Raw genomic sequence first — 72,089 nt, 5'->3', positions numbered from 1 at the left:
TCTTGTTAGAGAAGAACTGTGAAATGGATTTAGAAGCAGAGAAGAATGGGGAATAATTACATAGATGTGGCTTCATAGGTAATTTCAGAGACTACTGGAGCTAAAGTCGTAATTAGAGATCATCCAGTTCTAGTCTAACTCCAGAATTTCACAAATAGGAAAATTTAAGAAACCTGCTTAAAGTAACAAAACTAGGGAGTAGCAGAACTACATCTAAAAAACCTCCTGACTCTTCCCCATCTACTGTTCTTGGTTCTACCCCACATTTTTTCTGTTGTAATTATCCTCAGTGAATTATTATTTGTTCCATTTAATACTGTATTAAACATTTGTTCAGTGAAATGCTATAATTAGTAACCACAACAAAGAGATAACTTAAGATAACCATACAGATTATGTGACTTAGCTAAATGAGGTTCTAGTCCTTTGAATTCTAGTGAGATCATTGATTGTCAGATTTTCCTATAAGCCATTTCATAAATTTCTATATCTCACTGGAATTGTGGACTCTAGAACCAAATAAGATACCACCTACTTAAAACTGGGATGGGATGGGGTGCCTGGGTGGCTCAGTGGTTAAGCATCTGACTTCGGCACAGGTCATGATCTCATGGTTCCTGAGTTTGAGCAGCTGTCAGCACAGAGCCTGCTTTGGATCTTGTGTTCTCCCCCTCCCCGTCCTCCAAAGGAGCACACACCCTCTCACTCTCAAAAATAAATAAAACATTAAAAAAAAAAAACAACTAGGATGGGGCGAGATATTGCTTTTTAACACAGAAAAGAAGCACATATAGCAATACTCTATAATCTTATTTTAAATGAAATGAGACTAATATTTTTGCACTCATTCTGTATGAATCATTGATGTAGATAAAATGAAGCTGGGGAATTAAAGGAAATATGTAGAATTTGACATATGCAATAGTCAACTTCTAAGCCAACAATTCTCATCTTCTGGTGTTCACACTTTTGGTTAGTGCCCTCCCACACTAAATAGGGCTGATGTGCATAACCAGTAAGATAGTACAGAAAAACTATGTATGACTTTTGAGGCTGCATCCTGAAAGGCATTGCGGAATCTGCCTTATTCTCTCTTGGATTACCAATTCTGGAGGATCCAGCTGCCGTGTCATGAAGACACTCATGCAGCCCTGTGGAAAGATCCACATGGCAAGGAAGTGAAGCCTCCTGCCAACAGCCAGCATTGACTTGCCAGGCACATGAATAAGCCACCTTAATAGCAGATCTTCAAGCCTTCAGATGATTGCAACTCCAGCTGACATCTTCACTACAAGCTCATGAGAGACCCTGAGCCAGAACCACCCACCTAAACTGCACCTGGACTCCTGAACCACTAAAATTATGTGAAATATAAGTGTGTATTTTTCTGAGCTAAGTTTGGGGATAATTTATTATACGGCAATAGTTAATACAGTGTGTAAAGCCTGAAACCCCTGAAATCATTTACAAAGCTATATGTTTACAAGAATACAGCAGGATCAAAACATCCAGTTTGATTTCATAGAACAGTTCTTTTTTCCGCTAAGTTTTACTCCCTTAAAAGGAATGTGTAACAAACCCCCCAATGTTTGTTATTGGGGGGAAGGAGGGAGGTGTGGTGTGCAAATTCTTCCTTTCCAGGGAATGTTTCAAAACTGAGCTGGTCACATCCCTAAAGAGAAGGGAATCAGTACTAGTCACTTGGGTCGACCCTCAAGAGCCATCAACGAGAAAGACAATGGAATCTTTGTGTTTAAAAATAATGAGGATTTGAAACAACAATGTGTATAATGAAGGGGGGCGGGGGAGAGAAGGAGAAAGGATTGTCCAGGTAGCAAGAGTATAGATTGCTGGATCTGAACTTAGAAAGTGTCCTGCTGCCAGGAAATGGGAGATTGTGGGGAGTGAGTGCACTCGTTGAAGACAAGATTCTCTTGTGAAGGCGCGTTGAGTACCCAGGAGCCTCACAGATCAGAGCCCTTGCAATACCCAGGGTCTCTCATTCAGTACCTGGAAAAAAATTTTTCTTGTTAGGCACCAAGACTCCCATCATTTTACTATTCCTCTGGAAATAACAAGGTATGACCATGCAAGGCAGTGCCACTAAGTTTTACTCTTTGTCTTTTGACCCTCCACCCTCTGCAATGTTCTAGGGCCCCTCTAAGCCCAAAAAAGATCCTATAAGCACCTGCAAATGGGGAGATAGGAAGAGTATCTGAGAAAGGCTCAAGTGAACAAACTTGAGACTAAGACAGTGATCAATAAAAGCCTTTTTTATATGCATATGAACTTTTTTTTCTGGAGAGAGAATCTATAGCTTTCATCAGATTTTCAAATGGGTATATAACCCAAAAAATGTTGCTCAAATCTAGGAACATTTAAAATGTAAAATCTATTTCTTTAGAAGTATTTCTCCCTTTTACATAAATGAAAAGTTATAATGGGGATTTTTACTGTATTATTGTATTATTTACATGATATTAAATTATTTGACTTGTAAATGACAATCTCCATAAGGACAAGAATACCAATCCTAAACATAATACTTAACATATTGCTTTCTCAAGGTAGTTATTCCATAATTATTTGTTAAATGAATAAATAACAAATGAAGAAAAAAGGAAAGCATATATGAACCTTTATATGAACAAAATTTCACATAATTTATTTCTCATAGTAGGGAAAAGATGCACTTATACCAACTTGGTTAGGATTCAGATAGTTTGTTTTGGTTTAAAATAGAAAATGAATCAGAGTACATTGGTTAATCTGCATTCCCCCTTCTCCCCATTACCTCACCCCCCAAATCCATTATTTGCTCTTTTCTGCCTTATGCTCTAGCAAACTGATCACCAAGGACTGCATGTCCTGCGCTATCTGGCCAAGTTGGCTGCTGTTTAAGTTTGGCTGATGGGAGGCACTGGCACAAGAAATAGGTCAGAGTATTTCTTCCCAGTCCCCCTCTGCTTTGACAAAGCATCTCTGTCAGCAGTTTCATCCCTCTTAGATTACAATGCCTACTGGGTGGTCCCTCTTCTACAGTTCCAGCTAACAGCTGGCTCTCCTGTGTCCCCTCAGCCTGAGGAGTATTGCTTGTCTCCAGGTGCCTACCAGCCCTTGCTTGTTCCCTTCCCCCTACCCTCATGTATGCAGTACTTTCACTAACACTTATTCCTTTGGGTCATACGGAGAGAATTCTACTTCCTGGAAGGGCCCCTGACTTATGATACACATTCTAGGTACCAAGCACTATTCTAAATCCTTCATGCACATGTCCCTTTAATCCTCATATGATGCCTAAGAATTAAGTACTGTAAATATCTCCCTTTTACAGGTAAGTTTACCCTTTACAGTGAGTTAATATGATGGCTACATGGGATTCTCTAGGACATTTACATACTAGGCAGTTTGCAAACAACTAAGGATGCATCAACAGGCCCTGAAATCAAATACGTAGACAAGAGCTAATAAGCCATCAGGTTGATATATGCTAGTTGATTATGTTATCATGACTAGATAGAAAAGTACACTTCTGTTGCCATAAAATTACCTCTTTGATCCAATGTCAAATACACTATTAGCTTTTCTATGAGAATTCAACAGTCCCAGACAATTTTTTGTTATTGACTATCTACATAGTACTTACAATTAGTCACAACTTGAAGAGGAGATGAGGTTAATTCTTATTGGAAATACATCTTTTACATTGCTACCATAAGGCAATGAAAGCAGTTGAGAGAAGCTTTGTGCCACAGCCCACTGTCTAAATTAGGGGAAATATGGAAAAGTCAATACATGGTTTCAGTAATCTTCCACATCTTTTCTACATCTCTACCTACCCTCTGCTTGCCCCCTGTATGCTGCCATTATGTTCATGTCATTTATGTTTTTCAGAATGACTGCTGGACTACAAGACTAGAGATCAAACCCATGCTAGGAACAGATTGGGTGCTCTTTACACATTGTCTTAAAAAAAGAATAGGGCTTTTGTTGTTGTGGTACGTGAAGGAAATGGTCCCAACTATGACATCCACTCTCTTGTCACCCAGATTCTAGGACAGGATTCTCATATTTTAGGCATGTTTAACTTAGTAATGGAAAGGGCAACAGTTGTGCTAATAGTGTCTTGACTCACTATGCTGGACCCCTGCCAAGGTTCCTGTTCAAGAAGATATTAAAAGAAGTAATCTTTTACAGCAGGACTTCTGTATGGTAGCTATTGTAGGACTAGACTGTGACCAGGCCGTGTCAATAATGTTCCTCAGCACTGCTATCCCTGACTCTTCCCCAAGCTCTGGTCCATCATTGTAGAAGAGATCCTCATTGATTCATGTCCCCTAAGGTTATGAGATCAGACGTAGGGGCTTTTCTCTCATTGGCTTATTTACACCGAAGAATCAAACAGAGTTGGAAATCTAACTACAGCTGGCTCAATGGCTTTATCTCATTTAGGAAAATGGTTTAGTAAATCAAACATTTTTCTATCCAGATTTTTCCAGGCTAGTCAGACCACCTGGGTTTGAATTCCAATTCTACAATCTTAATTCTGTGACCTGATGAAAGTTACATACTATAACATGCTTACGTGGTAGCCATGCCATTTCTTTTCATTTTTCTTTTTCTTATCTTGATTAGAAAAAAACTATTGCTAAAAAATGCTAACTATCATCCGAGCTTTCAAGCAGACATAATCTTTTGTTTTGGTGGAGGGTCTTGCTTTGATTCTGATGGCTGCTGAATGATCTTGGGTGGTGGCTGCTGAAGGCTGGGGTGGCTGTGGCAACTTCTTAAAATAAGACAACAGTGAAGTTTGCTGCATTGACTCTTCATTTCATGAATGATTTCTCTGTCACACACAATGCTGTTTGATACCATTTTACCCACAGTAGAACTCCTTTCCTTCCCCCACTTTTAATTTTTTTTTTCTTTTCCTAAATGTAATTTATTGTCAAGTTAGCTAACATACAGTGTATACAGTGTGCTCTTGGTTTTGGGAGTAGATTCCCATGATTCATCACTTACATACAACACCCAGTACTCATCCCAACAAGTGCCCTCCTCAAGGCCCATCACCCATTTTCCCCATCAACCCTCAGTCTGTTCTCTACTTAAGAGTCTCTTATGATTTGCATGCCATTTCTTTTCATCTCGCTCAGGCTTGGATAGCTCTGACAGACCTTCTATTTGCTGTGATACAGTGTGGATGACGTTTTTACTTCCTTTCCTCCATATCTGAATCCAGTTTGGTTTCCAGTCAGTTTCTGTTTCAGAGCAGAGTATTTCATCTTCTGTTCACTTTTCTGTACCTTGAGGAAATGGCAGGAAGGAGAGAGAAGCTCTGGTGAGGAAAGGTAGAACTTGTGTTGCGGGATTTTCTTTTACCTCAATACCCGGGATTCCTTGTCTTGCCACATCAAAGAATGAAGAAGTGGACACAAAATGAGCAGCAGGAAAAAGTTATTAAAGTATAAGGTTATAAAGGAAGAATAGTATGAAATCTCTCTTTACAGAGAGGTGGCATTCGTAAGTGAATGCCGGAGGACTATAGGCAAGGGTCCTTGTTTTGTAAGGTTCTGGTCACCCCTCCCCCTTCCCTTCCTTTCCCCTTTGTTCCTTCTCAGGTTCTAACCTTATTTATTGGGTATATAATTCTGGATGCTGAGTTGTCCGTTCCTGGTTGGTTCATTTTCATTGTATGAGGGGTGGTCTATGGCCATAACATTCCTTGTGGGTCATAGGTTTTATGGTCTACTTATTTTTAGTGAGGTCTTTTGTCAACTTCCTAAGGGAACCTGAGGGGAAGTAGGTGGTGTCTGTTACATTCTTAGGAAATTTTAGGGAGAGAGAGAGAGAATCCCAAGCAGGCTCTGAACTGTCAGCACAGAGCCCGATACAGGGCTTGAACCCACAAAACCATGAGATCATGACCTGAGTTGAAACCAAGAGTTGGACACTTAACCCAGTGGGCCACCCAGGTGCCTCGATAGCTCCCCATTTTACTGAGTAGCCCTGGAGCTCTCTCTTTAGAGTTAGGTCCATAGTTCACTTTCCCCATTTCACCAGCCTTTCTTGCAGCTCTTTCTAGAAATGTACAGTGAGAAAATGAGAAATGTAAGGAGGTGCATTAGGTTTATTTCTATACAAATTTGGGGATATTTGTGTTAATTTCATAATTTGGCATTTGTTTCAGAATTGTTACATTTCTTTGTGTGTCTGCAACTTTTTAATTTTCTTTTTACAACTTTAGGGTATGCCCCTTTCATTTTCTGTTTGCCGAACTGGTAAATTTTCTAGACCTTTTGTCGGGGGGCAGGCATTAAGGAGAAAAAGTCTGTTGTACATTTTTAGTTAGTCACCTGGACTTTCAAAAATTCCCAGCACATGAAAGTTTTTCTCCATAACCCAGTCAGCTTTTGATATGCTAATATAGTCAGATGCTCTTGAGAATATTCCCCCATCACTGAACCTGGAGGGTCCCCTTAACTTCTCCACTTCTTGTTTCTGAGGTTGGATTCGAACTGGTTACCTCATTGATTGCATGATTTTCTCCACTTTCATTCTCGGGAATTAATCCCAAATTCAGCTTTGGGGAAACTTACTATTAGATTAATCCATCATAAAGAGGCACTGGAAACCACAGCTTTCCAAGCATACATAGACATAATTTTGCATAAATATCAAAGGGTTCATGACTCCCCGAGCAAGGACCCAAGGTGGAAAAAAAAATTCCCTGGTTGTGATAAATCATAGCTTTAGTTCTTGAGTAATGTTTTTAAGCTATAAAGGACTTTTAGAAGTCATCCAGTTATTCTACTGCCTTCAGACAAAATAATTCTCAGGAAATGTGGTATAGAAGAGTCTATTTTAAGAAACTAAACACTGGTTCTGGCTTTATAGCTAATTAAGTGTATGATCTTTGTCAGTTTAATTTCTCAGCCTCAGTTTTGTCATCTATAAAATGAAAGGGCTTGGAATAGGTGATCTCCAAAGTCTCTTTCATCTTTATGGTTCTACTGATAATACCATCCTACACAGCTGATAATTTCCTTTTATACTATCATAGTGAAAAGTCTACAATGTGTGTAACTAACCTCATTCTCTTCTGTTTGCAATAGTTTTTACTATCAGGCATGTCTTCTTGATTGCTATCCTAAATCCCTCATGCTTCTCTTTATTTTATCTTCTTCTCAGTCTTCTTAGCATTCTCTTTTGGGGCACCTGGGTGGTTCAGTCGGTTAAGCCTCTGACTTGGGCTCAGGTCATGGTCTCATGATTCCTGAGTTTGAGCCCCTCATCGAGCTCTGTGCTGACAGCTCAGAGCCTGGAGCCCGCTTCGAATTCTGTGTCTCCCTCTCTCTCTTCCTCTTCCCCGCTCACACTCTGTTTCTCTCTCTCATAAATAAATAAACATTAAAAAATTTAAAACAAAACAAAACACATTCTCTTTTATCTCCCTCACCCAAATCATTCCCACACAGTTAAGTCTCACTAATGAAATGTAAGGAAGGACTTCCATTACTAAATGCCCTTTTTCCCACTTCTAAATCATTAACGCACGTGGTAATTGAGACAAGACACAGTCCTAACACCCAAGGGCAATGCATTCGATATTCTGTCTATCAGAAAGATAAGAAGAGCTAAACAGTTGTAGTTGCAGTATCTGGTATTCTCTGCTCTTCTCTTCTAGATTATACTTTTCTAAGCCCCACTCAGAGAGAAGGTGGCATAAATAAAGATACCACATTAAGAGAATAAAATAGAACTGAAATCGTGTATCTGAATCTAAGCTTTACTACATTTTAGGCATTAGCATTGAGTTGCTACATCCCCAGACTCCTGCAGAATCCTATTCACAATACTTGCCTATCTAGGCATTAACAATTTTCTTTTCATTTTTTTTTAAACCAGGTTTTTCAATCTTAAAAGTAATAATTTTACATCCTTTATAATTTATAAATAATAAAGTAATAGCTACAATTAGAATTAAGTCTCTTTTCCTCCCCATTCATCCCAATAACACTTCCCAGAGTTAATCATAATTAATCAAAGTCTTCCCCCAATTTTAAGATATATACCTATATATCCTTAAGATTACATTCTAACTGTGAAAACTGTTCCACACCCTGTTGTTGTTTTTTTCCACTTAAAAATTTGTCTTGGATATCCTTCCACCGCAGCATATATAGTTTTAGTTTGTTCTATTTCATGGCTTAAGTAGTATTTTCCTGGGTCCTTGAATATCAGAATATTTTTGGCTTCAAATAACAGAAAACTTGACTAAAAATGGCTTATATGATAAGGACCCTTATTGTTTCTTACAACAAGGAGTCTAGAGTCAAGTTAAATCAACACTTTAGTAATTTCATGAAGATTCAAGTATTTTCCAGATTAATTCCACAGCTCATTAATATGATGAAGATTCAATCAGATTCTTTCTACTCTTCCATTTTCAGTAAAAAAGCAAGAAGCCTCTTGGTCACCACATTGTTGTAGCAACTATAGGCATTATTCATCACATAGCAGTATCCACAGGAAATAAAATGACTGTTCTTTCTCATGAGCCTCTTTTTTAAATCAAGGAAAGCTTGCAGAATACCATCCTTCATGTTGCATTGGTCAAGGTTCAACTACCTGTCCACAGTGAATCCAATCTTTTGCAAAGGAAATTAGACCAACCTGATTAGCTTACACAAGGGGTTGGCAAACTATGGCTTATAAGCAAATCTGGCTCATTGCCTGTTTTTGTATAGTCCATGAACTATGGGTTTTATATTCTTAAATAGTTGCAAAAAATCAAAAGAAAATCATATATTGTGATACAGAAAAGTTAGGTGACTTCTGGGGAAGATGGCAGAGTAGGAAGATCCTAGGCTCACATTGTCCTATGGATACAGCTAGATATTATCCACATCAGCATAAATAACCCAGAAAATGACCTGAAGACTAGCAGAACAGACTCTCCACAGCTAAACATAGAGAAGAGGCCACATCAAAGAGGATAGGAAGGGCAGAGACATGATCGGCAGCCAAACAGATTCACAGGACTACCCACAGGAGCGAGGGATGCTGAAGGCATGGAGAAGGGAGAGGAACGGATCTCACACCAGGCACCCCAGCCATGGGGGACCCACCCTGGGAAGATAAATTGAATTCCCATAATATTTGGCATTGAAAACCAGAGGGTCTAACTTTGCATGCTCTTATAATCAGTGGGGCTTAACACCTGAAACTTTAAAACTCAGCCTTCTCAGCTCAGGGAGAGATGAGAGGGTGGTAGAAAACTGAGTCCCTGCCCTTAAAGGGACAACACAACAATACAACAAACTGCACCATAAAAATAGAGCATAGAAGAAGCAGTTTGAAAAACGCCTGGGGTATATGGGAGGGAGATACATTTACTAATCTCAGAGCATGTGCTGGAGGGGCAGGGATATTTGGGAGACTTCTCCAAGAACAAAAGAGCCAGTAGGTGCCATGCACCTCCTCTACTCCTCAGCCTAGATACACAGATACTTGTGGGAAATAGCACAGCTCAAACACTCTCCACCTAGCTTGCTAACAGCGTGCCTTGCTCCCACACTCTTATCCAGGTCTGCCCCCTCCAGCTTTGGCAGTTTTCCTAGACCATTACAGGTCCCCTCCAGCACTGGACCAGCACACTCCACCCCCGAGTTTTCCTGCAGACCCATCCCCTTCAACACACATGGCAGGTGTTCATCCAAAGCAGCACCCCAAGCATGGCAGTGTGTAAGCAGCCACAACAGGGGCCAGCACCACCCCAAAGTGACTCCAGTCCCAAGGAGAGTGGAAAAAAAACACACAGTAGTTCAACCGGGGCCCCAACAGACATCTAGTCTGACTCCAACTCTATCCACCAACAAAAGCTTCTTGGGGACAACATAGGGAAAGCACTCTGCAGATTGATTCTATCATAGCTTTGGCAAATCCCTGATCTGATTCAGCCCAAGGCGGCCCCAGACTGGCCCACTAACACTATAGGGAACAAATCCTGCCCAAGACAGGCAAAAGGAGCTATTGCAGGTGACTGAACTAAAGGCAAACGTGGCTCAGCTACAATACAGTGCACACAACACACAGAGGAGACGCTCCTGAAATGCCAAGTTCTGGTGAACAGAGGACATTGCACTGCAAGACACCACAGGACCTCTTCTTCATAAGGCCACTACTTTCAAAATCAGGAGATGTAGCTGATATTCCTAACACATAAAAAACAGACACAGAGAGTTAGACAAAATGAGGACACAGAGGAATATGTCCCAAATGAAAGAACAAGACAAAAATAACAGCAAGAAAGCCAAATGAAAAAAAGATAAATAATATGCCTGATAGAGAATTTAAAGTAATGGTCGTAAAGATACTCACAGGCCTGGAGAAAAGAATGGAGAACCTCAGTGAGACCCTCAACAAAGAGACAGAAAACATAAAAAAGAACCAATCAGAGATAAAGAACTCAATAACTGAAATTAAAAATACACTAGAGGAATCAAGAGTAGACTAGAGGAAGCAGAAGAATGGATCACCAAACTGGAGGACAGAGTAATGGAAAGCAATCAAGCTGAAGAGGAGTAAAAAAAAAAAAAAAAAAAAAAATACAAAATTAAAATAGACTTAGGAAACTCAGTGACACCAGCAAGCATCATAACATTCGTGTCATAGAGATCCCAGAAGGACAAGAAAGAGAAAATGGGTCAGAAAATTTATTTAAAGAAGCAAGAGCTGTAAAGTTTCCAAATCTGGGGAAGGAAACAGAAATCCAGATCAAGGAGGCACAGAGAACCCCCCCCCACACACACACAAAACATCAACCCAAGGAGGTCCACTCTAAGATAAATAGCAATTAAAATGGCAGAAAAGTGATAGAGATTTTTTTAAAGGAGCAAGAGAAAACAGTTACACACAAGGAAAACCCTGGGTCTGTCAGCTGATTTTTCAGCAGGCACTTTGCAGACCAGAAAGGAGTGGCATGATATATTGAAAGTGTTGAAAAAAGATAACCTGAAACCAAGAATACTCTATCCTGCAAGGCTACCATTCAAATATAAAAAGAAATAGTTTCCCAAACAAACAAAAGTTAAAGGAATTTATCACCACTAAACCAGCCTCGCAAGAAATGTTACAGGGGACTCTTTCAATGGAAAGGATAGAACATAAGTAGTAGTAAAAAAGTAGGAAGCACAAAACCAGTAAACATCTGCCAAGGGATTCACAAAATAAAAAGATGTGAAGTATGACACCATATACCTAAAACGTGCAGGGGAAGAGGAGTAAAAATTTAGTGTTTTTAGAATGGGTTCAAACTTGTGACCATAAACTTAATACAGACTGCTACATCTTCAGATGTTATATATAAACCTACTTGTAACCACAAATCAGAAACTTTTTTTTTATGGAAATGCAAAAAATAAAGGGAGAGGACTCCAAGTACATCACCACAAAAAGTCAGAAAACCATGAGATAAGAGAAAAAAGGAAAGGAGCAGAAAAGAACTACAAAAACAACCATACAAAATGGCAACAAGTACATACTTATCAATAATTACTTTGAATTTAAATGGACTAAATGCTCTAATCAAAAGGCATAGGGTGATGGAATAGATAAAAAAGCAAGACCCATCTATCTACTGCCTACAGGAGACTCATTTCAGACCTAAAAACACATGCAGATTGAAAGTGAAGGGATGGAGAAGCATGAATCATGCAAATGGAAGTGAAATGAAAGCCAAAGTAGCAATACTTATAGCAGACAAAATAGACTTTAAAACAAAGTCTATAACAAGAGACAAAGAAGGATACTACATAATCACAAAAGGAACAATTCAGCAAGAAGATACAACAATTATAAATATTTATGCATCCAATATAGGAACACCCAAATACATAAAGCAGCTTATAACCAACATAAAGGAAATAACTGATAGTAATACAATAATAGTAGGTAACTTTAACACTCCAGTCACTACAATAGGTGGACCTTCCAAACAGAAAATCAACAAGGAAACAATGGCTTGGAATGACACACTGGACCACATGGATCTAACAGATATATTCAGAACATTCTATCCTAAAACAGCAGAATACACATTCTTTTCAAGTGTACATGGAATATTCTACAGAAAAGATCACATGTTAGGCCACAGAGCAAGACTCAACAAATTCAGAGATCGAAGTCATACCATGCATCTTTTCTGACCACAAAACTATGAAACTAAAATCAACCACAAGAAAAAATCTGGAAAGAACACAAATACATAAAGATTAGATAACATGCTACTAAACAATGAATGGGTCAACCAAGAAATCAAAGAGGAAATTAAAAAAATATATGGACACAAATGAAAATGAAACCACAACAGTCCAAAATCTTTGAGATGCAGCAAAAGCTGTTCTAAGAGGGAAGTTTATAGCAATTCAGGACTACCTTCAGAAGCAAGAAAAATCTCAAATAAACAACCTAACCTTATGCCTAATGGAGCAGAAAAAAAAGAACAAACAAAACCCAAGGAGAAGGAAGGAAATAATAAAGATTAGAGCAGAAATAAATGAAATAGAAACTATAAAAACAATAGAACAGATAATGAAATCAGAGCTGGTTCATTGAAAGAATCAGCAAATTCATAAACCTTTAGTCACACTCATCAAAAATAGAAAAAAGAGAGAAAGGACTCACATAAACAAAATCAGAAATAAAAGAGGAGAAATAACAACTGACACCATAGAAATACAAAGGATGACAAGAGAATGTTATGAAAATTTATATGGCAAAAAATTGGACAACCCAGAAGAAATAAATTCCTAGAAACACCTCCAAAACACCTAGAAATAACCTCCCAAAACTGAATTAGGAAGAAATAGAAAATGTGAACAGACTCCCAACAAACAGAAGTCCAGGACCAGATGGCTTCACAAGTGAAATCTGCCAAACATTTAAAGAAGAGTTAATACCTATTCTTCTCGAACTGTTCCAAAAATGGAGAAGAAAAGCTTCCAAATTTGTTCTGAGACCAGTATTACCCTGATACCAAAACCAGATAAAGACCCTACAAAAAAGAGAGAGACAGAGAGAGAGAGAGAGAATGAACTACAGGCCAATACCTCTGATGAACAAAGAGGCAAAAATCCTTAATAAATTATTAGGAAACCAAATCCAACAACACACTAAAAAAAATCATTCACCACGATCAAGTGGGATTTATTCCTGGGTTACAAAGGTGGTTCAATATTGGCAAATCAATCAATGTGACATATCACATCAACAAGAGAAAAGATAAAAACCATATCATCATTTCAATAGATGCAGAAAAAGTACCTGACAAAGTACAAAATCCATTCATGATAAAACACCCCAAAGAACAAGATTTAGAGGGAACATACCTCAATACAATAAAGGCCATATCTGAAAAACCCACAGCTACCATCATACTCAATGGTGAAAAACTGAGAAATTTTTCCTTAAGGTTAAGAACAATACAAGGATGTCCACTTTCACCACTTTTATTCAACATAGTACTGGAACTCCTAGCCACAGAAATCAGACAGGAAAAAGAAAAAAAACACATCCAATTTGGTAAGGAGGAAGTAAAACTTTCATTATTTGCAGGTGACATGATACTATATATAGAAAACCTAAAAGACTCTGCCAAAAAATGACTAGAACTGATAAATGAATTCAGTAAGGTCACAGGAATACAAAATCAATATACAGAAATCTACTGCCGTTCTATACACTGATAATGAAGCAACAAAAAGAGAAATTAAGAAAACAGTCTCATTTACAATTGCATCAAAAATAATAAAATACCTAGGAATAAACTTAACCAAGAAGATAAGAGACCTATACTCTGAAAACTATAAAATACTGATGAAAGAAATTGAAGATGACACAAAGAAATAGAAATTCTATTCTCATGGATTGGGAGAATAATATTGTTAAAATGCTCATACTGCCCAAAACATTATATATACATACATATATGTATATATATATATAATCTGTATCAAAATACCACAGCATTTTTCACAGAACTGGAACAAATAATCCTAAAATCTGTATGGAACCACAAAATACCCTGAATAGCCTAAGCAATCTTGAAAAAGAAGAACAAGGGGCGCCTGGGTGGCTCAGTCGGCTAAGCATTGGACTTCAGCTCAGGTCATGATTTTACGGTTTGTGAGTTTGAGGCCCATGTCAGACTCTGTGCTGACAGCTCATAGCCTGGAGCCTTCTTTGGATTTTGTGTCTCCTTCTCTCTCTGCCCCTCCCTGACTCACATGATCTTGCTCTCTCTCTCTCTCTCAAAAATAAATAAACATTAAAAAAAATAGAGAAGAACAAAACTGGAGGTATCACAATTCCGGATTTCAAGATCTACTACAAAGCTGAAGTAATTAAAACAGTACGGTACTGGCACAAAAATAGACACATAGATCAGTTCAACAGAACAGAAGAACCAGAAATAAACTCACATTTATATGGTTAATTAATCTACAACAAAAGAGGCAAAACTATGCAATGGGAAAAAGACAGTCTCTTCAACAAATGGTGTTGGGAAAACTAGACAGCTACATGTAAAAGAATGAAACTGGACCACTTTCTTACACCATACATAAAAATAAATCCAAAATGGATTAAAGAATTAAATGTAAGACCTGAAACCATAAAAATCCTAGAAGAGAGCACAGGCAGTAATTTCTCTGACATCGGCCATAGTAGCTTTTCTAGATATGTCTCCTGAGGCAAGAGAAATAAAAGCAAAAATAAGCTATTAGGACTACATCAAAATAAAAAGCTCTGCACCATAAAGGAAACAGTCAACAAAACAAAAAGACAACCAACTTATGGGAGAAAATATTTGAAAATTACATACCAGATGAAGGATTAGTATACAAAGTATACAAGAATTTATACAACTCAACCTGAAAAAAAACAATAATCCAATTAAGAAATGGGCAGAAGACATGAACCCACATTTCTCCAAAGAAGACACGCAAATAGTTAACAGACACAGGGAAAGATGCTCAACATCACTAATAATCAAGGAAATGCAAATCAAAACCACAATGAGCTATCATCTCACACTTGTCAGAATGGCTAAAATCAAAAACACAAGAAGTAGCAAGCACTGTGAGGATGTGGGGAAAAAGGAACCCTCATGCACGGTTGGCGAGAATGCAAAGTGATGTAGCCACTGTGAAAAACAGTATGGAAGTTCCTTAAAAAATTAAAAATAGAATTACCAGATGGTTTGGTAATTCCACTACTTAGTATTTACCCAAAGAATAGGAAAACACTAATTTGGAAAGATATATACACCCCTATGTTTATTGCAGCATTATTTACTATAGCCAAATTATGGAAGGAGCCCAAGTGCCCGTCGATAGATGAATGAATAAAAAAGTGGTATATGTAGGGGTGCCTGGGTGGCTCAGTTGGTTAAGAATCCGACTATTGATTTCAGCTCAGGTCATGATCTCATGGTTGTGGGGTCGAGCCCCAGGTTAGGCTCCACACGGCACAGAGCCTGCTTTAGATTTTCTCTCTTCCTCCCCGTCTTCCTCTGGTGCTCTCCTGCTCGTATTCACTCAAATAAATAAATACATAAACACATAAATACATAAATAAATTCGAATTGTTGAATCACTATATTGTATACCTGAAACTAATATACCACTGTATGTTAATTATACTGGAATTACAAATTTTAAAAATTGTTTTTAATTAGGTGAATTCAAGGTTCAATATCATAAATAAAGTTTAGTATTCTTTTTTTTAATTTTTATTTTAGAGAGAGAACACATGAGTGGGGGCAAGGGGCAGAGGGAGAGAGAGAGAATCTTAAGCAGGCTCCACATTCAGAAAGAAGCCCTATACAGGGCTCAATCTCATGACTCTGGGATCATGACCCCAACTGAAATCAAGAGTCAGACACTCTGACTGAGCCACCCAGGCACCCCTGAAGTTCAGTATTCTTAAAGACTGCCCTTCACACTACAAAAGAATTGTTGAATAGCTGGAATAAAGTCCATGTTGCTCATAAGACCTAAAATATTTACTATTTGGTCCTTTTTAGGAAAAGTTTGCTAACTTCTAGCTTAGACTATCACCTGGAGTTAGGAAGCCTTTCTCTTGTTCAGACTATACAGTCAGAATGCACAGACAAAATTGGGGATCTTTTGTTTGGGAGGGAGAGGGGGGAAAAATGAATTTGGATAGGTAGTCAACAGTGTCTGTTTTATGTTACCACATATTTTCTCTGGAATTTTCAATGAGCTTTATCAGAATAGCTTCATCTTTAAATATTCATAGGTAATGGCAACTCATGTTTCAGCTGGAAATTGAAAAGTAAGCTGGTTTTCACAACCCTTCAGGCTAGGCAGAAAGTTTGGTATGAGTTAACGTAATTGTTTCTTCATTGTTTGCAAAAAGAAGTCCCAACGAGAATGGCACATAAAATCTTCTGTATCAGAGTCCTGTTCCCTCTCCAGCAACCCCTGCCACCTCAAGCACATGACTTCCATTGCTCCTACCATTATGAAACACTTAAAATTTCCTGAATTTACCAACCCCTTTCCTACCTCTTTGCTTTTGTCCATGCTTTTACTTCTATATGGAATATTCTTTTTCTCTTATCCACATGGAAAATTTTTAAGGTGAGACTTTAGGGCATAACTCAGTTTTAATTTTCTCTGAAAAACCTTACAGCACCACATCTGGGGCTCTATCGTATTTTGGTGTCTTTGCTGTGGTTTTCTAAAAAGAAGAACCTCAGACAAGATTCACATTCACATTCACTTAGTTTGGGACATGATCCCAGGAAACAAAATTGGGGGTAGAGAACTAGGAGTAAAACAGGATAACAAAAAATTAGTATAGAGGTACATTATTGATCTGATTACCTTTATAGGCAGTAGGGGTTCTGCCTTGCTGGAGAACTTCTGAGGGGGCAGAATTAGGAATTGTTTGCTGAGACACAGATAGAAGGAAGCATCTTGTCCCCTACTGATATAGTTGCCTTAAGGAGTGTTCACTCTCTCATGTTTGCAGAGCAGAGAAGCCCCAGAGTAGAAAGTATGAGATTGCAGCTATCAGCTATCAGGTGTCACCTTGGCTCAACTGGATAGGAAATGGGAATAAGAGATGTCTGATATACTCCACAATGTGTATTACTCAGATTTGCTAGTACCCTGCTTTTTATGTGGTCTATCATACAGGTGGTAGCTGGCAGCAATGCCCACAAAAGATTTGATGCAGGAGTGTCAGAGAGACAAGCAACATTCCCTTACAAGCTGTAATTGGACTCAAGGCCATAATTAATATCCATCCTCTCTCTTTTCCTCCACCCTGGTTTAACTAGGTTGTTGGCCTGGTGAGCTACCCATTTCTTCATCTTGGAGGGGCTGAAGCCCTTATTGCTTCAGCCTGATTGGGTAAGGGCTGTTGCATTTATCCATTTATGGTTATCATTGGGTGTGGAAGCACCTTGCTACTCACCTTATCAGTGTAGCATGATAGTCTATAGAGTATCCATTTGATCAACATCCTTGTGGACATTGTGGTCAATGTCCTTGTGACAAGAGAGCAAGAAAGTTAACATAGCTCTGGGGCAAGACAGTGAATGTGTGTGTACGCCTCTCTTTCCTACATAAATGGTAACTGCTTTTGCTCTTTTTTACTGACAGGGATTGAGAAGAACCTACTTACTGGAGTGATAACCATGTACCAGATGTCAAAGGCTGCATGGTAATATTCTATCAAATATACCATACCTGGCACAATAGCTGTATTGGGGGTATTCTTAGGTTAACTGAACAGGGATATGATGGGCACCGAAACCTATGCATCTCTCTCTCTCTTTTTTTTTTAATGTTTATTTATTTTTGAGAGACAAAGTGTGAGTGGGGGAGGGGCAGAGAGAGAGAGAAGGACACAGAATCCAAAGAGGCTCCAGGCTCTGAGCTGTCAACACAGAGCCTGACACGGGGCTCGAACTCACAGACTGAGAGATCATGACCTGAGCCGAAGTCGGACGCTTAACTGACTGAGCCACCCAGGTGCCCCAAAACCTATGCATCTCTTAAGTCTTCAATGGTGACACTGGTCTCTGTATTTCCTCTCAGGATGCTATATTCCTTCTGAATCGCTATCTTAGCCAGTGAGAATGTTCAGTTTCAGGGGCTTCCACTGGTCCTTCCTCTTATAATAATTTTTACTGCATAGAACAAGAAACCAAAGTAAGATTCTGCTGGTTTCTGAGTGCATCCATTCCAATCATTCACTTGGAAACCAGAGATATAAGCAAAACTGAAAACTGGGTCTGTGACTCCAGGGGACCACCGTAAGAGGAACCTGAGCCATCTGGTTTCCATGAACTACCACTTTACACAGAAGCTATGATAGTGCTTCTAGCTTTACAGTATTAGTGTCAGCTCAGAACCTGTATCCAACAAGCCTTGAAATGCTTTTACACTTCTCCTTTCTCAATGTGCAATTTCCCCTTAAATGGGCATATGCCCTTCTGGAGAATAATTGGGAGAATATGTAGTATACATACTTATTCTAGTATTGCTGGGTCGTTACTCAACGCCCCCCCCCCCTTCAAATGATGGACTTCAGGTCTGAGAACTTGCTTAATCTGTAAAGTGGTTAAGAGGCTGCATTTTTTCATTGAGACAGCTGGCATCAGCCGTCTGCTCACCAGCTGCTGACTGTTGCTGGTTATATGTATAGGTTAAGTAACACCCTAGTGGATGCTCATTTAACTTGCCCTGAGGAACACCACGGTCTATTAATCATTATCACAGAGCCCTATGGGTGAAGACATTCTGGTTGCCACTCTGGCCTTGCAGCCCATTATCATAATTATGTACACTTTCCTTCTGTCAGTCAAGTGCTCCATCTGGCCTCTTCTATTTTAGGTTTTTATCAGTCCAATTGATACTGGGGAGTCCAGTTCTACAGTACCATCTCTTAATGTCAACTACAGTGAATAGTTATAACTGAGCTTTTCAAAGATGTCAATGGTGCTCTCATAACTGTATTTCTTAGGGTACATCTTCTGGGCCCTTACAAGGAGCATAGTCAGATGGTAGGTTTTCAGGTCTCATATTTTAAATTTATTCTAACCTCCCTGAGCCTTCTGACACCTTCCTTAAGGCAGTCAAGGCTCTTCTAGAATCCCTCCTTCATTCCTTACAGGACTTCATCCTATCTAAAATTTAGAGAGCCATCCCAGCAATATATTAGGACTACCTCCATGTATTCTGGCTATGTCATGAAACTCCAAGTATTTTTAAGTGTCAATAAATACTCTCCTGTCCACCTTTATATTCGGCCTTCCCCAGCCCAACACTTTAAAAATTCATTCCTATACCTGTATCCTCAGTCCTTTTAGGTAAAATATTAACCAAATCTTAACATTCTTTGTTTCATTACATGCTATTGCCTCATCTGAGGCTTTTGTAGGGTCTCCAGAAAATGGGAGTCTATTCTTCTCAAGTAAAGTAGAGGGAGGCACCTATGCCAACATAGAGGTCAAAAGAATCTGGGGGTTCAAATTTCTCAGGCTTGTCCACCTACATGATACAGTTGCAAGTCTCAGGGTTCCTTTCTTTCCCTACCAGGACCCTGCCTTTGGCACAGAGGACTTGTCAAGGCAGTGTATTCAGTATCCTTGTAGCTATACTACCTTATTGGTCAGTCCTGGATCTGATTATCAGCACAGCTGGCTCTATGGGTGCAAAAGATAAGCATGTCTTTGAATACTGCTTTGGATGGTTTCTAATTTTCACAGCTGTCTTGAATTGAGAGTTGGTAACTCGAGCCTATTTTTTTCTTTTTAAAAAAAGTCTTCAAAAGCCCTTAACAAAAGTGAGCCAATCCACAGGTCTTATACATATCATCGTCTTTTGAAAAGATGCTCAACATCACTAATCATCAAAGATGCTCAACATCACTAATCATCAGGGAAATATTGCAATGAGATCTCACCAAAACTGCAATGAGATCTCACCTCACACCTGTCAGAATGGCCAAAATCAAAAACAGAAGAAATAGCAAGTGTGGACAAAGATGTAGAGAAAATGGAATCCTCAAGCACTGTTGGTGGGAATGCAAATTGGCGTGGCCACTATGGAAGACAGTATAGGGGTTCCTCAAAAAATTAAAAACAGAATTACCATGTTATCCAGTAATTCCACTGCTAATTATTTACCTCCCAAAAATGAAAACACCAATTTGAAGAGATATATACAACATGGATGGACCTAGAAGGTATAATATTAAATGAAATTAGTCACGCAGAGAAAGACAAATACCATATGATTTCACTCATATGTGGAATTTGAGAAACAAAACAAACAAAAAAAAGAAACAAAAAACCAGATTCTTAAATATAGAAAACAAATGGGTGGTTGTCAGAAGGGAGGTGGATAGGGGGTTGAGAAAGGCAGATAAAGGGGATTAAGAGTACAGGTACCGTGATAAGTACTGAGAAATGTATAGAATTGTCGAACCATTATATTGTATACTTGAAACTAATACAACACTGTTCATTAATTATACTTGAATGAAAAAAAGTACTATCATCTTTCAATTGTTCAAGGCCCTTCCCAGTCCATAAGCAAATGCTTGACTTTCCATCTATACCTCATTCCAAACATCCACCAGTGAAAGTCTTAGTGATGTTGATTCAGGCTAGGGGTTATCAGTACCCACACTTTCTACCAGCAGAGGAGGTGTCTGACCAGCAAGGGGTTCAATTCCAGAATCCCCTCTTGGTGGCCTGCTTTCTAAGTCTACTCCCGATATCAAATGTCTTGTCTTGAATTCTCTCAAAAGGCAGAGTCTGAGACAAGGACTCGGATGTAGTTGGTTTACTTTGAGAAGTCATTCCAGAGGGCAGGAGCAGGGTGTGTGTGTGGTGGTGGGGGGAGAGGGGGAGTGTTCTGGAGAAGATAATAAATGGAAGGAAAGAAATCCAATCCAAGGATACATTATTGAGCTGCTCACCATTGTGGGCACCTGGAGCTTGGTCTTACTGAGAGGCCTTTGAGAGCTGTGAGAATTGTGTCTCAGAATAATCAGAATTTTCTGACACAAAAGAGAAGATGATGGATTCACTGGCTCTACTCCTCAGTGGTAGTGCCACTCCCTCACGCCCCTCAGTCTGTGCCTATGTCAAAACACCTGGATGGGCTTCTGCAGGGATTCCACATGGTGGTAGCAAAGAAGCCCTTACTGCAAAAAAGGGAGAGATGATCCATGCATTTGAGGCAAGGCCATAGCAGAGTATAGTTGGCTGCGGCAGCAATGACTGGAGCAAAAAGGGAAGCCAAGTGAATGTAAGGAAGGAATAAAGAATGTCTGACACATACACATGAATGCCTCTCTTATTGTGCTAATCAGACTATATCACAGTTATTTCTCTGTTTGCCTGTCACCAATCCTAGATGCCAAATACTTTTAAAAGAGGGACATGGGATAAATCGGTAATATATGCCTCTTGAAGTCACACATTGAAAAGAAATATCACTTCTATGATACTCAGACCAAATGTCAAATCCTAAATCTAATCATTAAGAAACATCTGATAAACCTAAATTGAGGGATATTCTGCAAAATTTATTGCCTGTATTCAAAAAAAAAAGTCAATGTTATGGAAGACATACTGTGGAATTATTTCAAATTAAATAAAAACTGACTGCAACATATCACCCAGACTTTTGTTTTGCTATAGCAGACATTAAGACAAATGGCACATTTTGAATATGATACATATATCAGAGAACACTTTTGCATCAGTGTTAATTTCCTGATTTTAATCATTGTACTCTGGTTATATAAAAGAATGTTCCTGTTTTTAGGAAATATATGCTGAAGTATTTAAGAATAATGGAACATCATGTCTGAAAGTCTCACAGAGAAAATTATAATAAAATATTAATTTATTTTATATCTAGGAATCTAGGTGAAGGATATGTAGAAATTTTCTGTACAGTTATTGCAACAAAGGTCTGAAATTATGTCAAAATTAAAATTTTTAATTTTAAACAAAAGAAATGGATATATATTTATTTATCCATTTAGGTGTGTGTGTGTGTGTGTGTGTGTGTGTGTGTGTGCTTAGATTTGAGCTCTTTTTATCCTTCACTACTATATTCTTTCCAAATGAAAACTGCTTTAAAATTTTACCTTGATCAAATATTTAAGGAAGAAGCTATACCAAGTCTCTAAAATCTCTTCAGAGGGCAGAGGGGATATTTCCTAACTCATTCTGTAAGGCCAGCATTACCCTAATATCAAAACTAGACAAAGATTTACAAGAAATGAAAACATAAACCAATGTCTCTCATGAACATTGATGCAAAAATTCTCAACAAAATATTAGCAAATTAAATCCAACAGTGTATAAAAATAATGATATGCCACATCCAAATGGAATTTATCACAGGTATTCAAGACTGGTTCAACATTAGAAAGTCACTTAATGTGATACAACCTGTCAACAAGCTAAAAAAGAAAAATCACATGATCATATCAACAGATTCAGAAAAAGCATTTGACAAAACCCAAAACCCATTCATCATAAAAACTCTCAGTAAACTAGGAGTAAAGAGGAAATTCCTCAATTTGATTTAAAAAAAATACAAAACATTTACAGCTAACATAATACTTCATGATGAGAAACTAAAAGCTTTCCTTCTAAGATCAGGGATAAGGCAAGGATATTCTCTTTCACCATTCCTTTTTAACATTATACTGGAAATACTAGGTAATACCATAAGACAAGAAAAGGAAATAAAAGGTACAAAGATTGAAATGGAAGAAATAAAACTGTCTTTTCTTTGCAGATGACATGATCATCTATGTAGGAAATCCGAAAGAATCAACAATAACAACAACAACAAAACCCTTGTGACTAACAATTTATCATAACAAGTTTCTCAGATACAAGATTAATATACATAAGTCAATCGTTTTTGTATGTACCAGTAATGAACAAAGGTAATTTGAAATTAAAACATAATACAGTTTACATTAGCATCCCCCCACAGTAAAATTCTTCAGTATAAATCTAAAAAAATATGTACAAGATCTATATGAGAAAAACTACAAAACTCTGAAGAACACATCAAAGAACCAACAAAGTGGAGAGATATTCCATGTTCAGAGATAGGAAGACTCAATATTGTCAAGATGTCAGTTCTTCCCAACTTTATATATAAATCCAATGCAATCCCTATAAAATTCCTAGCAATTTATTTTGTGGACATTGACAAACCGATTCTAAGGTTTATATGCAGAGGCAAATGACCAACTGATACTGAAAGGAAAGAACAAAATTGGAGAACTGATGCTATCCAACTTCAAGACTTACTATAAAGCTACAGTAATTAAGAATGTGATATTGGGAAAAGATTAGACAAATACAGCAATGGAACAAAACAGCCCAGAAATAAACCCAAATATATATAATCAACCGACCTTTGACAAAGGAGCAATGGCAATACAATGGAGCAAAAATAGTCTTTTCAATAACTGGTGCTGAAACAACTAGACATCCACATGCAAAAAAGTGAATGTAGACTCAGACCTTACACCCTTCACAAAAACTAACTCTAAATGGATCACAGATCTAAATGGAAAATTCAGAACTATAAAACTCCTAGATTTTAGGAATTAGGTGAAAACCTAAATGACCTTGAGTATGGTGTTGACTTTTTAGATACAATGGTATAGTCCATAAAAGAAACAATGGATAAGTTGGACTTCATTAAAATTAAAGACTTCTACTCTGTGAAAAACAATTGTCAAGGCAATGAGTCAAAAAGGCACAGACTAAGAGACAATATTTAGAATATATATATCTATTAAAGGACTGTTATCCACAATTAACAAAAAATTCTTAAAGTTCAACCAAAGAAAGCAAACAACCTGATTAAAAAATAGGCCCGGGGCGCCTGGGTGGCTCAGTCGGTTAAGCAGCCGACTTCGGCTCAGGTCATGATCTCGCGGTCCGTGAGTTCGAGCCCCGCGTCGGGCTCTGTGCTGACAGCTCAGAGCCTGGAGCCTGTTTCAGATTCTGTGTCTCCCTCTCTCTCTGACCCTCCCCCATTCATGCTCTGTCTCTCTCTGTCTCGAAAATAAATGAACGTTAAAAAAAAAAAAATTAAAAAAAAAAATAGGCCAAAGATCTTAACAGACACTTCACCAAAGAATATATACAGATGGAAAATAAGCATAAGATGCTTCACATCATATGTCATCAGCAAAATGCAAATTAAACCAACAGTGAAATACCACTACACACCTATTAGAATAGTCAATATCTAGAACACTGACACCACCAAATACTGGCAAGGATGTGGAACAGCAAAAACCCCCATTCACTGCTGGTAGGAATGCAAACTGGTACCTCTACTTTGAAAAACAGTCTGTTGATTTCTTATAAAACTAAACATATTCTTACCATTAGCAATTGTGCTCTTTGGTATTTATCCAAAGGAGTTGAAAATTTATATCCACACAAAGACCTGCACATGCATATTCATAGCAGCTTTAATCATAATGGCCAAAGTTTGAATCAACCAAGACATCCTTCAGTAGGTGAATGAATAAATAAACTGTGGTATATCCAGACAATTGAATCTATTCAGAGCTATAAAGAAATGAGCTTTCAAGCCATGAAAAGAACACAAAGAATCTTAAAGGCATATTACTAAGTGAAAGAAGCCAATCTGAAAAGGCTACATATTGTATGATTCCAATGATATGACATTCTGGAAAAGGCAAAACTATGGAGAGAATAAAAAGATCAGTGGTTGTCAGGGATTGTGGGGCTTGGGGTGGTGGACATGGGTAAGGTCTGAATAGCCAAAGCACAGAGGATTTTGGGGGGCATTGAAAATACTCTGTGTGGTATTATAATGATGGATATATGTCGTTATATATTTGTAATAACCTATAGCATGTATAACACCAAGAGTGAAACTTAATGTAAGACTTTGGGTGATAATGACAGGTCAGTGTAGGTTCATCAACTGAAATGTACCTACTCTAGTGCCAGATATTGATAATTCAGGAGCTATGCATGTGTTGGGGCAGAGAGTCTATGGGAAATCTCTGTACCTTCCCCTCAATTTTGCTGCAAACCTAAAACTGCTCTAAAAGAAACCCTAAGGTGTTTGAATACAAAAAATATTGAATCAATGGACAAATAGGCTGCCATCAATAAAAATATAGACTATATTCTTGGGTAAGTTCAAATGAAATATCCAAGGAAAAGGTAAAAAGCTGTATATACTTTGGAATTTACTGAAGAGGTTATAGGTGGAAAAAGAACAAAAATAGTCCAAGAAAAGAAGGAATTACCTGTTTTAAGTAAAGGGAATAGAGATGACATCTCTAAAAATGGAATTAATAATAAATTTTTATTAAATATAAAAAAAAAAAGAACAGGGATGAGGTCTTCTCACTCATGATTCCCAGCACTTACGAAGTCACCTGGCATTTGTTAGGTAAAACCTTAATGCTGCCAGTGACCACAGGGAGAGCCCACTGGATAAGTAGCCCATGTGGAGAAAAGCAGGCCAGAGCCGGAGAATTAAGAGGCAGCCCTCAAGAGCCAGCCCTGAACTCATTGATGCATGAACGTAGTTAATCCTCAACTTGCTTTTACATAAACCAGTGAATTCTTTTTTAGCCTGAAATAGTTTGAGTCAGGCACCTGAGCTTGCGGCTGAAAACCACCAGTACCAATCAACAAACTAACTAAAACAGCTGGCTTGTTCTGCTCAGGGGCAGAGTCCCTCATGCTGGCGAGCTACTTACATTGAATGTAAACAAAGATAAATAGTTCCTTTGCTTTATCTTTGTGCGCTTTTCCAGAATCAGACTCTGCCCGGTACTAGCGATCTTCTCTCTTGCACTCGACTGCTGTCTCCTGTTTCTTTCACAGCTGCACTTGAGAGCAGCGCTAATCCCAGCTTTTTAGTCTCACACATGGCGTAATCATGCCGTTTCTTACCTCCTTTTTACATAATTTCTGAAATGCTTTCTGCACTGTTAGCACTGAGCCAACCCAATCTCTACAATTTTTATATTTCTGAGCTACAATTTTTGAGGCTACAATAAAGCATGCTGCACAGCTTTTTTTTTTTTTTAATGTTTATTTATTTACTTAGAGCATGCCCACGAGTAGGGAAGAGGGGCAGAGAGAGGAGGAAATCCAAGCAGGCTCTGTGCTCTGGGCGGAGCCAGAGGCAGGGCTCCATCTCACCAACCCTGAGATCGTGATCTGAGCCAAAATCAATAGCTCAACCAACGGAGCCACCTAGGCGCCCCCATGCTGTGCAGCTTTTTAAAGAAGATGTGAATATCTGAGACTACCATTCACGGGCATTAAAAAACGACGGTGCAAATTCAAGCACACTGTACCGTACATGGCAGGAGGAGGCTCCCAGGAACCCAGATGGGCTGGGCATCTTTTCCTCATATCAAGGATCATTGTTTCATCATATATGACCTTGGCACCGATCTAAGTCTAATTTTCAAGGTATGCTTTAAAAATTTCAACCATTTAATGTGAAATTCAAAAATATGTACATAATATACATTCTTAGAAACTACATGCAATATAAAAAATCCAGCCCCCAAAAGAATATAGATCAGAGAAATAGAAATACAAATGGTTAACAAATATGTGACAAGGTGCTAGATAGATCTCAGTCATGGTGAAAGAGATGCATGTTAAAATAACAATGCTATATACCATGTTTACTAGCAGGTGGGCCAAGCTCACAGACAGGCACCCTCACATACATGCTGCTGGTAAGAGCACAGGCTGACACAACCTTTTTGGACGGCATTTTCATCGTATCTATCTGAATTTCAAATATATTTACTTGTTGACCCAGCAATTCCATCTCTAGAAATCTGCCTTATAGATACATAAGCATGCAAGGTTATTATTACAAAGTTATTTATGATAGCAGTGTTTATAATACTGACAAAGGTAAAATTATTGTAATCATAATTCAATAAATGGTTAAAGATACCACATAGAACATTTATACCGTGACATAGTTCTATGACGTGGACAGATTGTTTAGTGGAGAAAGCTGATTATAAGATTGTGTGTATATGTGTGTGTAAGCTCATTTGTGGGATTTGTGAGAAAAAACTGTAATGCGCAAACAAATTGATGTGGCTTCTGGGAAGTGGAATTTGAGAAGAAAAAACGGTAATTTTTAAAAATTTCCCAACTACTTCTATTTATAGAATATATACTAGTTTTATAATACATTTTTGAATTCAGTCACAATTGTGCATTACTACACACTCCATAATATAATAGAAAACACAATTATCCTCTGCTATAAAATTAAACAGTAATTAAAGCTTATACACCACTGTCATAGTAGGTGGTATTTTAAGATGATAATTAAAGTAGGAGAGCAGAGTAAACAAAAGCATATAAAAGTGAACTTTAAAGGTTAGTGACTTTTTAATTTAATACAAATACTAATATAAATGAACCACTGAATTCTATTTTATTCTACTGCATGGAATTATATTTTAACTGGCCAACAGCAAAATGTCTTGTCTTCAAGTTTACATTTTCTCCTGCTGCTCTTCCACTGCCATTTTGGTAGGGCAGTAGGAACTATTTTGCAGGACCAGGGATACAGAATTTCCTCAACTTGCTATCCCTGCCCTAGAAAAAGCCAGGTTCTTTGGACTTATGGCTAGGGCCTCTGGTACAATGGTGTGCCTGTAGAGGAAGGCAACATGTGTTATAGTTAGGGCAGTTATTCTCTCCCTGTTTTGTTATGCAAAGCAGTGAGGAGGGTGGGAGATGCTAAAATTTGCCTATGATTACAAGGTTGAACTAAGCGTTCCCAGCTATATTCCTGGGAGGCGACTGGGTATATAACATAGGAAAGAAAGAGCAGGAAACACTTAGATACTGCAGAGAAATTGCTAGATCAACCATATCAAGGCCTTGCTAAATGGGGCTGGGCTTAGCAATTATGTATTAAAGTGTTTCCACGTCTGTCTTCCTCTCAGCTAAAAGTTCCTGGGGTACAACTAGCATAATGACTGGCATATAGTGGGCACTCACTAAACACAGATTTAAATAAATGGATTCATCAATGAATGAATGCCCAAGACAAATGAAAGACTCAAGAGAGAGTTTCACGAACTTCCTAAATGAGAGGGGTAAAAATATACAGGTGAAATGAATGAGGGAGGATGACACAAAAGCATGCCAGGAAGAGTTAGAGTGGCAATCTTGAGCCATCTCAATGGTGTGGGAGGACTTACTATCCTCGAGTAACCTAGGATAACCCAGAGAAATACACAGTTGAAATCAGATACCTTAAAGCTAAGATGGAGTATGCTCAGATTTCCCCCAAATAAAGGGAATCCCAGCATTCCTACTAAAGGAGAATTTTGGTAAAACTCAGAGTTTACATAAAATAATTCACACCATTTGTCTGTTTAGATTCTAGTATTCCATACCAATTATGGCTTCTATACCATCTACTTTCCCAAGCAACTGAGCCCCACTTCAACCCCAGAGGCAAATAATACTTAGAGAAACTTCAGGACATCCAGGCACATCCCAGAGCAGAGCTACTACTGCCACTATTATTAAATATGAATATTCAATATTCAAATATGAATACTCTTTTTTTAGAATATATGTTGAGAAATATTCTTTTTTTTTTTACAGATTTCATTTTTAAGTAATCTCTATACCCAGCATGGGGCTCAAACTCACAACCCCAAGAATTGCACATTCTACTGACTGAGCCAATCAGGTGTCCCATAAATATGAATTCTCTTATCATTACCATTACCATCATCACCATCATCACCATAACCACCACCATTAACTTAGAGTGAAATCATCCCATAGTAAATCATACCCCTGGACCCCAGGGTCCGGTACCCTGACCAGTCAGGGTGTGCCTCTTCCTTTCCTTCTTTGGATGGTAGCCAGGAGAGAAGTGGGCAGAGTGAGGTGAAATACCCCCTGTCGTTATATCTCTATCACTAAATCTATGTTTATATTATTAGAACTAAACTAGAGAAACTTTTAGAATTGAGAGAAGACCTTCTAGAACCAGACCTATTCTGGAACTTCAGAAACACAGTCTGGGACTTAATACCTCCAGGATTTTTCTTTTCACTCATTCCATCTCTCATGTTTACTTCCTTCTGCCTCCCTTCACTCTCTCCTATAACAGATGGGACTTTTCCACTGGCAGAAAACATATCTGCCAGCAGCCTTGGGCTTATACCATTCCAGTTATCTTTCCCAGAGGAGGAGATATTTTCTCAGCTTCATTTTGGATTTTTCCAAGGAAAACTCTGAGTGACTTGAGTCTTTACCTATCTCTGGGCCAATCATTATAGTCAAGAAGAGAGTTTTCCCTGGTCCTGTGTATGCTTCATGCCCACCCTTCGGCTGGAGAGTAGGGTCCTACAACTGGCAGCTCCAGGAAAATCATATGGGATGCACAGTGGGGGTGATGCCCTTTCAGGAAGAAGGCGAAGATATTACTTAAAGAAAAGAGATGCTTCAAATGTTCACAAAAGATCGATCAAACATAGCTAGCTTGATGGGAAACTAGCTAATTAGATGAGGTCACATGTGTTAATAATTATTAACAGGTCTAAAATATGTTCTCATTATGTTTTTCCAAAAGATTTATTTTTGCTATTCTCTCCTGTGCAATTATTCAAATGTCTTGTAAAAATGTCATATACCAAAAAAGAAAAATCTGTTGATATCTTAATTAGAACTGATGACACCTAGAAGTGATTTGAAAAGAGCAGACATTTTTACAGTAGACTTCCCGTCCAAGTACATAACATATCATTCCACTTATTCAACCTTGTTGCAATCTCCTAAAAATTTTTGTAGGTCTTTTATGTAATATAGGTGGAGGTTATTAGCATAATAACTGATATGAGAACAGTCTTTGATTAGGAAAATATCTTAATAAAATAGAGGTAGGGTTGCCATGTACTGCTGCGCAATCTGTGCACTACACAAGTGCAGGAAGCCCTGGTTACATGGACTGCAGTGTGAGGCCCCTGGAGCTATGCAATGAAGCAGCTCTGGGAAAAGGTAAGAATATTGACAGGAGCCAAAGCAGTGAGAGGAATGGCTTAGCTTCTCTGCATGAGAATATAAGAAAAATTTTATTTAGTTCTTGAGAGAGAAAAGACTATGAGAAAAGAATATGGATCAGAAAGGTAGCCAAAGAGAAGCTTATGTGATGGATAGTACATAGGTGAAGAGGCCAGTGAGAAAGTCTTGGTAGTGAGACATTTACAACAGGAACGTTCTAAATGTTCAGTTGTTTGAAGTGGGACCGCAGGCTTCTATCTGCAGTAAAATTTCTGCTCCTCGATACAACCTTTTATCTCAAACTACTTTGGGATGGGAGAGGGGAACAGAGAAGGTACTATGCCCTGGCTTGTATTAAAGTCACAGCAGAGATAAAGGAAAAGACACAAATATTGCAGAGAATAGAAATATTCAGGGCATGGAAATGGGAGATTTGAGCCAATCATACCTGGAACTCAGGATTCCTGATGGAGGGCGTTCCTGCTGATGCCTGAATTGCATTTATAAGGACTCCATACCACTCTTAGTAGCGTTCTGCAAATTACTTTGTGGTTTTTTTTCTCTTTTCCCTCTAAACGGGGCCCTATTTTCCTGCCAGTGTTTACAGGTTACAGAAATCTGTATCACTGTCTCTATCATCTATCTATCTATCTATCTATCTATCTATCTATCTATCATCTATCTATCTTCTATCTAAAGATATATAAAATATATTGAACATATAACATATATATGAAATAAAGAATACTAAAAAGATGCATTAAGCCTTCTGGCGCCTTTTATTCCTTCCTACTGACCTGGCTTTTATCGGGTATCATTTCCCTTTAGACCAAAGAGTTTCTTTTGGCATTCCTTGTGGTTTAGGTCTGCTGTCAACAAATTCTCTCTATCTTTTATCTATCTGAAAATGTCTTTGTTTTGTATTTCTTTTTAAGGAATCATTAGGGTATATTATAGGTTGACTTTTTTTTTCTTTTGGCACTTTAAAGATGTTGTAGTTTGACTACAATATACACATGTGTGTTCTCCTCGTGTTAATCTTACTTGTCATTTGCTGAGCTTCTTGGTTCTGTGAGTTGATGTCTTTAAAAACATTTTGGAAAATTACTGGAGAATTCCCCACTCTTTCATCTCTCTTTCTTGGGCTCCAATTACATGTTTTATATCAGTGGTATTGTTCCAGAGGTCTTAGATGTTGTAATCTGTTTTTATTTTTATCTCTCTCTTCTCTTTGTGTTTTAGTTTCGGTAATGTCTATTGACCCAAATGTTTCCAAGTTCAGTGATTATTTTCTCCACTGTGTCCAGGCTGCTTTTAAGCCCATGAAATGAATCGTTTGTAGCTTTTAAGCTCATGGAATGAATTCATTCTTAGCATATCATTTGATTTAAAAATTTTTCTATCTCTTTGTTGAAATTCTCCATTTGTTCACATATGTCATAGACATATATATGTATATGGGAAATATGGTATGCACACACACACACACACACACACACACACACACCAGAGGCCTCTCTGGTTTGTTTAAGATGACAATGCATTTGCTATCAGTGAGAAAGGACAGCACTCAGGCCCAAGGACATCCAACTGGATTGCCAAACCCATAGAGAAAATGCTTTAAGTCAATATGAAGGAAACGTTATTTTCTCTCTCTCTCTCTCTCTTTTTTTTTTTACTGTTTGAGAGAGAGCAAGAGCATGCATGAGCAAGGGAGGATCAGAGAGAGAAGGAGACAGAGGATCTGAAGTGGGCTCTGCACTGACAGCAGAGAGCCTGAGGCTGGGCTTGGGGCTTGAACCCACAATGTGGGATTATGACCCAAGCTGAAATCGGACACTTAACCAACCGAGCCACTCAGGTGCCCCAGAAAATGCTGTTTTCAAATAAAAAAAAACAAAATCTTTTTTTCCTCTCATTGGTACTTATCATCATGAGATCATAGAGAGGCACTGTGGCTGAGTGTTTCAGTGGATAGAGTTTGCATTCAGGCAAACTAGAATTGAATTCCTTGCTCTGTGGCTTATGAACTCTTTAGTTTTGAGCAAGTTCGATATTCCTCAGTTCTTCATGTGTAAAATACCTTCTTCATACTTGTTGAAAGGATAAATTAACAAAACTCTTCTCTGAGTAAGGCAATCCAAAAGATTGGGCTCACCAGGAATCAGACTTGCCATAAACAATAACCCATCCAGAAAAGGGATGGTTTTATCAAATCTATTTGACTTCAGAAGACCCTAGAAATTGTATTGAAATTCCTGGTTTGTGCATACGCACTTCAGAGAAGTTTTTCAAGGCTTTCAGGGTCCAGAGGAATGGGAAATTAATTGCATGGACACACAGAAGTGGAACTTTTTGAACACTTCCTTCATTCCATGAATTGAGAATCACTGTGTCTTGCCTAAAGATATCAGATCGATACTGCTTTAGGCAAAACTGTAAATGAAAAGGTCATCAAGATGATCAGCAAAGTATATATGAATTTATCTTTGTACATAGCAAGGTTCATTCTTTCCTGCAAAACAAGTCTAATACTATGGTAAAAAATGCTAAAGAATCAGGGAGACAGTATTTCCTGATACTACTTCACCAATATAGAGTAATGAGAACTATGCCTCTTTGTTTCATAAAGGTTTTCAAAAGAAGAATTTGAAAGAATGTAGAGTATATCCTCACTGGTAAAGGAGGAGTTAGTCATTTTATAAAATGCTTAAAAAACCACTTTATTTTTAGAATGTTCCCTTCTGTCATTGACATCTTAATGTACTGTAATTTTGAAATGTTTGCATGTTGAGTGAGCATAGCACAAGCACTTTGCAGCAGTGAGAATAATTGCTACTTAAATGTGCTATAAATCGATATATAATGCAAGGATGCACAATAATGGCTTGGAACATTTACTATACTTTAATAGTAATAAAAAAATAGTTTAAAAAATCCAAAATACTGAACAGAATACTCGCTGTAGGTATATTCTCTAGTCCTTTATTCGTTAACTATTTGTTAAAGTGATACTCAAAACAGTGAAATCCATGATTTTAAAGCTGTGTATATATAAGCTTCACACTTTTTAAAGAATCACAAGGAGGATATAATTGCATATGTAGAAACATGAATTAAAATGTAAAGGAAAGGGGCACCTGGAAGGCTCAGTGGGGGGGGCAGGGCATGAAACTTTTGATCTCAGAGTCGTGGTTTCGAGTTCCACATTGGGTGTAGAATTATTTAAAAAAAAAAAAAATCTTGGGGGGCGTGGGTGGTTCAGATAGTTGAGTGTCTGATTTTGGCTCAGGTCATGATTTCATGGTCTGTGAGTTCTAGCCCCGCATCGGGCACCGTGCTGACAGCTCAGAGCCTGGAGCCTGCTTTGGATTCTGTGTCTCCCTCTCTCTCTGCCCCTCCCCTGCTCATGCTCTGCCCCTCCCCTGCTCATGCTCTATCTCTCTGTTAAAAATAAATAAACATTAAAAAAATTTTTTTAATTAAAAAAAGTTTAAAAATCTTAAGAGGTAAAGGAAAAATAAATCATATTGTCTCTAAATTTAAACATTTCTGCATATCTTTAAAAACAATTTTGTGCACAGTTGAAAACTTTCTAATAGAACAGGTAAGTGCAAAAATACTGCAAGTAAAAAAGTTTTCTTAATATTTAAGACCTGATTAGAACAAGGAAGTTTCAAAAATTGGAGGGAAAAGTGGATAGTGTTAGGTGAGAGGATTTTTCCTGAATTCAAAGTCCAAAGCTTAGTTATTTGTGGAAAAAGTTTAGAAAATTTTAAAATAAATACACCTTTTCAGGATGCCTGGGTGGTTCAGCTGGTTAACATGGTGGGGGCCTCCTCAGAACAAAGGAAGGCAACGTGGCCCAATCAACTCCTATACACATATGCGTAGCTCTGACATGACTCTGTGACCTGGACTGTATCCAATCAGACTGTATATAAAGCCTCCGTGTCCTGTCTCTCTGTGCGAGAATTCTGCTACATTTCGTGGGGACTCATCCAGGATTTGGAGATGGCACATTTCCACCTCTTTTGTCATTGGGGTGTGAGCCTCCAAGAGCTGGGAGAAGCAACCTTGCCTGGCACCAGCAGACCTGGTTTATAGACTAGCCCCTCCCAGCCTGCAGGGCAAGGACCTTGTGTGTACCAACGGAACCCATGAGGCCCAGGAACCAGCTCAGGTAGCACCGCTGGTCAGACTGGTAAGAACCTGGGTTCATTTTGGTAGACCTGCCCCTAAGAGGCAGAAGAGGAACCTGATCACCTCCCAGAGTTGCCTGAGTAGTTCCATAAGGAACGAAACTGCAATTCCAAGGCACTGGGTGCTGGGCAGCGGGTTGGAGTCACTGTGTGACTGTGTGTGAATGAGACAGACAGCAGAAAGGTTCCGACCTGACCGATGGGCCTAAGCAAGTGTTGAGTCCCTTTCCGTGGTTCCATGGCAACCTCATTCGGCTTAAGGCAGTGTCAGACTTCTTCGGGAGTCTGATCTGGGTCAGAGCTTGATACTGAACCCACCAATGCTAAGAGGTGCCTGAAATATCTCCTGGAGGATGGAGAGTGCTGGCCTCCTGAGGGAGGTATTCAGTACAGTACTATCTTACAGTTAGATCTATATTGTAGAAGAGAGGGTAAATGGTCAGAAGTTCCTTATGTGCAGGTCTTCTTTGCCTTAAAGGGGCCAAGAAAGGCAAGTACTTGCAAACTCACCCACTGAGGCCTCTCCTCAGGAAAAGCCACCTGTTAGACCCTCATGCCCTCCTTATCCAGGATTGCCAGGGACAAAAAAAATTCTCCCCTTAAAGTCAAGGCATGTTCAATGTATCTATTGACTGAAAAGCCTCATGGGGGATTTGGTCCCATAAAGGTTTCATTTTCCTTGCAAGATTCTAAGCAAATAAATAGAATCTGGGCAAATTTTCAGACAACCCTGATTAATATACAGAAGTGTTCCAAAACCTAACCCAGATTGTGAAAAAAAAAGGGGGGGTAAAAAAAGGTCCCCCCCCCCTTTTGTCAGCCCAAAAATACAGGGAAAAAATATGATTTTAACCAAAAGGGCAGGACAGCAGGACAGCACACCCCTTTAAGTTGTTTTACTTAAGTCTTGAAATTGCCCCTCCTTTAATCCAAAAGCTGGGGAGATGGTGATGATGTCCTCACTGCCAGCCTCCAAATGCTCTACATTTGTTTTGTTTCTGTTTAGCAAAGGAATGGATGCCTGTGCCATATAAGGGACAGATGACCATGTATATATAAAGGGCTTTTACTGGAGTACATAGGAGCCATTTTGCTACACTTAGCCCAGTGTATGCCAATTTGTAACAACCTAGATACTCTACAATGGATATCCACGTGACTGGAGCATATTTATGTGGCACTGTTGAAAAAGGCAAGGGAACAGACCTTGACTTTGGCCCTTTTAGCCCCCTTGATGGTCAATTTCATCTTTACCAAAAAATGGGTTTTGCTAGCCTTTTAAAGTATATTTGTAAAGATGATTACTGTTGGGCCAAAATAAAATTAGTGCATCCTTCTACAACCAGGGAAATCTTGCTTGGCCACAGTCAATACCCCCAAAGTCCCACAGGCAGAAAACGGAGGGATAGGGGAAATCAGCGAAGACAAGGTCATCTCTCAGAGGTAGGGTCAAGCCTGGATAAGAACAAACGCCCCCCACAACTCACAAGACTGACAAACTTTTTGGCTGCCAGTCGAACAGCCAGCCAAAACACAGGGCCAGGAGATAAGGTTTCTCCTGGCTAGCTATGGAAAATTAAGATAAGTGATGCCTCTTCCTCCTTTTACCTATAGACGGGCAATTCCCCAACTAAGTCCAATACTCCTTTGGGGTGCATTCTGAAAAACTGGGATGATTTTGATCCATAAACTCTAACAACAACAACAAAAAAAACCCAACTCACTAATTATGATGGGGCTGGAGGTCCTATAGGGAACTTCCCATTTCCTACTGGGGCCCAGGTAATTCCATCCCAAAATCGTCATTGGGACTATGACCATCCCATTGAGAAATGGTATTGCCAACACTTCTAAGCTTGTGCTTTAGAGAAATTAAGGAAGTCCAAGGTTAAGCCCTTAAATTATGCTAAATTAGCCGCTATTTTATAAACACAGAATGAGAGCCCAATGGCCTTCCTGGAGAGGTTGAGGGAGCCTCTCATTAAATATATGGCTATCTCCCCTGACACCCCTAAGGCTGAGGACAAATCTGTCACTCAATCAGCCCTAGATATTCAGAGGAAATGCAAAGATTGGCTGTTGGCCTGGAAAGAACCCTGGAGCTGTTTTTACAAACTGCCAATTGGGTATATTACAACCAAGATAAAAACAAGCAAATAAAACAAACAAACAAAAACAGGAAAGGAGGCTTAAGAAAAATCTGAGTCTTTAGTTATGCACTACGTCAGACCAGGCTTCCCGAGGTTCTGGGACCAAATGCCACTTATGTGGCCAGTCAGGGACTGGAAGCAATATTGCCCTCAAGCAAGTCCCTTGTGTGGAGACAATCGCTGCAAGTCTGAATGCCCTCGGGGACCTCTGTCTGTGAGGGCTCAGATAACCACTGCCCTGAAAGGGACTGATGGGGTTGGGGCTTTTCGGGGTGGAACCCGGGAACCCACTGTCTATTGGAAGCCTGGAGCCTCAGGTAACTCTGGAAAACTCCGGTAACTAAAAAGCTGGTTCATTTCCTTCTTGATAATGGAGCCACTTTCTCTGTCCTCCTTTCCACTCCAGGCCAACTATCCAAACGCAGCATGACGATTAGAGGCTTCTCTGGAAAACTTATAACTAAATTTTTCTCTCAGCCCCTGGGATGTATATGGGGAAAACTAATTTTTTCTCATTCTTTCTTGATAATACCAGAAAGCCTTACTCCCTTGCTAGGAAGGGTCATTATAACTGAATTACAGGCTATAGTGCTACTAACTCCAGAACAGATAAACAATTGTGTGAGTTTTGGGGAATTACTGGATATTATATGCTATAGATACTGGGGTTCAGGAAAATAGCTTGCCCACTACATCAATTATTAAAGGAGACTCAATCCCACCTACTCTCTCAAGGAAATAAACTGGGGTCTTACTCATGGACACTGTCTAGCCCTCAGGATGGTTACAAACAGAGCAGGGCAATTACTATTATCTAGCTCACAGAGCTAAAAGATCATTAAAGCACTGCATCAGGCCTTTCATTTAGGGAGGGATAGAACTTATCAAATGGCCCAAAGGATGTTTACCAGGAAAAATTTGTTAAGGACAGTTCAGCAAGTAGTATCAGCTTGTGAAGTATGTCTTAGAAACAATCCTCTCAACCACAAACTTGCTCTCCTAGGCAATCAAGGAACTGGAGGCTATCCAGAGAAGACTGACAATTAGGTTTCACTCATATGCCAAGGTCAAAGGAATTCCAACATCTGTTGGTATGAGTTGATACTTTTATTAACTGGGTAGAGGTCTTCCCATTTAAAAGAAATGGAAAAGGCACAAGAAGTAATAAAATCTCTGCTTTATAAAATAATGCCCAGGTTCAGCTTACCTAAAAATTTGCAAATTAATAATGGTAAATGGCCGCCTTGACTCTTTCTCTGTTAAGACTCCCAGCTCCTGAAAAAGTTTTACACCTCGAAATAAAGCAAACTGGCTGCTTATGCTCAGCAAAACTCTAACACCTCACAAGCATTAGATGCTTAATAAAAAATTAAATATAGTTAGGACCGGACTCTTGGAGAAGAGAGCCGCCATCGATTACTTCCTGCTCCTCCATCACCTGAGTTATGAGAGATCCCCTGACATGTGTTTCAATCTAACTGATAATTCTCACAGATTCTTAGAACTGATAGATGACATCTGGGCATAACTGGACAAAGTCAGGGTGTTCCCTGGATTGTTTCACTGGTTTGGGAACTGGGGGGGACATTATCTTTAGATACCATCTTGTTGGTCAGTATAATCTTCACTTTGTGTTCTTCTCTCTGTGTCTGCCGATGTGGGCGCCACCTCATGCCAGCCAGCCTGCCTGTAGAACCATGCAGTGGGCCATATCAACCAACCCTTGGGTAGACTCTAACTGCCGTACCCCCACACTGTCCCTTATCAGCTTGAAGAAGCCAGAACAGTCATCATCCCTGTTCCCTAAGGTCAGTTAGGGGCCCTGTTCCAGGGGGAGGAATGAATAGGGAAAGGGTTGACATTAGGCAGGGAGAGATAAGGGACCTTCAGGGAGGCAGACTGCAGATGCAAGTGGGAGGCTGAAGAAGCAGATGAGGTTCTCCTCTTCTAAAATCCTTCATGGGTGCCCTCCCCCATTTATCAAGGGCATAAGAGGGCATCTAAATGAGATAGGCAATCTAACCCTAAGGCAATAGATGAGGGTCCTCGGCTCTACCCTAAGCACTTTACACCACTGGGTTAGGGAGCGATTACCTGTGAGTCTGACCACAGACGCTCACCCCTTTGCACCAGAAGATGCTGTATGGGTGAAGGAATGGAATGCCCAACCCCTAAAACTCCTCTGGAGGGGCCCGTTCACTGTCATTTTGTCCATCCCTACTGCAGTAAAGTGGCCAGAGTGGGTCCCTGGATTCACCACAGCAGAGTGAAGCTGGCATCTTTAAACTGGGAGTGCATTCCTGATCCATCAACGCCGTGCACGCTAACCATATGGAAGAAGCATTCTGCAACTCCAGAGGCTCCAGGAGACTGCAGCCCTGCTTTAGTCACTCCGGAAGCTGACTAATCTACGCACGGCAGAAGCTTGAGGAATCGGTGGTACGGAGGAACAAACAGACTGTCCTTTTCTGTATCTGTTTCCTTAATGTGATGCGCTATTACCCCTTGTTTCTCACTGTTATTGTGATTCTTGCTCTACTTTTTGCCATAGGATCGGTAGAGGCCGCCCCAGCAGGCTGGGAGTGTGGTGAGAGGTTTCTGCTAGCACTCATCTTCCTTTTGTGGATAGGATGCCTCGTTGGTATTGGTTGCTTCTAATCTGGAAGCAACCAGATTCTAATGGTCATCATGTGACCCATGTATTCGCATAACCAGGTCAGGCCAGGGAGTTGCTTGGACCTTACTATACCATATACACTTCTCATGCCAGGGAAAGATCCTGGGGACCTGCAGACACAATAAGACCACCTGTTCTATCTGCCAATGAGAACATCAATACACTTGCTTCAACCCACACAGCACTCCCCAGTAGAGAAATGTCTAGAGGTCCGGAGTCACCCCAAGACAGGCACCGCCAGTGTGGGTTGACTAATTAACAAAACTCAAATTACCAATCCAAATTGGCCGGTGTCTATATTCTCTGATGTAGGTATAGCCACAGGTGACATATTGCCATACGGTTTGCCACATGGAGGTCTGACATGGGACCGAGAATACCAACTCAATGATAAATACATGTGTGAGGGGTCTGGTACGTGTGGTTCCTGGCCCCAGGCACGGGAATTCTTCTGTCTTTATTGCAGCTGTGTCACATGAACCACCTGGCAGACTCCAGAACAGACAGAACTCCTCCAAAAGGGTGTGGCTGAGTCAAACTACCAATCGGGAACCTGTAGCCCCATTTATTTTACCATCCTTGACCCAGGAAACTCAAAATGAAAAACGGATCACCAGATTGGTAAACTTATCTATGGGCAGGGCACAGACCCAGGAACTGTGTTGGATTTTAAGAGAGTTACTGTCACATAACCATAAGGCCACAACCCACCAGGTCTTTCATTCCTTTTATGAAGAAATGGATAAGGGTCCTCTCCTGCTTCCATCATGACAAAAACTCCGCTTCGAGCCCTAGCAGTTTATAGCCCAGACTCTAAAGATGTCTTTTTGTTATGTATGCAAAGGAACCAGCATGGGGGGTGGGGGGATGGGGATCAATGGCCATGGGAGGCTAGAGAATTAGATCTCCACAAACCTTATAGTGGAACGGAATACCCCAGTCCTACTACTGGGGTTTGACTCCTCAAAACCTCAATTCTTGAAAAAAACTGCCTTGCCCAGTGGGGAAGGAAGTTCACCGTCTCTGTTGGAAGCTTAACATGACTAGACTATAACTCAACCACCCAGGAAACCCAATGGTGGGGGTCCCCAGAGAACCTTGAGCCAGATCCCCACCCCTTGTCTAACTTCTTCTTCTCTGAGAGGCCTGGGACAATGTCGATGCAGCCATCAAATGAAGGGCCCCAGGTGGACTATACCGGATATGTGGAAGGACAGCCTGTACAGTACTTCCCTCAGGCCTGTCAGGGTCATGTGTGCTGGAAACTATTTGCCATCTTTCTTCCTGCTCTCACCTACCAGAGAGGAACATTTGGGAGTCCAAGTGTATGGGGATGGGAGACTCAAAGGAAATGACATGCCCTACAACTTGCCAATTGAAAAGATAATGAATGGCCTCCTGAGCATATAATCCAATGTTATGGCCCTGCCACCTGGGCAGAGGATGGGTCCTCAGGCTACCGCATCCCCATTTACATGCTAAACCACATAATCAGACTGCACATAGTTGTAGTAATTATAACCAATAAAACTGTCAGAGCTCTTAACTTACTAGCCAAGCAGGAAACCAAAATGTGCAATGCTATCTGTCAAAATCACTTGGCCTTAGATTACTTACTTGCTTCTGAGGGAGGAGTTTGTAGAAATTTTAACCTGAGCAATTGCCCTCTATGGATAGATGATGAATAAAAAGTCATGGAGGAGATCACGGATCAAATGAGAAAGGTTGTCATGTCCCAGTCCAGACCTGGAAAGTTGGAACCCTGGGGAGTTATTTGGAGGATGGTTTTTCAACTCTCAGGGTTTCAAAACTCTCATAGGTATTATTTTCTTGATTTGGGTATCTTGCTTAATTCCACCTTGCCTAGTTCACCTGGTTATACGGTCTATCTCCAACCTCACTGAGGTAATGGTCAAAAGGAAAATGGCCACGCATGTGATGATGTTATTGAAATATAAACCTCTAACCAAGATGATGCTCTTTGACCCAAAAATAGGGGAGTCCGAGCATCAAAGGGGGAGGGCGAATGTGGTAGAGCCCCTCCCTAAGGAACGTGGTGGGGGCCTCCTCAGAACAAAGAAAGGCAAAGTGGCCCAATCAACTCCTATACATGTATGCGTAGCTCTGACATGACTCTGTAACCTGGACTGTGTCCAATCAGACAATATGTCACCATATATGGGAGACAAAGAAGTAGAAATTGCATAAAAGGCTACACCCTGCTGTACTCGGGGCTCAGTTTTTCGGGTACAAACCCACTGAGCCCATGCCAGCATGACAAATAAAGTTGCTTCCTAGACAAAAAAAAAAGCCTCGGTGTCCCATCTGTCTATGTGAGAATGCTGCTACAGTCTCACTCTTGATTTTGACTCAGGTCATGATCTCAGAGTCGTGAGATGCAGCCTTGCAGTGAGCCCATGACGACAGGCTCCATCACGGGCTCCATTATGCATTGAGCCTACTTAAGAATCTTGTTCTCCCTCTTCCCTCTGTCCTTCTCCTGCTCGCGTGTTCTCACTCTCTCGTATGCACACTCTTCAAAATAAAATAAAATAAAATAAAATAAAATAAAATAAAATAAATATACCTTTTTTAGGATGGAATTTTATTTCTTTCTCCTACATCCTCCTGGCATCTGGCATATTAGTCTATTAATAAGGTAAAAAAACAAATGTTCTTTTATAAATAATGTACAGGAGGTTAATCTAGATAATGCTTGATTATTTTGCAGATGTCTGAGGGTACTCAACATAAAATCTTCCCTGGCTTCCACCCTGTGCCTTTGGTCTAGCTGCTCAAGCTGTCACTAAAACTCCAGGCTCCTTCCATCTTTCTGGTCTCATGCTTAGTGTAAGAGTGTTTTCCTCATGGTAACAAAATAGCTTCCTCAGCTCCAGACATCACATTTGCAAATGACAAAGTCAAAAGACAAACCAGAAAGGACTAAGAACCTCTCCTCATATATATCTTTCTATTAGGAAGAAAAATATTTTCTAGAAGTTCCCCAGCCAATTTCTCTTTTCTCTTTTGTTTCAATGGCCACAACAACAATGTCACCTGCCTCCCCTAAGGGAATCACAGCAAAAAGGAATGGATATTTCCACTGAGCTACTTCCATTGAATTAAAAACTCACAATTTGTCCCCTGGGGCTAATGAGGAACTCACTTGTCCTGAGTATTCTGCTATCAAATCTCTGAATAAAATTGGGTTTCTGTTAGGAAGGATAAGGGGTAACATTGTTGTATGGTCAGTAACCAATAGCTCCTACCATACATACCACAGAGACTGGTATAAACACCTGAAGGGCAATTTATTCACTTAGACTGAAAAATATTATTGCCAAGAGAACTAGGCCCTTGAGTTCTCTGGCCAGCATATTATTTCTTTATAGAACAAAAAAAAGCTTCAAGGGAAGTTAAATTATCATGAAAAAGTGACTAGAATCATACATAGAGGAATAGTTATTTCTCTGTGCTCAGGTTGATTCCTTTGCCTGCAATGCCTTTTCCCTTTTTAAACTCCCACATATCCTTTAAAATTCAGCTTAAGCATTATCCCCTTTAGAAAGCTCTCTTTGTTACCCCCATCTTCTCCACCTGCACTTCCCACCCCCAAGCTGAATAACTCACTTCTCTTCTGTATTACCATAGTATACTATGCACAAGTGTATCATTACACCTACTCTTTTGTGTTGTACTTATCAATTTATGTGTCCTCTCCACCAAATGTGAGTTCCTTAAAAGCAGAAACTAGGCTAACTTGTTTTTATAGATTTAGTGGTTAGCACAGAGCTCAATATATGGATAGATATTTGCAGGGAGGCAGAATTATCACCCCTCTCCCAAAAGATACTAAATTTTAATCCCTGAAACCTGTTGCGATGGTTTTATGTGTCATCTAGGAGAGTGTTTTTGGATGAGATTAACATTTAAATGGGTGAACACAAATTGCTCTCCATAATGTGGGTGGGCCTCATCCAATCAGTTGAAAGGCTGAACAGAACAAAAAGACTAGCCTTCCTGAGCAAGACGGAATTCTCCAGCAGACTGCCTTAAGTCTGCCTTAAGCCTGCACCATCCACTCTGGTCCACACTGCAGATTTTGGACATGACAGCCTTCACAATAAATTATATATATATATATATATATATATATATATATATATATATATACACACACACACACACATATATATACATATATACATATATACATATATATATATATATATATATATATATATATATACATATATCAGTTCTATTTCTCTGGAGCACCCTGGCTAATACACCTGTGAATATATTACCTTACATGGCAAAAGGGATTTTGCAGGTGTGATTAAATTAATAATCTTAAAATGGGAAGATTATAAGATTATCGGGAATTATTCAGTAGGCCTAATGTAATCTTTGTAAGAGAGAGGCAGAAATGTCAGACTCAGAGAAGAAGATGTAATGACAGAAGCAGAGGTCCACATGACATCATTGCTAGCTGGGGGCCCCAAACCAAGGATAGTATTTAGAAGCCTGAAAAAAACAAGGAAATTATTTTCTCCTAGAGCTTCTAAGGGTCCACAGCCCTGTCAACATGCTGATTTTAGCCAAGGGAGACCCTTTTTTAAATTTCTTACTACCATAACTGTAGGATGATAAATTTATGTTGTTTTAAGTCAGTGTGTTTGTGGTAAATCGTTGGAGCAGCAACAGGAAACCAATACAGGGGCAAAGAAAATTTTTTGAGTGGCAAGATGACAAGTATTTGATGCATTAAGCTATTATAATAGTAACTACTATTTAATCATTGCTTGCTACACACTAGGCATTTTTACACAATCTTGATCCAAATAACCAAACCAAGATCAAGATATTATTATACCCATTTATAGATAAGCAAACCAAAATTCAGGAAGATGAATAATTTTATGAAACTAACATGCTAATAATTGGTATAATAGATATTGGATATGAAGGCACATTACTCTAAATCCCAGTAACCCCAAGATATTCTGAGATATTCAGCTCTAACATAGCACACCAAAGGATGGTTTGAGAGCCTTTAGCCTTCCCCAATATCCTCCAGCACCCCTAAAGCAATTTATTTATTTAAAAAAATTTTTTAATGTTTATTCATTTTTTGAGAGACAGACACAGTTTGGGTGGCCGGAAGGCAGAGACAGAGGGAGACACAGAATCTGAAGCAGGCTCCAGGCTCTGAGCTGTCAGCACAGAGCCTGATGTGGGTTCAAACTCATGAACCATGAGACCGTGACCTAAGCTGAAGCCTTTAACCAACTGAGTCACCCAGGTGCCCCATAAAGCAATTTAAATAACAATGAAATTGCAGTGAGATGTAACAGTGTGCTGATTTGCAAATGTAGTTTTCAAGACAGATTCCCAGCTTCTCATGATGGAAGCACTGTCTTCTATAAGTCCCTTCCATAGGAAGTTCTGAAGCTGCCCAAGCCTGCCTACAGGTTGAGTCCTATCCATAGGCTCCCACTCGCCATGAACTGAGTCAACTAAATACTGGGGACCTAGCTTGTCTTTATTGTCATATTTTTATGTTTATTAACTCTTATCTTTTGAAAATATTAATACAATCAATTAGACCCTATTCAGGGTTTGTTCAGGCAATGAGCTCATCTCTTAAGATGATTTTATATATCTATCAATGCATCCATTTCATACAGATTTTATAAACTTATAATGAACTGAAACTCTATTTTCAAGCTTATGTGCTTCAACTCACCTTTGCCCAATTTACTGCCTACACAACAACTACATAATGAACACTTATGTCAATGCCCATTTGTTTAGAAAATCTTTTTAATGAGTTAAGACATAAATTTCTTGTATTATAATATTCGAGTTGAAATAATTCATAAAATGTAGAAATTCTGCTAAAAATGTAAATGGACACAACCACAGGTTTCTTGTGGGTTATCATGACTTGGTAGAGAAAGTCCATTAGGAAATATTATACAGTAATAATAATAACTTTTATATATCTATGAATTAAATAGAAAGGCTTCTTTTCTTTTAAATAATTTATTTTTTTAAATTTAAATCCAAGTTAGTTAGCATATAGTGCAACGATGATTTCAGGAGTAGATTCCTTAATGCTCCTTACACATTTAGCTCCTTACCCATCTCCTACAACCCCTCCAGCAATACTCTGTTTGTTCTCTGTACTTAAGAGTCTCTTATGTTTTGTCCCTCTCCCGGTTTTTATATTATTTTTGTTTCCCTTATGTTCATCTGTTTTGTATATTAAAGTCCTCATATGAGTGAAGTCATATGATTTTTGTCTTTCTCTAACTTTGCTTAGCATAATACCCTTTAATTCCATCCACGTAGTTGCAAATGGCAAGATTTCATTCTTTTTGATTGCTGAGTAATACTCCATTGTATATATACACCACATCTTCTTTATCCATTCACCCACTGATGGACAATTTGGGCTCTTTCCATACTTTGGCTATTGCTGATACTGCTGCTATAAAGATTGGGGTGCATGTGTCCCTTTGAAACAGCACACCTGTATTCCGTGGATAAATGCGTAGTAGTGCAATTGCTGGGTTGTAGGGTAATTCTATTTTTAATTTTTTGAGGACCCTCCATACTGTTTTCCAGAGTGGCTGTACCAGTTTGCATTCCCAACAGCAGTGCAAAAGGGTTCCTCTTTCTCCACATCTTTGCCAACATCTGTTGTTTCCTGAATTGCTAATGTTAGACATTCTGACAGGTGTGAGGTGGTATCTCATTGTGGTTTTGATTTGTATTTCCCTGATGATGAGTGATGTGGAGCATTTTTTTATGTGTCGGTTGGCCATCTGGATGTCTTCTTTGGAGAAGTGTCTATTCATGTCTTTTGCCCATTTCTTCACTGGATTATTTGTTTTTTGGATGTTGAGTTTGGTAAGTTCTTTATAGATTTTGGATACTAACCCTTTATCTGATATGTCATTTGCAAGTATCTTTTCCCGTTCCATCAGTTGCCTTTTAGTTTTGCTGATTGTTTCCTTCGCTGTGCAAAAGGTTTTCATTTTGATGAGGTCCCAATAGTTCATTTTTGCTTTTGTTTCCCTTCCCTCCGGAGACGTGTTGAGTAAGAAGTTGCTGCAGCCAAGGTGAAAGAGGTTTTTGCCTGCTTTCTCCTCGAGGATTTTGATGGCTTCCGGTCTTACACTTAGGTCTTTCATCCATTTTGAGTTTATTATGGTGTAAGAAAGTGGTCCAGGCTCATTTTTCTGCATGTCGCTGTCCAGTTTTCCCAGCACCAATTGCTGAAGAGACTCTTTAGTCAAAGATTAGTTAGCCATGTTTGTGGGACCATTTCTGGGTTCTCTATTCTGTTCCATTGATCTGAGTGTCTGTGCCAATACCATACTGTCTTGATGATTACAGCTTTGTAATAAAGTTTGAAGTCTGGGATTGTGATGCCTCCAGATTTGGTTTTCTTTTACAAGATTGGTTTGGCTATTCGGGGTCTTTTCTGATTCCATACAAATTTTAGGATTGTTTGTTCTAGCTCTGTGAAGAATGCTGGTGCTGTTTTGATAGGTATTGCATTGAATATGTAGATTGCTTTGGGTAATATCGACATTTTAACAACATTTGTTCTTCCAATCCAGGAGCATGGAATATTTTTCCATATATTTGTGTCTTCTTCCATTTTTTTCATAAGCTTTCTACAGTTTTCAGTGTATAAATTTTTCACCCCTTTGGTTAGATTTATTCCTAGGTTTTTTATGGTCTTTGGTGAGAAAGGCTTGTTTCTTTCATTTGCCTCTTTTATAAAGAAAAGTACAATTTGTGTTATTTTTTAATTTTAGAAACTATTAAAACTGCTTTATGCTGGTGCATGAAAGAATTGAATAAATGTAACTATGTGACTAATCAAAGGGTACTTTCTGAGAACATAATAATTAGAAAAGATTGTGGTTAGGACATTTCAAATATGGATAGTTTAGAGTTGGTCTGTGTAAAAACCATGTGGTGGTCTTATCACTACTACCCATGACTTTACATTCAGACCATTCTTTTAAAATTTGAGAACTACACAGAGTTTACTTAGCGTACACACATAAAGTACAGGTATCTTTACTAGTCTTTTTGTTAAACATTTTAATTAATTGACTTCAAAATCTTAAGCAGAATAGTAAGAAAATCTGTAATTAAAAGAAGTACCCTTCTTACTATTTGCTGATTACTAATCACAAACACAATTTAAAATAGTACATTTTTTTCAATAAATTAATACAGCGGGGATTTCTTTTAAAGGCTTGTTTGGAATACAAGTTACGTCACACCAGGGTGTGAAACTTCAAAAAACACATAAGTAAAAGCCAAAATCCTTTCAATGAACTTTTTGCCTTCTCTCTGCCAGTTTTCAGCCTAGACTTTTCCTTTTCCCAATTAGGTGCTTTCTGTTAAACCATTCACTGGGTCCCGCTCATTCCACATCCTTAGCATTTCCGCAGCCAGCTCTCTTAGTTCCGGCCACCATCATCTCCTTGCTTGGGTTTATTGCAGTCGCCTTCTAAGCAGTTTCTCAGTTTCTTTGCCTCTGACCTCCACTACCAACCTCCTACCCACAGTCACCATCTAAAATTCTAACAGACCACTTAGTCTTTGTGAAATAAAAAGCTAATTGTGCCACTCTGCTGCTTAAATCCTTCAACAGCTTTTCAATGATCTCAGAGTAAAGTTTAAACCTGGAAGGTTGGGACATGAAGCCTTAGATGATTTAGACCCCAGTTAGGTCTCCACATGTGTCATCACTTAACACAGTAAGCACCAGAAGGTCAACAACCGCAGTTTGTTTGTCTTAGTCTTTATATTCTCATTGCCATCTCAGTGCTGGAATACAGTAAGTAGATGTTCGATCAATATTTGTGAAGGAGTTTCTGGCCTAGTGCTGTGGTTTAAAAAAATATGCTTTCAACTGGTTAAAGCTTGTATGAAGGTGAAAAGCTTCCTGAATTCTATCAGCTCTTTGGGACTCATCTTTATGCTTGGTTCCCAGAACTTCACTAGGCATTTATCTCCTCCAATATGGTGCTATGTTTTCCTGACCTGTATAACTCAATGGCATTATACCATCCCAGGGGTTACTTCCCAGACTATTGCATTCCCCATCATCAACTGAAATCCAACTCTAAGTTGCATAAGAAGAGCTTTTGTAAAAAATAGTATTTTTATTTTAATCACTAAAATTTAATTTTGCTATTCTGAGGTATAGAAATAACATTTCAAATATATTTGCAAAACCCAGAAAGTTATTCTAACATTTAGCATCTGCATAAATAAATAAATACTTTTAAGTCTGGGAGGTTTTTAAGTTTTAAGCCTAGCTTTCCTAGAGATTTTGGTTTCAGCTCTGAGCTACTTAGTTAACCATTCCAACGTTCCCTGAATCTCTCATTACTAACCATTCTCCCTTTCCTGCCTCTTTTTTTTTTTTTTTTTTTGGACACAGAGAGAGAAAGAGAGAAAGAGCACACACATGAGAGAACATGAGTGGGGGAGGGGCAGAAGGAGAATCTTAAGCAGGCTCCATGCTCAGCACGGAGCATCATGTGGGGCTCGATCCCATGACCCCAGGATAATGACCTCAGCCAAAATCAAGAGTAGGACACTGAACCAACTGAGCCACCCAGGCACCCCCTTTTCCTGCCTCTTTAAGTAGTAATTATGACTCTGATAGTATTCAATTCCATCATGAAATGAATTTCATCCTTTAATATTGGGATTCATTGGATGAAAAATGGCCATTAACATAATTTAAGTGATGAGATAAGTGTGTTAAGCCATTAATAAAGATAGAGAGATTATATACTTAGCATCTTTCACTATATTACCACTAAATGGTTATTACTTTTTGAACAATTAATATCTTAATCTTTACTTACATCCAGCCATTCATTTGTTTTTGCTGAAAATTTCTTGTTGAATCATTTCACAGTTATTTCTTGGGATTCTACTTTGTGCCATGTTCTATTCAAGGAAGTGTGGATATAGGGTCTGGTACATAATAGGTGTCATCTCTACCCTGATGGAGTTTGTATTCATTGGGTAGAGACAGATGGGACACAAAGTGTAGAATAATATAGTTTCAGAAATTGCTTACTACTATAAGATAAATAATATAGGATGATAGGATGGAGTGATGAGAGGAGAAAGGCTAACGTAAGGTAGTGATTCCTCTGGGGAAATAAAGGCTCTCAATGATGAGATCTCAACAATGAGAAGGAGCTATGGGAAGATATGGAGGAAAGATGGACTAGACAAGTACAAGAGCCCTGACACAGGAATAAACATGCAGTTTAATAAACTAGTGTGACATTTTATGCAATGACTCTGGGCCTGGACAAGACATAAAGATGGAATGAATTAGTTTTAACATTGAAGATGTTAAGGGGTTGAGTTTGGTGTATATTTTGGAGATCAACCAACAAGACTTGTTAAGACATGTGAGGATATGAGGAAAAGAGAAGTGCCTAGGTTTTGACTTAAGTAACTGGGTAGGTGGAGGTGCCATTTGCTGAAATGTAGAATATCGAGGAGAGTTCTCTTTGCAATTTATTTGTTATACTTGGAATTTGATAAATATATAATACACCCAAGAAGAAATGTCAAGCTGCAAGTTGAATATATGAGTATAGAATTCAAGAAAGGCCAGGAGTAGAGCTTTCATCCAACCCTTTTTTGCTGCAGGCTATTTTGTTCTGCATCAACTTAAAGTTCAGAACTGTGGCCATCTGCATCAATCTGATACAGCTAGAAGGGCTAAGAACTGAGGCCACCTGTGTCAACATGACTTAGCTATTTGTTCCAGGAAACTTTGCCCAAAGAAGATAAAACCACGAGCCAATAAATAACTTCACTGTTGGCTTTAGGAAATCCCTGCAAATGAGTTTATCTGAGACAACGTCTCCCTTATCAAACCGTGGTTTATTTATCACTTCAAGACTCACACCTCACTATGCCCACCAACCCTCAACTATCATTTCACAAACTTGCCCAATCCCAATCTGGCCCTGACTTTGTGATACCTGTCATAACTCCCGTGAGTCCAGACTTCCCAAATCCTATACCATCCTTCTCTGACTCCTCCCTCTTGATTCTGTTAAGGCACTGTTCTCCCTGACCCCAGTGACTTCAAATAAACTGATGTTTGCTTGTTAACAGTTTGTCTGCTTGTATTTTGAGGAATTCAAGATTTGTTGCTATTTTTGCTTCCTGCCTTTATAGTAGGTGTCAGTCCTATAAACAACTGTTTACCCACCTGCTCTGAAACTCACAATTAGCAAAATGGATTTCCAAAGTGGGGAGGACTCTTAGACATTTATTCTAATCTATTGATTTTACAAATGGGAAAACTGAAGCCAGAGAAATTGTGACTTGTCTGGTGTTGCAGATAGTAGCTGCTAGATCTTAAGACATATAATTCTTAGTCTGGTACTTTTCATGAAAGAATACATAAGCTCATGCTGAGCAAGATGAAATAAACTTTATTTTTATATTTTATTATCTATAAACTTCCTAGCAGGTAAGAGAGAAGTCTGGCTGTTCTCGTCTTTGTTTGTGGTTGTAATGCTTTTGCACTACTTGCCAGGCTGGCTTAGGCACCAAGTACTTGCATTTATAAAGATATAAGTAAATTTTAATTTGCATTTACCAAAAATCCAGATATTAAAACGTTCATTAATCAACAGAAAGATGAAGAAACATTAACTCCCAAGCCATACAATTCCTGATGTAGCTGCAATTTTCTCATAATCTATATACAGAACAAAGGAGAAAAAAAAACAACTAAAAAAACTCCATTTGCCAAGTTAACAAGATATCCTTCTCAAAGGATAGGATTTGCCATGTAAAATATTTAAGAAATTAGAGCTTTTTGAATACTCAAGATACAGAGTCTCTTTGAAGAAGCTGAAATATACAAATGTGTTATGGGTACACCTTACCATTTTGACTCAATCTGGTAAATGTGGAAAATCGTGAACATTTTCTGAAATAATACTATACCAATGCAGTGGATACCAGTGGCATTCTTTTCTCCTCGTTGCTTTATTTCAGAAATTATCTCTGCTGAAGTAGTCCATATTGTGACAGTGGGAGCAGGTCCCTAGTGACCCCATGCCTCCATGGTTTCATGCCTCCATGCCCTTGCCATAGTGATGGAACTAGAGGTGAACACCTGTCTCATGTTGGGCTAATGGGCCAATGAAGTGGAGACCTAAAACGTCAAATCAGCCACTCACTGCCTGAATTAAAAATGCACAAAACTCAGGAGTTACTGTTAGCTGTGTTCTACCATCTGCCCCAAGGAGCAAAGAGGACACATTTTTGCTTGGGTGTTCTACAGTGTCTCTGGGCCCAAGTATAAATGGTGGTTAAAGCTATTCAAATCAATCCTCACTTATCCATCTTAATTGCCAAATTGATACTAGACAGTTAAAAAGAAGAAGAAAAAAAGGAATTGAGAAGGAAAAAACATCAAATCCCTGCCCTACCCCTATGCCCTGAAACCAAGGCAGTAAACTATCATTTGTACATTTTCCCACATGCCAGGCATTATTCTAAGCATTTTATATGCATTGTCCTATTTAGTCCTTACTACAATGCTATGAGAAAAGTACTTTTATTATCCTCATTTTATAGACAAAAAAACCACTGAGGCATAGAAAGTCTACAGAGATAGAGATATAGCTATATACAGATACAGCTAAATATAGATACACAGAGATATAGACTCTATATCTATAACTTGGGGTCATAAACATGACATTATACTGCCTTGTATTAAGGGAAAAACCTGGTCAGTTTTGCTTTGTAGATAGCCTTCCCTGGGGAAATAGACCATAAACAAATAAAGTAAAATACATGGAATGTCAGGTGATGACGACAAGAGCTATGAAGAAATAAAAAGAAAAGGACAGGACAGGGAGGGCTAGAGGGCAGAGCTAGTGGGCAGTTATAATTTTACATACAGGAGTCAGGGAAGGCTTCACTGAGAAAGTGATATTTGAACAAAGACCAGAAAGTAGGGAGACAGCAAGCGTTGCAGATGCCTGGGCAAAGAGCCTTCCAGGCAGAGAGGTCAGGAGTGCAAAGACCTCTAGGCGAGAGTGTGCTTAGTATATTCAAGGACAAGCAAGGAGCCATGAACAGTAAGGAAGTGAAAATGGGAGATGATGTCCAGATTCTGATAGGGATCGGAGGTGGCTACTTTAAGGACTCTGGTCTTAACTCTGAGATGGACAGTCACTGCAGGGTTTGGAGCAAAGGAGTGACATGATCTGACTTGTGTTTTATACAAATTGTCCTGAATGCCATGTTGAGAATAGATGAAAAGGGCAAGCCCCAAAATAAAGAGGTCAGTTAGGAGGCCATTATCTAAGCAAGAGACAATGGCCACTTGAAACTGGGTGGTGGCAGTAGTAGTGGTGAGAAGGGGTGGGAGTCTTGACACATTTTCAAAGTACAGCCAACAGGGTTTGCTGATGGGTTGAATGTGAGTAAGAGAAAGGAGTCAGGGTGGTGATGAAGCATGACTCTAGTTGCTCACCCAAGCAACCCGAAAGGTGAAGTTGCCTTGTGCTGAGATGGGTAAATCTGTGGGAGGAATAGGTTTAGGAGGTGGTGGGGGAAGATCAGGACCTTAATTTTGGACACGTTAAGTAGTCAGATGTGTCACTTAGATTTCTAAGAGGAGACACTGAGAAGGCAGTTGGATATACATATCCAGGGCTCAAGGGAACAGTCTGGGCTGAAGAAGTTAATTTAGGAGTCTTCAGTGAAGGGACTATATATAAAGTCTTGAGACTAGGTGAAAACGCCTAAGCATGAGTATAGATAGAGAAGAGATTTGAGGTCTGAGCTCTGGGGTATTCCATCTGAAACAGGACATCAACACTAATGGAATTACGAAAATATGCAGGACATTATGGGAAAAGACCACATTACTTTTCAAAGGCATAAAGCTTTAGTGTTGTTCAGCTGCATAGCTGGGGCAGTTCTCCCTAACAGGATGAGGCAATTTTATAAGCACAGAAAGAGGGACAGAAAGAGGGAGTTGTGGTTACACTGACATCTGTACTGTTTTATCCCAGCTTCTTCCTCCAGAATTAAAAAAGAAGAAAGAAAGAATCATGTAAATTACTGAAACCAAGGTCAGAAACATCTGTGTTGGAACAGATGCTTTGGTTGTACAAATGAGGTCTTGAGATAGACTTTCCCACCGGTAAACATCACTTAGATCTAACACTATCAATGCAGCAAATTACAAGACTGAAAAATGTTCACCTTGTCTGATCTTTTTCAGAATGGTTTCAGTATAGGGTTGATGAGCGTATGTATACATTTTATGTGGGGTAGGATGCAGAAGATAGATTTAAATGGGTGATTCGAAAGTGAGAAAGTGGAACTCGAAAATACAGACTTCATTTTTCAAAAGCTTATCTACATGGTAAGAATAATTTTCAAAAAGAGTAAAATCAAAACTCTCATATAGATACAAAGTGAAGACAGGTAAATATTATTATTATATTAATAATATTGGATTACATTATATTAATGAGGAAACTGTAATGTTACAACCAATCTTCAGTCAGAGATCCACAAATTTATGTGGAGTAAAAGAATATTGAAATGAATTTAACAAATGACTGCAAAACTGGCTTTTTTCCATGGGATTGGGGGTGGTGGAGTTGGGCGGTAGGGAAGAGAGGGGCTGTCTGTCTTCCCACTGGACAGAAGTTATTTGTGTGTCTGTAGACACACAAATTAGTCACATAGCACATAGCAAGAATTAGTCACATAGCAAGGTGACTAGAGAGGCTAGGAAACCAGTCAAGAAACTCCATCAGAGTTCACTTGCAGGGCTCATATATTTGAGTGCATTCCCCTGAGACTAGAGGACAGGAACGAAAGTACAAATACAGGAAAGTAGTTTGGAAAATACAGGAAAGTGGGTTTGGAAAAAAGTAGAGATAGTTGACATATGATGGTCTCAGTCTTACTAATGAAATAGTGGTATCATTGTTATTAAAAACCATAATTCATATTAGAAGGCAGGGAATCTGGTATAACACTCTAAGAATAATTGAAGTCTAAATTTTTTTTTAATTTTTTTTTTCAACATTTATTTATTTTGGGGACAGAGAGAGACAGAGCATGAACGGGCGAGGGGCAGAGAGAGAGGGAGACACAGAATCAGAAACAGGCTCCAGGCTCTGAGCCATCAGCCCAGAGCCCGACGTGGGGCTCGAACTCATGGACCGCGAGATCGTGACCTGGCTGAAGTCGGACGCTTAACCAACTGTGCCACCCAGACGCCCCTTGAAGTCTAAATTTTAATTCTGAGTTTCTTGGTAGCAAAGGCAAAAGTGGAAAGGTGGCAATTATGTAATTCTGAATGGTAAACAAGAAGAATGCACGTTTTTCTGGAAATACAGGTTTGACTGCTGAGGCTAAGAAGGCTGTGAGCTATGTCAGGGAAGAGGGTGAAGGTTCAGAAGTCGCTAAGCAGATTGCGAGATGGAATTGACTAAAGACAAGTTCAAGAATTTTTAAGCTATGTTGTGGGGCTTCAGGGGTCAGAGATGCGTGCATTTGGAGTAACGGAGTAAATCTGGAATATAAATAAACTCTTCCAGGAAGCCTTCCGTGGTAATTACGGGCAGGGCTCAGATGTCTTCTGAGCCCTTGTAGGAGGCCGGGGTCGGCCTCTTTGTGGTAGTCAGTACCTCCCTCTACTCTTTCTTCTGTTTCTCTCTCCCAAACTCCAAGAAGGCAGCAGGTATAGTTTCATATTTCTGGTGCCTAGTGCAGTTGGCTGACACTAGTGGATCTCAGGGAAACTGCAAGTGCCAGGAAGGAGAGAGAGAAAATGTATTAGCTCATCATTAGGGCTGCTATAAAAGAATATCATAGCCTGGGTAGCTTATAAAAAACAGAAATTTATTTCCATTCTAGAAACTGAAGTCCAAGATTAAGGTGCTGGCAGATTTGGTGTCTGGAGAGAACCTGCTTCCTGGCCATCTCCTTGCTGCATCCTCACATGGCGGAAGGGCAAGGGAGCTAGCTATCTGAGGGTTTTTCTGAGCAGCACTGATCTCATTCACAAGGACTCCACCGCCATGACTTAATCACCTCCCAAGGGCCCCACTTCCTAATAATACCACATTTGATAGTACTTTTCAACAACTGAATCTGGGGGGGAACATACTCAGTCTATAGCAGAAGATATGAACACAGACTGTTTAATTGGGTATACAGGGTAAGGAATGGCTCTCTCTAGGGCATTAAGCGTGGAAGAGGCCAGCACTCACTGGGCATTCTTGGGCACTCCGTGTGCCCTCTTGCCTTACTCATCTTGCCTCAGACTTGATAATATCAAGAACCAGTTACCTTCTCACAGAAAGATATGATGAGAAGCAGTTGCAGTGAGAGCAGCACTTACATGCAGCTTGGGGGCACTCTACCCTGCTACTTGATGCTTTAAATTCTAGTTAAGGGTTAAATGAAATCCCTTACATTTATTTTTTGTTCTGCTTTATAACTCTTTTCCTATCAAAATAATATGCTTTTATTGTAGGGAATTAGCAAAATACAGAAAATGACAAAGAAAAAATAAAATTCTACCACCCAGGTATGAGTACTATTAACATTTTCCTGTATTTTTTGTCATTCACTTTTCTATGCACTGTATGTGTAGTTATTTCTTTACAAAATTGGGATTGTGGCATATATATATATATATATATATATATATATATAACTTTATATTGTTACAGATATTACAGCCCTATATAATCATATATTGTTTTGTTTCTTAAACTTATATTCTAAAATGTGCCAGGACCAAAATGATTTTTATGGACATATAATATTTATCTTATTTAATTATTCTTCTATTGTTAAGCATTTAGGGTGCTTATAATTCTTTTTTACTTTTAAGTGATGCTTTGATGAATGTCCTTGTTCAAAAAATACTTGACCATACCCTGATTATTTTCTTAGAATAAATTCCTGTAAGTGGAATTATTGAAATCAAGGGTATAAACTTTTAAAGAACTCTCTTTTTTTTTTTTAATTTTTTTTTTTTAATTTTTTTTTCAACGTTTATTTATTTTTGGGACAGAGAGAGACAGAGCATGAACGGGGGAGGGGCAGAGAGAGAGGGAGACATAGAATCGGAAACAGGCTCCAGGCTCTGAGCCATCAGCCCAGAGCCTGACGCGGGGCTCGAACTCACAGACCGTGAGATCGTGACCTGGCTGAAGTCGGACGCTTAACCGACTGCGCCACCCAGGCGCCCCTAAAGAACTCTCTTAAGGCAAGTAGCTCCCAAGACGATTGCTTCAGTTAATACTTCCATCAGAATGTTTAAGAGTGTCCATTGCCCTGCATCCTAAGTGTCGAGCATTTACAATAAAAAAATATATAAGGAAGGCACTAAAGTCAGCATGGAGCATCAGAATACTATTGCTCCCAATATAATATTATTTTCACTAATCTGCCTTCATTCTGGGAGAAAACAATAGTGGAGTTTTTCAGTCTAAATATAAATGGATTATACTAGCACAGTGTTACATGATAAAATTAAAATTCAGACCAAAAATGATCTTATTTTTACAAAAGTCTTGCTTTTAGAAAATTCAGGTACAAAAGAAAATAGAATATCAATTTAAAACATATTTAAGAGAAATATCTTGCAACAGGCACTTGAACAAAAATTTTTTAAGTATGTATAATCTCCAGTAGAAAGCATGTATGGTTCAGGAACTGAAATGTGCAAATTAATTCCATGTGCAATCACAGGAAGAATCATTTCATGTTATGCTTTAACGTGGAGGAAAAAGAGAAAAATGCTTGTTTTCCTTTGGTAGTTTATATTTTATTACTTGTGCCAGGTTCTTTATGTACATTATCTCTGATACAAATCTCAACATGGAAGATTTTGTTAACTTTTTTTTAAGCATTTAAAAAAAATTTTTTTAATGTTTATTTATTTTTGAGAAAGGGAGAGAGACAAAGAAAGAGGGAGGCACAAAATCCAAAGCAGACTCCAGGCTCTGAGCTGTCAGCACAGAGCTGGACATTGGGCTCGAACTCATTAACCACAAGATCATGACCTGAGCCAAAGTCAGTCACTTAACCGACACAGCGACCCAGGAGCCCCTAACTTTTTTTTTTTTTTAAGTAGGGTCCACGCCATTAGTGGGGCTTGAACTCATGACCTCGAGATCAAGAGTCACATGCTCTACAAGCTGAGCCAGCCAGGTGCCCCCAAGGAAGATATTTTGGTTCTGATTTCACAGATAAGGAATCAGGCTGAGAGAAGTAAGAAACTTGTAGGCCAGTATTTGAACCAAGGATTGTCTGATTCCAGAACTTCCGCCAAGCTAGAGTGACTCCCAGAAAGATACAATAAGGTTTCATGCGAGAGAAAATGATGGAGATCCTGACCCTCAGCTAGTGACAAAAGGGACTGATGATACAAAACCATCAACATCCCTCTCTGGTGGCCTGAAGTGGAAATGTGAACAAGTTAACTCTTTCGTTATTTTTGAACTTTAATATGTTGTAAAATTAGCATTGAACTGCTTTTATTCATGAAATTATAAGGAGAGAACAAAAAAGAAAAATGAAAGAAAAGTTTTTAAAAAGGAAAAATGAATAAAGAAGAGTAAAGATCAGTCCTTGTAGTATTGAACAATCCACAACAACCTAAAGAGTGTCTAGGTGCTGAGCGGGGTAGGGTAATTTTGAAGCCATATCAGTATATTTGGAGACTAGAAAGCAAAGGAATGGTGGTTTTAGAATCAGGCTCAGCTGGGGAGTTAGCTGGATGGTCCCACAGGGCACTGAGCCATCTCTCTTTTTCCGTTTTTGCCACCTGGCCCCCACCCCAGGGATGTGCCTGCCTCACAGGCAGGCAGTTGTGTTTGTGGGTCAGGACATCCCTCTCTTGGACAGGCAAATCCTTAAGCATTTTTGTTCCCTTTCTTTTTCAACCTTTTTGCTGTACCTGCCTTCTATCCCCCAACGGTGTGTTATTGGTCTTTCTTCAGATGGGTCTGCAAGCACTTGACTGGAGGCAAGCTATGCTAGACAGGCAGTGTGGTATCCTGCTTGAGAGGATATTAAATGCTCCCACATCAGGCTTCCACTCCTGTATGAGCTTGGACAAGTTACTTGATCACTCTTCGCCTCAAGCCTCCTCATCTGTAAAATGGGAACCTGTACAGAAAATATTTATGAAATACTTACTGTTTGCCAAGAATCATTTGACTCTCTTGAGGATATAGCAATTAGCAAAACCGAGAGTTTATTTTCCAGTGGGTCAGACACACTTTAACCAAATATATACTATAATGGTAGATATTAAGTATAATGAAAAAATTATAAAGGAAGATAAAGAAACAAGAGTGACAGAGCAATATTTTAGATAGGTAGTCAGAAAAGACCTCTCTAAAGGAGTGGTGTTTGAGCAGAGACATGAAAAAAAGTGAATGAGTCATGCTATAGATCTAGGGGAATAAGAATAGTAGGTGCAAAAGCTCTAAGTAAGGGCAAACTAAGAGCACAGTGCAAAAGCCCAGTGTGGTTTAAGTGGAGTCGGTGGGAGAGAGTAGCTAAGGGCCAGATCATCCAGGGCTTCTAGGTCTTGGTAAGGGCTTTAGGTTGACTCTAAGTGTGATTAGAAGTGTATCAGTTAAGTTTCAGTCACAGGAAAAAGAAAATACTGTCATTATTTAATAAGAAAGGGATTTGGGTGCTTATAAAACCATTAAAAAGGCTATAAAGCAAGCTGTAAGCTGATCTTTAGGAATGAGATTCAGAACACTACCCCCAAAGGAGCTTGCCAGAAAAGCTACTACCTCTGTCACTATCAGAAAGATGGGCAATCAAGATTTTGCAAAGGAACTGACAATTTCAAGAACAGATGCTGTGGCTGTGACCCCCATGAAACAGGTACCCTTCATTGTTGCCACCACAACCATCTCTTAACACCCACACCAATTCAAGCATGGTCTCTGTGACCACAGTCCAGCAGCCAGAACATGACTCTACTGCCCCTCCACCCTCCTAATCTCTTCTATGTGTCCAAGTCTGCAACAGAGTCTAAGAAACTTGCCTTTTAGCTTTCTACTCCCTGCAGGATGATAAAGCACACTGGAAGGCTGGAATGGATGCTGGAGGCCACTAGGAGAGTAAGAAGGATGAATGATAGGATATAATGTGTCTTACACTTTATAGCAGGGTCACTCTCATTTCTACATAGAGAATGCACTCTAGTTGATAAATGGAAGAAGTAGAACAGTTAAATGGCTACAGCAGTAGATTAGGTAAGAGATAGAGTGGGAACCACAAAATACTAAGAAATTGTGAAATTATATATTTTGTAGGTAGAGCCTGTAAGACTTGCTGATGCATCTCAGGTATGATGAAAGTAAGGAATTGAGGACATCTTCAGGATTTTGATATGAACACCTGGATCAATAGTAGTGATGTGTACAGAGAACACTGGGAGAGATATGAATTAGGAGAAGAAAACACTCCTATTTATCTCAAGCAATACAGAAGAGTATAAAATTCTTAAGAGCAGTAGCTGGCACACAGTAAATGTTCAACTGATATCAACTATTCCCTTTCATTAAGATAATGTTTTTGTCTAACCCCTTGAAGTTGAGATCACCAAGGTTGAAACTGATATCCCTGAATGGTAGTCATATCTTCCAGGCAGAGAGAGACAGTGAAATGCCCAAAATCTGGTATCCTGGGCTAGCTACTTCCCAAAGCCACAGCAACCACCATTAGGTTGCAAAATCATTCAGTATTTCTTTCTGGAGCTGTGTATGTAAGCTCCAATGGAATTCAGTACTCAAGCTGAATCAAGATTATTCCTTATGCCTGGATTGGAGGAAGGCCTGGGAGAGGTTGGTCTCCTTTCCCATGGACCAGGAGGACAGGATGCACTCCCCCATGTCCAGTTTATGGCACTAGCCACATGGAGTTCCATGAGCGTTAATTCACAGAAACTCTTAAATGGAGTTCAAAAAGAGGAGAATCCAAAAAGAGAAATACAAAGACAAAAGGAGAACCCCAAAGCGGGGGGGAAGCACACAAATGCAAGGATATATTTCCCCACAGGATCTTAATAATAGCTAACCTAATTACTAAACACTCCATGGGAACCTTATTCTGAGAGATTTTCTTATATCACCTGTTTAATCTTCACAACAAACTCTAAGGTAGAGTTATTATCCTCATTTAATGGACGAGGAAATTGAGGAATAGAAAGGCTAAATAACATGCCTAAGGCCATACAGTTAGTAAGTTGCAGAGATGGGATTCAACTTAGGCTAACTGATTCAAGACCTCATGGTATTAAAAATAGCCTATCCAATTACACCTTTAGCCAAGACCTAGGTCAATACTGGGGATGGGTTGCATTGACAGATAAAGGCTGGATATAGCAGTCATTTTTGTTGGGAAGCCTGTAGGTTAATCTAGTTTGAAGTGTGCCACTATGAGTAAGAAATGATTTACAGACCCCTTTTATACTGGTCAAGGTAAAACTAGCCACTGCTAGTAATAAACAAACCTCAAAATGTTAGCTTAAACACAATAAAAATTTATTTCACATGTGCATGAAGCCCAAAATGATTGCTTCTGATAGCTGATGACTCTCCTTTAAGAGCCAGCCCATCTTATGTCTTTCATCTTCAACACATGACTTCCAAACTAGTGTTCATCTCCATCAAACTACAGAAAAGGAAAAGACCACGGGGTGAGGGGGAATCTTATGGGCCAGTTCTGGAGGTGGCATACATCACTTCGATTCACATTTTATTGGCTAGAACTCAGTCACCCACCTGCATCTAACCGCAAGGGAGATGAGGAAATGTCTAGCTAAGTGCCCAGCTAGCCTGTCTACCACAACTGATTTCATTCATGACATGATTTCTCTCAATTTTACTCTCAAAAGAAAACTGGAAATTTCATTTGAGGATAACCTTGCTTTTTTTCCCCATGTAAAATTTACATTCAGGTCAAATATACCATGTATACCAAGTTCTACATTCATTTCTTGAAGCTTTTAAAGTAAATAGCTCTTCTCTGATAATGTAGTCCATAACTTTTTCCATTACTTCCTTTTTCACTACTTTAATAGGGCATTATATTTTGCAGAAAGTTGTAAAGCTTTCACGTTTATAAAGACTCCTTTAAACCTTAACTGATAAAATGTTTACAATGTTATCATGCTTGCTTAATTTACTGATGCCTAAAATTTTATGTCCTGATGTAGACAAGTATATAACAATGCCATTTTTCCCCACAGAAATTTACAAATTAACGAAGACGATAAGGTGCTAACAAAGGTTGTAATGATGGTATTCTTATAGAAAACTCATTAAATTTTGCTTAAATGTTCAGGAATATTCTTTTATTTTCTCCAAGTTTCAAAGAGTCCCCTGTTGTTACATATATTTTAACTTTGTTTTTCACTAATGATTCTGCCTCCAATTCCAATGTGTGGTAATTTTCCCAATACCATCAAGTAATTCTCCAACACCAGCAGGGTGTCCTATAATTCAACTCAATTATGACACCATCTACCTGGAGATAGCATCAGATGCCATGGGTTAAGGGCTCAGTCTCACAAGACTGTCTTTCCTCCAACTCTAGATGCCAATTGCAAGTCCAGGTTGTTACCTGTAACTAATGACCCCTCCTTTGGTTCAATTAATTTACAAGAGCAGCTCAGAACTCAGAGAAACATTTTATTCACTAGATTACAGGTATATTATAAAAGGATATAACTCAGGAATGAGTTGGAAGAAATGCATAGGGCAAAGTATGGGGAAAGGGCATGAAGCTTCCATGCTTTCTGAGGGTGCTACTCTCCTGGGATCTCCACATGTTGACCAACCCTGGTAGCTTTCTGAACTCTATCCTTTTGGGTTTTTACCGAAGCTTCATTACATAGGCAATTGATTAAATCATTGGCCTTTGGGGACTGAACTCAACCTCCAGCTTCTCTTTCCTCCTAGGAGGTCAGCAGGGGATGGGGGAGACTGATAGTCCCAACCCTTTAATCACATGGTTGGCTCCAGTGGAAACCAGCCTCCCTTCTTAGCAGCTTTCCCAAAGTTACCTCATTAACATAACAAAGCCTATTTTTTATTGTTCTCATTATTTAGGAAATTCCAAGGATTTTGTGCTAGAAATGGCAAGACCTAATACAGTATATATTTTTATTATAAATCACAATATTATATTTACTTATTAAACTAATTACAGTAAGACTAGAAAATGGACATAAAACAAAAAAGGCCAATAGTTTCATTTAATCCTCCCACTTCAACCCGAAGTGGGAAGTAATGTCTCCTTCTCCTGCTCTTCCATAGCACTTTACCTGCATTTCTCTTGACAACTTAATACACTCTTCTTGCCTCATTTTGTAGTTCTTTATTATATGTCTTATATACTGTTACTGTTGTTACTTCTTTTAAGGAAAAGGATCCCGTCTAATTCTCTGTAGTGTTTTCCATATAGTATGAGCACAATAAAAAAGGCTGATTTAAACTCTTATTTTTTATTGTAGCTACAAATGTTTCTAAAAACATTGAACTACATGAAAACATTTTCTCTTAGCACTGCCAAAATACCCATTCATCCCACAACAACTAAAGCTACAATAAAAATTAGTGAGTAGCAAGTCATAAACAAGCCATTATAGTGCCAAGAGCTGAAGTACATTTATGAATAAAGAATGAAATTAGGGCTAAAGAGAGTCACTACATCTTAGAAAAATCAAAGACAGTGGGACAAAGAAATTGACATTTAAAATTTTAAGTTGGAGAGTTGGGGGGAAAATTCCAGGCATAGAAGACAATGTAAGAAAAGTCAAGGGACTATGTCGCAATAGACATTTAGGAAAAACAAAAATCTCAGATGGTAAGAGGCTTCACATTCATTTTCAATATTTCAACCAATAATCATTGAGTGATATTTTGCTGGGTATAATCAAATTGCAATTAAAAAAGCATTGGGTTTATTCCTTTTTTTCTTCTTTTTAATTTATTTTTGAGAGGGAGAGAAAGTGCAAGCAGGGGAGGGGCAAAAGGGGACAGAGGGTCTGAAGCAGCTTTGTGCCAACAGCAGAGGGTTAAACTCATGAACCTTGAAATCATGACCTGAGTCAAAGTCGGATGCTCAACCGACTGAGCCACCCAGGTGCCCCAGAAACTCACTGGGTTTATTCTTGATAAGCTAAAAATCCTACTAAAGGATCTTGACTCCAAATGGGAAATTTTCCATTCCACTAAATCCTCATGTTTTCATATTTATTGCATACCCACATACTTAATTGGGTATGAATTCTCTGGTGTTACATAAAAAAAAATATGAACAAGAACCAAAGGTTTTCCCACACTCATATTTTACTCCTGCATGATTTCCATAATTAGGACCTGATTTTTGACCATTTTTTCCAGTCTCATTATGTGAATGTGGTTACTGCCCACTATGAACTCTTTGATATCTAATTTGAACCAACAGAGAATGAGTATAAACAATGGACATTTTGTGGGGGAATATGTTTGCCAGGATACACATACTGTAATTATATATGTTTCTTGGTTCCTTTGATATCTTTTTTATTCACTTTGGTGGTCTGGTTGTAGAACTAGTCACTACTACATAGAAATCTACAAGAGTCAAGATGATACTAAACTGAAGTCTAATACAGGACTATGGAGAGGCTTTGGTATCTCTTTCAGCCATTGCAGTCCCTTCCAAGGCCTATAACTTGATGACTAGAGCACAGTTTGATGTCAGCCTCCACTTGCATCCTGTCAGGCTTGGTGTCTTTGTGCAGGATACAACCTGTACATCCTTCTATCTAGTCCTTGCAAATATATGCGGGAAAAAATCCTTTGATTTTCATCCAACTTATAATAGCCAATCAAATCATTACTGAGCATGCTCAAGGAAGAAGGGCTTTGCAAAAATCAGCCTCTCCCAAGTTAATAATAATAATTTTAAAAAAGGCAGCATTGTGCATATAATACACACAGAAACTATCATCCAGAGACATTCTAAAATAAGTGTTTTCAGTCCACAATTTCTACGGTATCTGATTTTCTGGTGTTCCATGCTAACCCTGCTTTCTAGATTCTAGGGTATAGGACTTTCAGAACCAAAACTAAAACATGGTACCTGGGTGGTTAAGTGTCCAACTCTTGGTTTTGGCATAGGTCATGATCTCACCATCATGAGACTGAGCCCCACATCAGGCTCTGCACTGACAGCGCAAGGCCTGCTGGGGATTCTCTGTCTCCGTCTCTGCCCCTCCCCTGCTCGCATAATCTCTCTCTCTTTCTCTCAAAAATCAATAAAGATTTTTAAAAATAAATCAAAACCAAAACAAACAAATAAAACATGACATCTCAGTTGACTGCAGATAATGAAGACCTCAAAAGATCATTTGGGCACAGTTGGTGGCTGAGTAAAAGAAGAAACTGGAACCTTGGCTAGTCAATATTCTTTTTGGACTATGCTGCACTGACCCAAGACACAGACCTCAAGCTTCTGATCTTCCTGCAATCAGGTGATGTCCATAGGCCACTGCTTCAGTATTCATAACACAAGACTCTGCAGCATGAAAAAATTTAGAAGAAACTTCCCATTTAGGCAGTGCTGGAAACTTTTCCTTCCTGCTACTAGCTAGCTGTTTGTGTGCAAACTTGAAATAATAATATCTAATACTGATACCCTCTTGCCATACCTCTGATTATACCATCTCTAGAGGAAATTTTTATCTTAGAAGAACTACCCGATCCAAGTTTTCAGACTTATCAAATCATGCAAACAACTGAACAGGACCTCTGGTTGCCCTACATATTAAACTGAGTATGGAGGAATTTTCTGGTAAAGGAATCAATTGAAAAATACAAACCATTAACAAATAGATCATACAGGATAACTATAAATTCTTGGATCCTCACTTTCAGATCCAGGGAATCTCTAAGTATCGTGCCCAGGAATCTGTATTTATAGGATGTCCCTGGTGATTCTAATAAAGACAGACCATGAGAACCACTAAGAAGATAAAAGTTACCTAGGAACTCACTCTGGGATGCCTGGATGGCTCAAGAGGTTAAGTGGTTAAGCGTCAGACTCTTAATCTCAGTTTAGATCTTGATCTTGGGGTCGTGAGTTCAGACCCCACTTTGTGCTCTGTGCTGGGCAAGAAGCCTACTTAAAAAAAATAGTTGCCTAGAAACTCACTCTAGACATTTCCACATTGTTCATTCGTTCAGGAAACATTTGTCTAGTGTCCTCATGGAGTTTACATTCTAATGTGCTAATGTGTGGGAGCAGGCAAATAATAACCATATAACAGGACTACAAATAAGTAAATAACCATATAACAGGACTACAGAACACATAATGTAAAGTTAATGTTACATACACAAATATGATAGGACATGGAGACAAAGTGCAATGGGCTGAGAGAGAGGGAATGCTACTATTAGACAGGGTGGTCAAGAAACCTCTCTGATTCAATGACATTTGAGCAGAAACCTGGAAGAAGTGAGAGTCCAGTGTATATCTGAGAGAAAAATATTACAGTCTGAGAAAACAGCAAATGCAAAGGTTCTGAGGCCAGCAGAGCCTGAGAGCAATGAGGGGTGCCAGATTATGAGGACCTTAAGTGCAATGGTAAAAGCCCTGGCTTTTATTATCATGGCAGATTTTGAGCAGAGCATTGACATGACCTAATTTACTTTTTTTTTTAAGTTTATGTATGTATGTATGTATTTATGTATTTATGTATTTATGTATTTATTTATTTATTTATTTATTGGGGGGGCAGTTGGGGAGGGGCAGAAAGAGAGAGAGGGAGAGCAAATCCCAAACAGGTTCCACATTGTCAGCATGGAGCCCAACACGGGGCTCGAACCCACGAACACTGCGATCTTGACCTGAGCTGAAACCAAGAGCTGGACGCTTAACTGGCTGAGCCACCCAGACACCCCTGACCTATATTACTTTTTAAAGGAGGCATCCAAGTGAAACAATTTGATGAATCAAAAATTCAGTGAACTTATTGTCCCATTTATAACATGAAAATAAGGAGAAAGCTGGGACTTTAAAAAGTATTGATTTTACCACTTATTTGAATGTTAGTAAAAAGTAGCAAATAGCACATTTTTAAAATAGTAAAAACAAAACAAGTGAAATTGGCTGTAATCAATTCATAGCCATGCTTCCCGAAAATAGCAAGCTTGAGAGTCAAACCAGGTTCAATTTCAAGCTCTGCTTTCAACTTTCTCACTAGTAAAGCAGGAATAGTATGTACTTCCTAGATCACTGTAAAAATTAATTAAGATTACATATGCCTAGCAAGTAGAAGGTATTCACGTAAGCACTGCTATTATTAGTGTTATTTTATCTACATTGACTGACTTTCCTACAAAACGGGAGAATATTTCATCGTTTCAAACTCCTATGCTGCATTTTCCAAATCTATCTTCCAATATACTACTTTCTTCTGCCATGTGTAATCTGCTAATTAACTCACCCACTGAGTTTTCATTGCAATGATTATAATCATCTGCTTAATTCTTTTCCAAATAATTTTTGTAGCCTTGTTTCTTAATTTTGCGGTTGTTTTCTTGTTTAAATATTTTACGTATGGCTTTTGCATTCTATGTTTGATGTTCAATATATATAGTCCTTGGGTCTAATGTGTTTGTTGTTTCTGCACACTCTTACTGGTGGTGTGTCAATTTGGGATTTGAACCTTATCATGAGCTAATATTGAGGGCATATATTGGGGGGATGCCTTCTGCAGAGAGGTTTTGTGATGTTTTGCTGGGATCCAGAAATGTGACTGGCCTGGCACCACACAAGTTCTTTTTTGGGATCTCAGTTTAACCTAAAAGTCTCTGCCCCACCTCCCCGACGTTGCTACTAGTCCAGAGCAAATCTACTGCAGTGCCAATTTTGGCATTTGCTTTCAGAAAATCCACCTGTCCTTCCTGCATTTGGGGCTTGCCAGTCTTCTTTTAGCCCACGGTCTTTTTCTCCTTCTCATTGCCCATAAGCCCGGCAAGGTCTATTTTTTCATGTGGGATCTAGCTGCTTTATAAAGAAAAATTCCCTCAGAAAAAGTGAATTTCTTCATTTTATTCAAGGCACATAGCCCTTCTCAACATTATATTATATAATTACTTGTTTAATATTTTATGGCCAGTTTCTCTATCAGAATGTAAGCTTCTTAAAATAGGGACTTTGGTTCACTGCTGTATCCCCAGTGACCAGAACACAGTGCTTAGTTGATAGCACAGCCTGGAGCTTAACAACTATTTCTTGAATGTTGAAATGAATTCATGAATATATGAGTGAATTCCAGGGGGCACCTGGGTGGCTCAGTGGGTTAAGCATCTGACTCTTGATTTTAGCTCAGGTCATGATCTCCCAGTTGGTGAGTTCAAGCCCTGCATCAGGATCTGCACTGACTCGGCATTGTCTGTGCAGAGCCTGCTTGAGATTCTCTTTCTCTCCCTCTCTCTGTCTGTCCCTTCCTTGCTCTCGCTCTCTCAAAATAAATAAATAAACTTAGGAAAAAAATAAAACAAATAAGTGAATTCCATCAATAAATTCATCAGTATCAGGTATCCCATTGGGCTCTCTAATACAAAGATGAATTTGGCAAAGAGTTTTCCCCTTATTTATTAGAATAGTGAGGTAAAAAAGTAGAGGTACAAAGGATATAAAAGTAAAATGTAATAAAGTACATGCACATATACACACATATATGTATAAATAATACCATCTCAGGGCTATCTGTGTCCAGGCCACATTCAGTAGTTTTTAAACTCATCACACAAGCCACTCATAAAGGAAGCAATGGGATCAGTTTTATGAATTAGAAAGACTCTGGTGGAATATGGTAGATAAATTAGGGCAAGCAAGATTTAAGGCAGGAAAAGAAGATAAAAGATTACTGTAGTCCATGTTTTATTCAAATTATATTTTGGGGGAGGTGCCTGTGTAGCTCAGTCAGTTAAACGTCTGACTTCGACTCAGGTCATGATCTCATGGTCCAATGGGTTGAGCTCCACATTGGGCTCACTGCTGTCAGCACAGAGCCTGCTTCAGATCTTCTGTCTCCCCCCTTCTTTGCCCCCTCCCCTGCTCACAATCTCTCTCTCTCTCTCTCTCTCTCTCTCTCTCTCTCTCTCTTTCTCAAAAACAAATAAACAATTAAAAAGTTTTTAAAATATTTTTTGAGCACGTATGATAAGCCAGGTACCATTCTATATACCAAGGAAATATTCTATATACCAAGGAAATACCTAACAAGACAGTACCATTCTATATACCAAGGAAATATTCTATATACCAAGGAAATACCTAACAAGACAGTTAGGTCCTGGCATCAGAGAGCTTATATTCCAACTGAGTTAAATAAAATAAGTAAAGAAATCAACGCATAAAATAATTTCACTTATGGGAATGCAAACTGGTGCAGCCACTCTGGAAAACAGTGTGGAGGTTCCTCAAAAAATTAAAAATAGATCTACCCTATGACCCAGCAATAGCACTGCTAGGAACTTACCCAAGGGATACAGGAGTGCTGATGCATAGGGGCACTTGTACCCCAATGTTTATAACATCATTTTCAACAATAGCCAAGTTGTGGAAAGAGCCTAAATGCCCATAAACTGATGAATGGATAAAGAAACTGTGGTTTATATACACAATGGAATACTACTTGGCAATGAGAAAGAATGAAATATGGCCTTTTGTAGCAATGTGGATGGAACTGGAGAGTGTGATGCTAAGTGAAATAAGCCATACAGAGAAAGACAGATACCATATGTTTTCACTCTTATGTGGATCCTGAGAAACTTAACAGAAGACCATGGGGGAGGGGAAAGGGGGAAAAAAAAAAGTTACACAGAGGGAAGGAGCCAAACCATAAGAGACTCTTAAAAACTGAGAATAAACTGAGGGTTGATGGGGGGGGGGGGGGGGTGGAAAGGAGGGGAGGGGGGGTGATGGGTACCGAGGAGGGCTCCTGTTGGGATGAGCACTGGGTGCTGTATGCAAACCAATTTGACAATAAATTTCATATTAAAAAAATAAAAAATAAATAGAAACTAAAATAATAATAGTAACAATTTCACTTAGTGGTAGCTGCTATAAAGAAAGTAGAACAAGGTTATCAGAAATCGGGTTCTTGGTGTGGCTGTGGTGGCAGAGGCCCAGGGAAGCCCTCTTTGAAGAGGCAGCATGTGACCAGAGACCAGAATGACAAGAAGAAGGCACCCACGGGCAAGTCAGAGGGACAGAAGGTTTCAATTAAGGAGAAGGGCAAGTACAACCCTATGTTTTGTATGTCAAGGATGAGGAAGTAGACCACTGTGCCTGGCACTGAGTAAGTAATCAGAGTATTTGCTGAGTTTGCAGAAGTAAGCAGGGGCTGGACAACCTCACTCTTTATAGCTATGGTAAGAAGTTTGGATGTTGTTCAAAATGCAATTGGAAACAGTGCCAAAGTCCAAGGCAGGAGTGGGGAGTGTAATGTGACTTACGTTTAATGAAGTTCATTCATGTGGTTGCTCTTTGAAAAACAGGCAGCAAAAGTCCAGTATAAACTACTGGATTGGGCAAGATATGAAAAGTACCCGAGCTCAAGCTCTATTCATGCTGACCTATCTCCCCTTCCTAGACTGTAACTTCTACAGCTTGTTTATCTCAGGATCCCTAACACAACCCAGCGACTGGTATGCGATGGAGATGAGATGATCGCACTTACAAAAAACGCTTGAGTAAACAAATGGCTGCCAGGAGACCTTGCCCTTAGACGGTGTTAGCCAGTACACTCCATTGGTGAAAGGATAATGTTAAGGTGTGGATTCAGTCACAACGCAGGTCAATCAAATTTGGGGCTATTTCAAATCATGGTTAGTCACAAATCATGGTTACATTGTAATTATGGAAATTGTGGCAACATCATCTATTTGTTTTACAAGTACCTTTTGCCACAGTGGAGTCTGGATAGTTCTATGTATATAATCCAGTACAAATCTGTCACCACTACTAGAAATTAATTGCAAAGAAATATGTACTGTGTTTTATTTGTCAGTAACATTATCATCATATTCAGGAACATATGTTTAGGGAATTTTTACTGCTAATAATGATTATATTTAGAATGACCAATGGAATATTCTGTTTATATAAAGAAAACTAGTCTCAATTTCTTAAAGCACACTTCCAGGAAATAACTAGTGGGAGTACAGGGTTTTAGTTAAGAATATAGCTTTGGAGCTAAACAGATCAGAGTCTGAGTCCCAACATGGCTACTCATCAGCTGTGTGATCTTAGGTACGGTATTTCCTCAACTCTGACTTTTTGGAAAATGATACCCATGTCCAGAGTCGTTGTGAGGATTGAGTGAAATGCTATTATTCTTTTAGGCTTCTCAGCATTTAAATTCTGTGTTGTAGAAGTTCCTTCCCATTAATGAGTTGGGGTGGGGCAAAGATCGTCTTACCCTGTGTTAAGTGCTCACCCTTGTTTTCCTGGGTTTCCTTGAAAGGAGGCCGTAAACATGGAACTCTGGGCTTCATCATGCAGCTGTAATTAATTGTTGACGAAGGAGTTAACAGCACAGGAAGGAAGGACCAGCGGCACAGCTGCCAGAGCAGTGGTTGCAGCGGAGACGACCAGGCAGGGGTCTGATGCAAAGACAGCTCTGGCATGGGCAGCCCTGAATGCATGAAAACTGCCTCTGGGGCAGAACTGGCATCAATGCAAACCATACCGTCCGATGCTTTGTGACAGGGACAGCAGTTTCCTCTATCAGCCCTGTGTTGTGCCTGCCATTGCTCCTGGAAATTCAGCGGAAAGCCTGTTTCTCCAGGTTTTCAGGCAATTCTATGAGCAACCAACAGCCATTGATTACATTCTTCTAGTGTTATCTGCCAGAGTTAGCTTTGGTTGCTGGCTACCAAGAACTTTGGTTGATTTCGTTGTACCCAGCACAGTGACTAGCAGAGAGCACTCAATAAATGGGTCTATTAGTAACAGTCATTAACAACATGTCCCTAATTTCATCTAGGTATTTAATTTTATTTATTACATTTTTTTAAATGTTTATTTTTGGGAGAGAGAGAGAGAGAGTGAGTGCAGGGGAGGGGTAGAGAGAGACAGAGACACAGAATGTGAAGCAGGCTCCAGGCTCCAAGCTGTCAGCACAGACCCTGACGTGGGGCTCGAACTCAGAAACCACAAGATCATGACCTGAGCCGAAGTTGGATGCTTAACTGACTTAGCCACCCAGGCACCCCTACATACTGGACTATATAATGATGCTTTAGTGATTTTGATCCACATTTAAGAACTATATTTAATATTGCCTTTATCGGTATGCCTTTTTGAAATGGTCTACTTATATTCTGAATTACAGCTTGATTATTCTGAGACTTTTTACTAGACTTTAAGCTTCTTAAAAGCAGAGACTGTCTTGTTCACAATTAGATTTTATTTTCTGGCATAGTGCTTGACACGGGTGGACCCTAACTAAATATTTGTGAAGGAGGTACATTGTGAGCTTCTTAATGAGATAGAGGTGGCATCTCACAGGTATGTGGCTGGGGGCTTGGGCAGACAACTAGGTTGGCGTTATCTCAGTGATGTAGCTTGATCTAGGATAGGTCCTCAGCTCCACAGACCTAGGAACTCAATATTGTGCCTTAGCCAAAGTTGATTATTTTCTTGGAGGTAGACTCAGACTAAACAAACTCTTAAGAGTCTGGTGTATAAACTATATTTATTTCCTCTAAGAAATACTA

The sequence above is a fragment of the Prionailurus viverrinus genome, chromosome B4 (genome assembly GCF_022837055.1).
Source record: "Prionailurus viverrinus isolate Anna chromosome B4, UM_Priviv_1.0, whole genome shotgun sequence".
Taxonomy (NCBI): Eukaryota; Metazoa; Chordata; class Mammalia; order Carnivora; family Felidae; genus Prionailurus; species Prionailurus viverrinus.
This window is presented reverse-complemented; position numbering follows the sequence as displayed.